At 35.5% G+C, this 72089-nt stretch overlaps 2 protein-coding genes across 2 annotated transcripts; both read left to right on the plus strand.

Annotated features, from left to right (window-relative positions):
• Positions 1–18742: 18742 nt before the first annotated feature.
• LOC149806147 (acidic mammalian chitinase-like) lies at positions 18743–25237 on the plus strand. Its single transcript, XM_089935224.1, has 4 exons — positions 18743–18852; positions 22478–22730; positions 24403–24527; positions 25093–25237. The coding sequence occupies exons 1-4, from the start codon at positions 18743–18745 to the stop codon at positions 25235–25237; spliced, it is 633 nt and encodes a 210-aa protein (XP_089791350.1).
• A 1571-nt stretch (positions 25238–26808) lies between these two features.
• LOC149806148 (chitinase-3-like protein 1) lies at positions 26809–49901 on the plus strand. The gene is made up of 12 exons (XM_089937392.1): positions 26809–26936; positions 28340–28459; positions 28761–28944; positions 35689–35872; positions 37533–37785; positions 39957–40081; positions 40659–40782; positions 42334–42519; positions 43917–44036; positions 44293–44450; positions 46723–46808; positions 49416–49901. Exons 1-12 carry the CDS (start codon positions 26868–26870, stop codon positions 49607–49609), a joined length of 1803 nt encoding a protein of 600 aa, XP_089793518.1. The 5' UTR covers positions 26809–26867; the 3' UTR covers positions 49610–49901.
• The last annotated feature ends 22188 nt before the right edge of the window (positions 49902–72089 follow it).

The following is a 72089-nucleotide window of genomic DNA, read 5'->3' on the forward strand; positions in this document are numbered from 1 at the left end:
ACCTCGCCGAAAATAAATTACTGCGACGAAGGACATTAAAAGCATGATATGCACGGGTATTTTACCATGACTATTACTCACTCTCCAATGGATTTAAGGAAGATCAATTTCTAACTGACATACTGGTCGTTTTGGATCTCGTCAAGGAGTGTACGCTATCCATTGTTCTCCAGCCATAGGGCTGAATGTGACTATGACTATGACTAGAGCTGACTAGAGCTGTCTAGAACTGTCTGAAGCTGTCTAGAGTTGTTTAGGGCTGACTATAGCTGTTTAGGGTGGTCGAAAGCCGTTTAGAGCTGTCTGGAGTTTCCAGAGTATTTAGGGCTGCGTGCTGTCGATATGTATGTATCTATGTATTGCACGTATGTCTGTACATGTGGTGGAGCCACGAATGTAGACGTAGCTAATTCAAGGGTGCTGTATGCTGTCTGTACGTGTGTATATGTATGACTGTACATGTGGTGGATCCGTGAAGGGTGCGAGAAGCCGATAAAAGTGTGGGCCAACCCAAGGACTCGGTGAAACTGCGGTTCATCAGTTTTTGAATCGTACGACTGTACAAGGGTCAAGAAGCATATGTTTGTTCCAATTGTTGTTTCAATTTGGTACATTTTCATTTACATTAGATTATTTTGAATCTTAGTTGTATTCCAGGACATTATGTGAATCTCACTTACAGTGCATAACATTATTTGAAACACATTTGAATACCTTGAAATTATTTGAATCTTAATCGTAGTCCATACGTGAGATTATGTGAATCTCTCTTACAGTGCATACTATTATCTGAACCCTATCTGCAGTCCATAAGGTTTCTTGAATCTGTATGTGATATTGAATTCATATGTTTGGTTTATTTTCAATGTGTGAATGTTTGTATAGAGTGATTGGATCAATCGCATGTTGAGAGCATGCGAGGATCATTGTATTTATACACCACATATTTTTCTTTGTTATTTCATTTAATGAATTTCCATCTTTCAACATTGTGTTTGTATTATTCATTTAATCCAAAACCCACTCGGTTTCTATTCTGCAACACTCTCTGCTGTTAAAATATGCCATGCCTTTAAAATGGGTAAATCTAAACCTGTCAAAAAACATCCTTATATGAATGATCAGTTGAATCAAGGAAATTTATAAAAACCAATTCAATATTTGCTGGAGAATGATTTAATAACACCAAGGAAAATGTAACCTTAGAGGGCATAATTACGCTGTTTGACTCTGTAACTGATAACTTATGCCACTATGTAGGAATTCAAAAGTAGAAAACAACAGCAAGAAAAAAACATCTATGAAACTTGTAAAAATGAATTAATGTACTTTTACCTTTCATTATATGGTCGTTATGTTTTCCGTATTGTTTCGCGTGGGCGGATAAAGTTGAAGTTCGTTTTGTTTCCTCTATGCGGTTTCCTTTTCGGACGTTCAAAATCCCATGGCGTTTAACTATTCTGTCTCCTCATAATCGTCTTATTTTAACAAGGAAAAATGAACAACACTTTAATAACAGTCGATTTCTCTGAAAGAAAATTCATCTCCATCATAATTATCTTCAGTTAGCAAATTGTAGACAAAAAAAGATTTAGGAATAAATGTTCACATAGGTGATGAAAAATTTAAATCTGAAAAGGAAACACGCTTTTTCATCAAACGCTCTGGGTGTGATTGTTCCCAATTCAAGCCTTCTCGAATTAATCCAAATCTTTGTAAACGCCACATTTAGTTAGCATTCAAAGCAAAAATATCTCAAGGATATATTTTTAGTAAAGTGATTTTCATCCTCCAAATCAAAAACACAAATCACAAATCGAAATAAAATGGTAGAAATAAGTTTGCCGGCTTCGTCGATGGGTATCAGAGAGAGAGAGAGAGAGAGAGAGAGAGAGAGACGGACAGACAGACAGACAGACAGACAGAGACAGAGACAGACAGAGAGACAAACATACAAACAGACAGACAGACTTAGAAATGGAGAGAGATAGGCTGAAAAAGGAATACATGGACGCTAATCTAGTACCACGTTTGATTTGGTAGGACCGGCTAGTGAAAAGATTATGCATTCACGCTGGGAAATTTAGCAAGATCATTAACATTATTTGAAAATAAAATTTATCTGACAGGTATGAACATCATGGCTAATGGGATTTTGTTTTAATAAGTTGGTAATTGTACTTCTAATAGAGGGTGTATCATTCAAATATCATGTTCAATTTCATTTTGCTAGAATAACTGACAAAATGTTGTATCTTATATAAGGGGCCTCGTGTTGTTTTTATTATGTATCTCTTACACGATTTGTTATTCCATCCAATATTTCATATTTTATTTTATTATTTACAAAACGCGGTGAAATAAAATATTGTCGATCATCTTGTAGAGAACGAAAACCAAAATCACAATGTAAGTCATGCGGTGGAAGCAATAATTGTGTTAGTTCAAGAAAATTCCAGTCTGATCTTATTATTGAGAATAATGAATAATTCAATATCGAAAGGATATAATCTGTTTTGGGTCATTTGACAACCAAATCCCTATTACAATATTAACGGAAACGGGAGCTTCTCAGAGTCTTCAATTATCAAGTACTTTGTGTTTTTCTGAGGTACCCTTCCTCTGGAAATGTGTTCTTATTTGGGGAGTTGGATGCGACATTGGTAATGTTCCTCTCCATTGTCATAACTTGTGAACAGATTTAGTCTCAGGAGCGGCGACTTCTATGGCCATTGATAGTAGCAATTCCCTACTAGGTAAAGACCTAGCTGGAGGTAAGATTATGGCTAATCCACTTGTAACTAACAATCTTTGATTGGATAAAACAAGTTTATCATTTAAAAGAGAAATGCCTGGTATTTACCCTTCTAGTTAGTTACTAGTGATATGGGAATGTGAGATCTTGAGAATGATGTTCATCAGGATAATACTCATCTATCTGGCATATATCTTGGTCTTTTTTTTATAAGATCACTGTGGCTTCTGTTATTGGTCTATCAAATTCTATTGATCACGGTGATCATTTTATACTAATTATTCTCTTTATTCTAATCAATTGATTGAAATGAGGCTCTTTATTTGTTCATGTCTGATGTTACGGAATATATTCAATGGTATATATGCTTTAGTCCTGTTGAGGTAGATATTGTTACTACCGTCCGTGAACCATTAGAGGTATTATAAGAGAAATTTCTTTCATTCGAAGATTCAGAAATTAATAAAATCTTGATCTCGTAACTGATTTCAAATAAAAATTGTCAAATGCTTGTACAATATCAAGAACTTATCTTAGATCTCCTCAATCAAGAATGAAATTCAGATTTGACACAAATACAAAGAAAAAGACATTATAGCCTGCTGATAAAGTTCTGACTATGTTGCCCATAGCTTAAAATTCTCTCAGACTAAAAAATATACTCCTTATACAATTGAAGAAATGTAGGTGATATACATTACACCATTAACACTCCAGGGAGGTGAACAAAGAAACACTTTTGCAACATAAATATGGTAAATGAGTCTTTTGGAAGAGATAGCTCCTGTAAATCATTCAAGAAAATGAATTGTGCCTATGCCGCACAGTGGGGATTTAATGAAATCAGACTGTTGTAGCATTGGTGTCTTCGTAATTAAGACATACTAGATAATCTGGACAAGAAACATTTGCACATTCTACCCAAAGAGAGAAGTGAACTTGACAAATTATTATGTGAATAGGAGCATTTGTTTCCAAAGGTTCCAACATCAACAAATGAAATATACAATGTAGATGAAATTGTTGATTCTACACCTGTGAAAAACCATCCTTATATGAAGGATCCATTGAATCAAGAAATATTTATTTTTTTAAAAAACAATTCAATATTTGCTGGAGAATGATTTAATAACACTAAGTAAAAGTAACCAGAGAGGGCGCAATGTAATCTCTATGACTCTGCAACAGATAGTTTACGCAACTATGATTGAATTCATCAGATGAAAACAACAGCAAGAAAAAAAAAATAACTATTAAACTTGTGACCCTGAATTAATGTACTTTTACCTTTGATTCATTGGTCGTTATGTTGTTCGTGTTATATCACAGGTTAGGCTAAATTTGAAAGTCGTTTTTGTTTCATCTATGTGGGTTTCTTTTCGTACGTTCAAAATTCCATGCTGTAAAAATATTCTGTCTTCCAATTATCGTATAACTTAAGCATAGAAAGACACTTTAAAACCCGTCGATTTCTGTGAATGAAAATTCTGATCCGTATTAATTATCTTCAGTTAACAGACTGTGGGAAAAGAAAGAGTTAAGAAATAAGTGTTTACAGAGTTGAAGCAAAATGTTAATCTGAAAAGAAAACACGCTGTTCAGTAAACACTCTAGCTGTGAGTGTTCTCCTTTCAAGCCTTCTCGAAATCTTTGTAAAGGCCAAATTTACTTAACATCCAAAACTAAAATGTTTCCAGGATGTTCCTGTAGAAAAGCGATTTTAATCTACCAAATCAAAAACACAAATAACAAATCTAAATCAAACCGTAAAAGTTTGCCGGCTTGGTCGATTGCTATATGAGAGAGAGAGAGAGAGAGAGAGAGGGAGAGAGAGAGAGAGAAAGAGAGATAGGCTAGAAAAGGAATACATGGACGCTAACATAGCACCACTTTTAATTTGATAGGACCGGGTAGTAAAACATTTATGCAGGCTCGCTGAGCAAATTTATCACGATCATTAAATAACTCGATTTCAAAATGAAATTTATCTTAAAGGTATGTTGTTGTTGTTGTTGTAGGGTTTAACGCCATTTTTCAGCACACGATAGGCTATACATGGCGGCCAGTATTAATGGTGGAGGAAAAACCCGGGAAAACACCGGAAAGAACCACCGACTTACGAGAAGCTACTGGCAAGCTTTCTCACATACCCACATTAGTCGATTCCGAGACAGAGGTGATATGACAGTGATCCGTAACGGAAAGCGCTTTAGACCACTCGGCCACTCAGGGCCCCGTCTTACATGTATGAATAGCATGGCTAATTGGATTTTGTTTTAATAAGTTGGTAATTTTACTTCTAATAGAAAGTGTATAATTCAAATATGATGTTCAATGTCATTTTGCATGCATAAATGACAAATTGTTGTATCTTATATACGGGGCCTCGTGTTGTTTTTATTATATATCTCTTCCACGATTTGTTATTCCATCCAATATTTCATATTTTATTTTATTATTTACAAAACCCGGTGAAATAAAATATTGTCGAGCATCTTGTAGAGAACGAAAACCAAAATCACCATGTAAGTCATGCGGCGGAAGCAATAAATTTGGTAGTTCAAAAAAGGCCAGTCGGACCTTAACATTGAGAATAATGAATAATTCAATGTCGAAAGGATAGAATCACTTTTTGGTCATTTTGCCAACCAAATCCCTATTACAATATTAAGAGAAACGGGAGCTTCTCAGAGTTTTCAATTATCAAGTACTTTGTCTTTTCTGAGGACCTTTCCTCTGGAAATGTGTTCTTTTTCTGTGAGTTGGGTGCGACATTGTAAATGTTCCTTTCCATTGTCATAACTTGTGAACAGACTTAGTCTCAGGAGCAGCGACTTCAATGGCCATTGATAGTAGTAATTCCTTACTAGGTAAAGACCTAGCTGGAGGTAAGATTATGGCTAATCCACTTGTAACTAACAATCTTTGATTGGATAAAACAAGTTTATCATTTAAAAGAGAAATGCCTGGTGTTTACCCTTTTAGTTAGTTACTAGTGATATGGGAATGTGAGATCTTGAGAATGATGTTGATGAGAAACTTACTGATCTATCTGACACATATCTTGGTCTGTTTTTTATGAGATCACTGTGGCTGCTGTTATTGGTCTATCAAAATCAATTGATCGCGGTGATCATTTTTATACTAATTATTCTCTTTATTCTCATCAAGGTGTCAAAAAACGCTCATTGAACAGGAATCAGAAATGGATCATGTGATCTCCTGTTTGTTATTTTGCGACAGATGGGTTCCATATATGAAATTGCAGACCATCCGGGTACCCAGTGGTGATGAGCGTTCACTGATCTCTCAGGTTATTATTTCTAAGTCATATTAACAAAAACGTCTTAGTCTAGCCCATGAAACTGCTTTGACTGCTCATTTAGGAGTCAATATATTGTATCACTAGATCTCAGACCAATTTTATTGTCGGAAAATTAAAGGTGAAGTTTTCAAATTCTGTAAATCTTTTCCCATTTATCAAATGGTAGGAAAACTCAAAGGGCTTTGAAAAGATTCCATCGAACTTTGAAGGATGTGATTTGGTCGTATTACCTGGATACAGGAACATATTGGGATGAGGCTCTTTATTTGTTCTTGTCTGCTGTTACGGAATCTACTCATTGGTCTATAGGCTTTAGTCATGTTGAGGTAGATTTTGTTACTACAGTCCGTGAACCAATAAAAGTATTAAAAGAGAAACTTCTTTCAATCGAAGATTAAGATATTCATAAAATCTTGATCTTGCATGTGTTTTCAAATAAAAATTGTCAAAGGCTTGTACTGTATCAAGAACGTATCTTAAATCTCCTCAATCAAGAATGAAATTCAGATATGACATAAATACAAATGAGAGGACTTTCTGGCTTGGTGATAAAGTTCTGACTATCTTGCCCATAGCTTAAAATTCTCTCAGACTAAAAAATATATTCCTTATACAATTGAAAAGAAAGTAAGTAACTTACATTAAACAATTAACTCTCCTGGGAGGTGAAAAAAGAAACACCTTTTGGAAGATAAAAATGACTCTGTTGGTAGAGATCGCTCCTGTAAATCATTCAGTTAAATTAATTGTGCCTGTGCCGCACAGTGGGGATTAAAATGATGTCGTGAAATTAGACTGTTGTGACTTTGGTGTCTTTGTAAATAAGACATTTTGGATAATATGGACAAGAAACATTTACACATTCTACCCAAAGAGAGAAGTGAACTTAATAAATTATTATGTGAATATGAGCATTTGTTTTCAGGGGCTCCAACAAAAACAAATGAACTATACTATACAGGTGAAATTGTGATAAAACAACCGTATATTAATGATCCATTGAATCAAGAAAATTTAAACCACACCGAATTCAATATGTACTTGAGAATGACTTAATAACACCAAGTACAATTAACCAGATAGGTCGCAATGTAGGCTGTTTGACTCTGCAACTGATTGGTTATGCCACTATGAAGGAATTCAAAGGATGAAAACAATAATACACGGGTGGGGCTACATCTGAGGTTCGGTTTTCTGTTTCATTTATTGGTTTTCTTTTCGGACGTTCACAATCCCATGGATTAAGAATAATCGGTCTTCCCATTATCGGATTACTTAATCATAGAAAGAATTGCAAAACGCTTTAATACTAGAAGATTTCTCTGAATGAAAGTTCCGATAGATCTTAATTATCTTCAATTAGCAGATTGTAGAAAAAGAAATATTTAATAAGTTAGTGTTTAACATAGGTCAAGAAAAATGTAAGTCTCAAAAGGAAACACGCTGTTCAGTAAACAGTATTGCTGTGATTGTTCTCCTTTCAAGCCTTCTCGAATTAATCCAAATCTTTGTAAAGCCCAATTTAGTTAACATTCAAGGCTAAAATGTCTCCAGGATATTCCTGTACAAAAGCGATTGTAATCTTCCATATCGAGAACACAAATCAAAAATCTAAGTAAAATGGTAGAAATAAGTTTGTCGGCTTGGTCGATTGGTATCAGAGAGAGAGAGAGAGAGAGAGAGAGAGACAGAAAGGGAGAGTGATAGCCTAGAAAAGGAATACACGGACGCTACTCTAGCACCGACGTTTAATGTGGTCGGACCTGTTAGTAAACATATTATGTAGGCACGCTGGGAAATTTTCACGATCATTAACTTGATTTCAAAATGAAATTTATCTTACCGGTATAAAAATAACGGCTAATTAGATTTTGTTTTAATAAATTGGCAATTTTCCTTCTAAGAGAAAGTGTATTATTCAAACATCATGTTCAATTTCACTTTGCTAGCATAATTGACAAATTACTGTATCTTATATACGGGGCCTCGTATTGTTTTATTATATATCTCTGCCACTATATGTCATTCCATCCAATATTTCATATTTTTGTTTATTATTTACTCAACCTGGGGAAGTATGGTCGATCAGCCTATAGAGAATCAAAACTAAAATCACCATGTAAGTCATGCAGTGAAAGCAATACATTTCTTGGTTCAACCAAACGCCAGTCGGATCTTATTATTCAGAATATTATTATTCACAATGTCGAAAGGATATAATCGCTTTTTGGTCAGTTTGCCAACCCAATCCCAATTACAATATTAATGAAAACGGGAGCTTCTCAGAGTCTTCAATTATCAAGTATTTTGTCTTTTATTAAAACCCTTCCTCTGGGCAAAGTGTTCTGTTTTGGGGGGGTGGGGTAGGGTGCGGCATTGTTAATCTTCCTCTCCATTGTCATAACTTGTGAACAGATTGGGATGAAGCTTTCTTATTTGTTCTTTTCTGTTGTTATTAAACCTGTTCAGTGGTCTATAGGCTTTAGTCCTGTTGAGGTACATTTTGTTACTACAGTCCCTGAACCATTAAAGGTATTAAAAGAGAAACTTCTTTCAATCGAAGATTCAGAAATTAATAAAATCTTGATCTCTTGTCTGATTTCAAATAAAAATTGTCAATGGCTTGTAGAGTATCAAGAAATTATCTTAAATCTCCTCAATCAAGAATGAAATTCAGATATGACTTAAATACAAAGAAGAGGACTTTCTAGCCTGGTGATAAAGTTCTGACTATCTTGCCCATAGCTTAAAATTCTCTCAGACTAAATAATATACAATTGAAAAGAAAGTAAGTATCTTACATTACACCATTAACATTCCTGGGAGGTGAACAAAGAAACACCTTTTGTAAGATAAATATGGTAAAGGAGTCTGTTGGTAGAGATAGCTCCTGTAAATCATTCAATCAAATTAGATGTGCCTGTGCCGCACAGAGGAGATTTAAATGATGGCGTGAAATCAGAATTTTGTAGCATTGGTGTCTTCGTAATTTTGGATAATCTGGACAAGGAACTTGCACAAAGAGAGAGGGAACTTAACTAATTATTATGGAAATAGGAGCAGTTGCTTCCAGTGGCTCCAACATCAACAAATGAAATATACCATGAGATGGAATTGGTGATTCTACACCTGTGAAACAACATCCCTATATGAATAACCCGCTGAATCAAGAAATTTAAAAAAAAAACAATTCAGTATTTGCTGGGGAATAATTTAGTAACACCAAGTAAAAGTTAACAGAGAGGGCGCAACGTATGACGTGTGACTCTGCAACTGATAGTTATGCCACTACGATAGAATTCAAAAATAGAAAACAACAGCAAGAAATAAAAAACCTATTAAACCTGTGACCCTGAATTAATGTACTTTCACCTTTGATTCTTTGGTCGTTATATTTTTTGTTTGTTTCGCGGGTGGGGCTAAATTTGAGGTTCGCTTTTGTTTGATCTTTGTGGTTTCCTTTTCGAACTTTTAAAATCCCATGGCGTAAGATTAGTAAACAATCTAGCTGTGATTGTTCCCCTTTCAATCATTCTCGAATTAATCCTATTTTTCTGAATGAAATGTCGGTTAGATCATGATTATCTTCAATTAGCGGATCGTTGAAAAAGAAAGATATAGGAAGTAACTGTTTAATAACTGAATACATATGTCAATCTGAAAAGGAAACACGCTTTTTCTAAGCACTCCACCTGTGATTGTTTGACTTTGAAGCCTACTCGAATTAATCCTAATCTTTGAAAAGACCAAATCTGGGTAACATTCAAAGCTAAAATGTCTCCAGGATATATCTTTACAAAAGCTATATTCATCTCCAAAGCTAAAAATACAGATCATCGCTTTACTAATCATTCTCTTTATTATAATCCGCGTAACTGTGTTGCTATATTTTTGCAAATCCTGTAGCATGATTTTATTTAATTTTTACAAGTCTTATGCTGTAATGTGTACATAAGGCTTTAATTCAACCTGGCCCACGTTACTTGAGTATAGTTTTATATAGGTTTTATAAAGGGATGTTTACGCATATGTGGACAATTAGTACAAGACTTAAAATGGCGCCTATGGCGTATATTCTCAATGACTGATGAGATATCGATTCTTAGGGAAAATTTATGTGGCTTTCCATTGGTTGCGCTAGATTACGTGTATATGATGCCTAATTCGTGGCAAAAACAGTTACGTATGCTGTCACGTGAGGTCTATTGCGGAGTAAAGTGACAATATACGGTGTATATAAGGAGAACTTTCAGCAATCATATTCATTCCGATTTTTGGAGTTATTCACACTTGTTGTGATCCTAATGTAAGTTTGTAGACGTTTTTTATGTTGTACTGAGATAATTTTCAAGAAGAAAAACATTTGTTTGACCGATTCAGTGGAAAAGGTAAGTGCTCATTATTTTATTTGAACTATAATATTATAAAATTTTCGAAGATATTCTGAACAATGCCATCTTGACAACGTCACCTTTCATGGAAGACCAGTCCATTTCCGGTATTGAAATTTATAAGGACCTTTTCATTGCTTTAAGACTGTCACAGACCTTTATTGGACTTGTTTCGATTTACATTTTAATACTGTAAGTACCACTTGTATATTTTCATTTATAACTGTGATAATGAAATTATTGGTTAACTTTTATAAAACTTGTTGGTTTTGCTTTCCTTTTTATTACTTACGTTTGTGACGGTAGAGTCGTAACAGAAAATTGGGGGCTCGAATTCGGAGAGATTGAAATTGTTTTGAAATTAAAATTCGTTTGATTTGAGATTTTCTTGGTCTCTAATCTTTTTGATTTTGCATAGTCAAACCAACAAGCGTTCACAGTATCAACTAAAGTGCAGAACTTTATTTTAAATCCTATCCTGTAATGGTTAGAATCGTTGGAAAAGGACGAATTGCTCCAACTTCCCAGACAATATGATTAGTAAGTCAGACTCACATATTAAGGAACGAAATCTAAGAAAGCAGGAGCTTGAAAAACTGTGAAGAGAGAGAGAGAGAGAGAGAGAGAGAGAGATACATGCAGAAAGAAGAAAAAGAGATAAAACTGGAATTACAAATACAAATGCAGGGAAATGAAAGAAAGATGCAAATGAAAATTCAAATTTAAAACGAAGAAAGATAAAAGGAAGAGCGGGAAATGTAGATACAAAATGAAGATAAAGATATGCAAATGAAATTTCATTTACATCAATACGAAAGAAAAGGGAATTCAATCAAAATTTAAAGCAATAGAGCCAAGTGGAAAGTATTTCCACACTTTTGATGTTTTCAAAAATATCAAGATAGTTCCCCCTTTTCAGGAAAAATGAATAGATCAACACTTTTTTTTCAATATGAAAAGATAGCTACACGTCTGAAATGACCATGCGAGCACTGGACTTTGTTATTACAGAGGGTACTTTTTTGCAAATCACGCGATGCATATATTTAACTACTAGCAGAAGCAATTACTGATTATGATTTGGTCAAGGAATATATCCTAAAGTCTTATGAATTTGTACCTGAAGCATATAAACAGATGTTTTGGAATAGCGGTAAAGCTAAGGACCAAACCTATGTCGAATTTGTAAGGGTAAAAGAGCGCCAATTTTATAGGTGGTGTGCTTTTAAAAAGATTGATAAAGATAATGACAAACCTGACAACTAATATTAGTCGAAGAGTTTCAGAAATGCGTCCATAGTGACGTCAGAGTTTACCTTTATGAACATAGGATATACACTTTTGAAAACGTTGTTCGTGTAGATGACGTGTAGATGACGAGTATTCCTTGGCTCACAAACTTTCATTTGTCAATAAGTGTACCTCTCAGCAGGTGATTAGCAAGCGACCAAATCAGTTTCAAGTTAGTACTTACAAATTTCAATCTTGTACAACTAAGAATAATCCAACGTCTGATAAGACTGAATAGAAATCCGTATCTCTTCCGACGTGCACTTATTACAAGAAAATGGGACACGTTATTTCTGATTGCTTTAAGTTAACAAATATGCAACTAAGTACAGAGCAGTTCCAAATGCTCTTGTTTTTCATAGCTCAAGGTCAAGGTCACTTATTGGAAATAATACATTTGTGGGGTCAAGCTAACCCCAGCCTGGTTCTATTATGGAGAATTAAGACCTATATGTGTCGAAGGGTTCTATATCATTTATTGGTGACTCGACCATTCCTATCCCTGTTAAATTATTAAAGGACAAAGGAGCTTCTCGGAGACGTTTATTGCCAGGCACTTTGCCTTTGTTTGAGAAGTCTTCTTCTTCTGAAAGTACTTTAGTTCAGGAAGTAGACTGCGGTTTTATTCAAATTTGTCTCCATACTAATAATTTAGCATCAAACGTAGATTCAGGGTCTGTGACTGTTGGCGTTGTTATTCTTTCCCCACTGAGGGTTCTAATTTATTGCTCTCGAAAGGAAACACGCTGTTATATAAACACTCTATATGTGATTGTTCACCTTTCAAGTCTTCTAAAATTAATCTGAATCGTTTGAAAGGCCAAATTTGGTTAACATGCTAAAATATATTGAGGATATACCTTTAGAAAAGCGATGTTTACCTTCCAAATTGTAAACACCAATCTAACTAAAACGGCTGAAGTAGTTTTGCAGCTTTGTTCAACTGCTATGAGAGAGAGAGAGACAGAGAGAGACATGCAGATTTAGGGCTTTAACAATTATTCAGTGATATCGTTACGATGTCTGCAGTATGACAGTTTATAGTGACGTCTAGCACTGGGGCATCATGCCTCAGACATGTAGCATGATGTCCCACCCAGTCATATTATCCTGACACCAGGCCGACCATTCCTAACACTAACCTCTTAATGCTGAGCACCTAGCAAGGTAGCAGTTAGTACCATTTATTAAAGTCTTTCGTATGACTCGGCCGAAGGGTGGGGTGAGAGAGAGATTCTGCGACACATACTCCAATCGCTTTCACTGACTCAGCAAAGGTCACGATGCAGGTAAATCAGAGGGGTCATGAAGAATTGTTCAATATTTCCCCAGGCTGTCTTAACGATAATGTTCTGATCGTTCACTTTAAAAAGGACAAAAATTACCTGCTCATATTGCAAATTACGACATCCATTTTCCTTTTTGTTAATTTCAGTTGTTTGTAATAATTTCAACTGGTTGGTAGCGCAACTCTACTTATAAAAATAATGTAAGTCTTCGAGCAGTTTATTGAGTAACTGAGCCGATAATCGTGGTCACATGATTACAATTTGACCGATGATATTTAACAGCGAAATTTAACAAGCATATCAGTTGCAGCTATGCCAAAATACCAACAACACGAACCGAGTTGTTATCAGCTAATCTTTTATAAATATTAAACAAGATGAGGGAGGCGAGGACGCGTGTTCGAGCCACGGGCGAGTCATACCAAAGACTTAAAAAATGAAACTAGCAGTATCTGCCTCACTTGGAGCTCAGCATTAAGAGGTTAGTGTTAGGTGCGGAGTTGAAAACGCGTTTCAAAACACATCTAGATAAAAACATGTCATGGGACAAATGAATTTCTCCAAAGATACGTTTGTAACAAGGATGGATCGATACAGAGACCTAAGTTTGATGATAGGTTTACTATGAGAACTTAATTAGTACAGTGAATCATAAAGCTTAAAATCAATGCAAAGTGTGCACCCAGATGTGCACCATTAGGTACTTGCACACTCTAGATATAATGCAAAAGCCCTATTATTTTGTTTGTGTATGTATTATGTTGTTGGAGGCAGTGCTAGCTTAGCGGGTTGAGCGTCCGACTCATAAACCTAAGGCAAGTGGTTCAATACCCTTCCAGACTAGCTTGGGTCAGATGCCCCTCTGTGCCCTCAGAAAAGACACATTTATCAAATGCCATCGGTATGTTATGGTCAAGAGTGTGCTAACAGTGTTTTAATAATGTTTTATTGTTATTTTTCTTTCCTTTGTCATAAAGGCGTGAGGAAAAGGATTCATCAAAAATTCGTACGGCAGATCTTGGATGGACATAAAACTAATTTACTAATTTAAATGGCTGCTAATTGATGTCCTAATTTAATGGTCTCGCACCGTATTTTACTTTATTTTCAAAATAATTTCCTTAAAGGCAAGCACAAGCTTTACAGTGCCACACTGAAAGCGCCACTCACATAATTCACACATTAACGTGAGGATGGAAAAGAAGCAATGAGATCATTCTATCGAAGACTATGTGGAAATATGACATGAAAAATGACAATATACGCCACTGTTGCTAGATGGTTAATATTGTAGAATCAGTCAAGACAGCTGTCCAATAATCAAACGCAGTTGGATTAAAAGTGCATCTGAAACTGCTGAATTCAAAATAAAAATGTATTATTTATTTATCCGACTTTAAGATTGTTTTCTATTCAAAGAAAATTATAATTTACAATGCTTAGCAAATCTCGAGGGAAAATTAGAAAAAAATATATATTTTATGTGTCAGCTCCAAATGCATAAATGTATACAAGAATAAACAAGAGTACAACTGGTTTACAACGGTGAATAAAGCAATACAAATACAGAATGCAGGTGTTATGTGAATGTTGATATATGGATGAATGGATGGGTACATTACAACTAAACCAAAATGGAAAGCTAGCTTAATGTAACACTGGACAACAAATTTTTACAAAAGTCATGTTACTGAAATAAAATTAGTCAATTCTTATCAATTTTTATGTGCTGAACACGAATATGACAGTCAAATTGCAAAATTGGCTCTAGTTTTTTTGTAATCTGCAAGAAATTAATGTTTACATAACGAAATGCATTCCAATAGTAAAAGGTCAACTGTAATAGCCTACCTATAAAAAATCAAGTCATTGACTACATCTTAGATTTCTTCGCCTGTCTCTTGTACAGCTGTTCGGGAGCATCTCTGAGGAGTGTCCAGCAGTAGTCAGCCAGCATTGTAGTGGACCATTTTCCCTGGTATCTTTGTTCCATTGTTGCGATATCTTGATGAAAACGTTCGCCGTGTTCATCACTAACAATACCACAGTTGCTAGGAAAGAAATCCAAATGGGAATGAAGGAAGTGAATCTTTAGAGACATATTGCAGCCAAGTTTCTTATACTTCATCAACATGTCTTCTACTAGTTCCTTATAGTTTTCTGCCCTAACATTTCCGAGGAAGTTTGTAGAAACTAGGCGAAAAGCATTCCATGCTTGTTTCGCGTCACCTTCCAGCAAGTTGTTGAACCGGTCATCTTTGAAAAGCTCTCGAATCTGAGGACCCACAAAAACTCCCTCTTTAATCTTTGCTTCGCTGAGTCGAGGGAATTTTTCATGCAGGTATCGGAATGCTGGCAAAGTCCGGTCAATGGCTTTCACGAAGTTCTTCATCAAACCTAGTTTGATGTGAAGGGGTGGTAGCAAGATTTTCTGAGCCTCAACCAGAGCTGGGTGTTGGATATTCTTCTCTCCAATGGCTACATTCTGCCTGTGAGTCCATTCCTTCCTCATGTAGTGCATTTCCCTTGCTCGGCTATCCCACTCGCATAAGAAACACATGTATTTTGTATATCCTTGCTGCAGTCCCATTAAAAGGGCAACTACCTTCAAATCACCACAGAGGTGCCAGCTGTACTTGTTATACTCAATGGAATTCAGTAGCTGCCTTAAGTTATCGTATGTCTCTTTCATGTGGACAGCATACGCTACTGGAATAGATGGAAGAATGTTTCCATTGTGCAAAAGCACAGCCTTGAGACTCAGTTTCGAAGAGTCCACAAATAGTCTCCATTCTTGTGGGTCATGAGTGATTTTTAAAGCATTCATGAGGCCCTCAATATCGGAACAGAATATCAGATTACTTTCCTTTCTGAAGAAAGGCTCCAATTGCTGGTGGCGCTTTCGATATGCAGTAATTGTGACATCTTCTTCTAGAAGATTCCATTGTTGGAGTCTTGATCCTAGCAATTCTGCCTTGTTCTTTGATAAGTCCAAATCACGAATCAGGTCATTTAGTTCTTCCTGTGTTATTCTGTGTGGGGTTGATGATGCACCACAGTGAAAATCTGGATCACTGCATGCTGATGGACCAGGAGAAGAACAGGCCGACTCACCTTTGTCTTCGTCAGATGAATCAAGAGAATATTCTGCTGGAGGTTCTGGAATAGGAAGTCCCTCAGCATGTGGAACTGGTCTCAATGCAGACGGAATGTTTGGGTAGACTATTCTCGACTTCTTTCGCTTCGTTATTCCGCCGGAAAGAGGAGGAACCAAGCAGAAGTAACAGTCATTTAGGTGGTTGCTTGGCTCTCTCCACACCATTGGGACTGCAAACGGCATTGATGACCTTTTGCAATTCAACCACTGTGAAAGCTGTGTTGTACATGTAGCACAGCATATATGCGGAGCCCAAGGCTTGTCTTGGTCACCAACCTTGCATCCGAAGTAAAGATGATATGCCTTCTTCACTTGAGAATTGATACTTTTCTTCTGGTTGGCAAATGTCACTTCCCCACAAATATAGCAAAAATTGTCCGCGGTATTAACACACTTTCGAGGCATTACTGTTCTTTATTGTACGTAAATGGATAAAATAATAAGTTTTATGTAACAGTAGCTTGAACTGTCTCGCACAACGTCTAAAATATTTTAAATGCTGAACCTATCTGATTGGGCTTTATATAGTACACTGCTTACGTCAGCTTCAGCAGCCGCCTGGCATTAGTATAATAGGCCTACACATGTATAGTACACTGCTGACGTCAACTTACTTCAGCAGCCGCATGGCATTAGTATTGCATTGCATCAGAAAATGATGCAATCAACTGTGGATGATGTGAGCATGATGGTATTATGCAATGTTACATCATTATTCCGGATGTTGCTGCAGTCCTACTGGAGAAATTTACACAGTGAAACATAGAAAATGAGGTATATGAATATCTTCAAAACGAGAGCCAATACAAATTTTTCACGGTTATATTCGTGTTCGGCACACCAAAATACTACAGATTAGGGCCTTTTCAAGTCAGTAATGATTTCACTGTTGACCAGTGTAATCAAAGCACCTGTTTAATACATTTACCAAATTTCGTACTGTGAAATGTACAAGCTTTGGTCTTTGGTCTTCTTCTTCTAAATGGGTTTCATATTTTGTCCTCGCATACTCCTTCATCTTAATATTAACTACATTTCCAGTTCATCCTATGTTGCTTCATTGCACTTCATAAATAATAGAAATCAGTATTGTAACCAATAATGCACGATCAATCCCCAGTCAATACAAATGACTTAAAAATTCACCTTTTGTTAGCATATAGGTTGAAATATTTTGTGTTTGTAAAATAATGTTCAAACAAATCGCAAGATATCTCACAGAATGATGTAAGAAAAATATAACATAATGGTATGCTACCTTTCAGTGTAAATTTCTTATTCTACCTTTACCTGTTTCAGAGTTTGACCTGTTTAAAATTAATTGAGCTAGAGTATTTACATTTGTTCTTGCATTGCTCATCTATGAACGTATGATCATAACGTATCATCTTTTTCCCAGATGGAGTTATCAGCACGTGCTTTCGTATTTACTGCCCTCTGCATGATTTATCTGCTGGTCAGAGTTCATGGTAAGTAAGTTGTGATATGTGAAATTTCGAGGATTTAGAATGTAAAACTCTAACAATTTGAACTTTTATGTCACACACACACACACACACACACACACACACACACACATATATATATATATATATATATATATATATATATATATATATATATATATATATATATATATGTGTGTGTGTGTGTGTGTGTGTGTGTGTGTGTGTGTGTGTCCAACGGAATTGATGAAGAATTTAGATACTGTCATAGGTCTGTGTCATACTGTTACCAAGAAAATGACTTCGTTGTCCGATACTACTTTACAAGAAATCATACCAACAATACAAAATGACAGTATCCTATCTTTTTAAGAAAGAGAGTGGCGTTTCCTCAAAATATCGATTGTTTCATGTAGTATATCAATGGACTTGAGTTAATAAATGTGCTTAGTCTTTTCTACTTGTTTTATTTTACTCACATTCATTATGAGATCCTTTTTACTTTCTTTAACCCATTGAATATGATTGTTAATATTAAATATATTTTACATTGAAGCTGTAGTAACAGCAACATCAACATCAGCAGTAGTTTTAGTAGAACAAAGAGGACAACTGGGATTACCTTTAACAAACATTCATTTAAAATAGACAATACAATCATTCTACAAATGACTTATTTTTTAATGATTCAAATACGTCTTTTGAAGCTGTACATATTTCGACTATCACAAAAAAATGTAAAATATGTTGTTGAATATTTATAACTTATAAGACTTCAATATCAGAATACTATTTTTTTAAAGTTCCTGGTCACATTCGAATATTTCTTTATCTTCAGTCTTATTTCTTTTCTATGCGACGTAGCCTCATTACCTTACAAAATTAGACTACTTTCAGTTTCCAACGACATAATAACGTATTTGTCTTCGGTTTTCTATATCTCTACCATTTCCATGTCAAAAGATGTATTATTATTGATTTTATTATTATTATTATTATTATTATTATTATTACAGCATACAACAGAGTATGCTACTACACGAACTGGGCCCAGTATCGCCCGTGGCTAGGGAAATTCCTCCCAGAAGACATGGACCCCAATCTTTGTTCTCATATTATTTACGCTTTCGCCAAGTTGAAAGGCAATCAGCTGGAGGCCTTTGAGTCGAAGGATGAAACAACTAGCCGGGTGGAGAGCATGTAAGTAATTGTTTTATACTACGAAAGGATGGAGGTGTGTGGGTGTGAATTGGATATTTAACGTAGCTTTAGGGTGCAAGGGTTTGTGCACAAATGTAATGCCGCATTCACCGACCTAGTATAATAAGTAATACAAACTTTAAATACACAAGTGAGGTTAGAAAGTCCATATCTTTTAGAGCTATATTAAAACAAAGCATAAGAATATTATTTACTTGACCAGAGAAGTCAATGGCAGTTCATAGCAAAATAAGTCTATGCACCCCCAACCCCAAATTTATACTTGCAGTTTTTACATCCGAAGGTCGCGTTGACACGATGTAAACACAAGCCCCTGCTCTAGGTGATAATTCTGCAAAAACATTCTGTACTAAAACGGCTAATCCAATTGAATATAGATGTCATCCAAACCGTTTTTGAGAGAATCTACTTCCCCTGAACCCACCTGCTTACTGATGTTGGAGGCAAACTTTATTTCCATGTCGACTATTGATATTTCACTATTTACATGCTGCAGAGTATCTATATAAGATGTACATGCCTCAAGAACAAAACAAGCCCGAAACATCTAATTTACAAATATATCCATATATTTAATTAGTAAACAATAATAGATGAACAAGTCACACTATGGTCTTAAGTTAAGAAATTTGACAGGGCCAATCTACGAAACTATTCCCTACCACCTTAAAAATTTTCCAGCAATATCGCTACGATGTCTGCGGTGTGGCAGATTATAGTAATGTCTAACACTGGGGTATCAGGCCGCAGACATATAGCATCATGTCCCACCCACTAAAATTATCATGACACTAGGCCGACCAACCTTACACTAACCTAACCTCTTAATGCTGAACCCTAGCGAGGCAGCTGCTGGTAACATATTTTAATACGTATTTGGTATGACTCGGCCGGGTTTCAAACCTGCGACTTTACGCATCCGAGGCGGACGCTCTAACCACTTACGCCACTGGAACTGCTTGATGGTGATGTTGTAAATCATATGGGAAAAGTAGGTATATTACGAAACGAATTTGATATTAAAGAATATATGGAAAAGTACAGTATTTACGTCTAGAGGTTGTCTTCAAACAAACATCTGTGGTCTGTAACCGAACGAACAGAACTCTTAACAGAATATCCTTTGTGTGTACAGTTGTACTCGATTCACTTACCAAAAGCAGGGCCATACTTAGATTTAAAGATGGACGTTGTCTAGTCAGCCCGAGACTACTACGTTTAACAGCTCATCAACATGAGTTACTTACAAATGTCATCTATGGGTTAAGATGCGCCAGTATGGACGTCATTTACGCCCTGACGTGCAATATTTCCTGTATAAACGTCATTTATATTCTGACGTGAGGTATTTAGACGTTGACTACTAAACAGCTGGCTTTAGGAAAAGAATAACCAATAACAAAAACCATGTCAGAAACAAGGTCAACACAAAACACGCCTGCCAGTTTTACTCAGTTGAACACTTTGTCTAGTCCCAAGAAATGCTGTCCATCCAGTCAAATCGTATATGGATTGAGAATGATTGTGGACATAGAGACAAATATTGGATAAAGTCAATGGATACATATGGCGAATCTGATTTGAACGAAAAACTTAAATCTAAATGTGCTCTGTTTAATAGATCAGGCGTCAGTTTCTTTTCTATCAGTATAATCAGCCTCGCTGGTCTCAAATGATACCAATGTATTATTATTATTATTATTATTATTGTTGCATGTTTCAAATACCTTCCCTTGTAATGTAAATACAATAATATCCTTGTTTCAAAGATATACAATATTTAGCGACGAGGCATCATATATGATTTCTAGGTCATAACAAACAACACAGAAATATCAGATCAGAAATTGTTCTCTCAGTCTGACATTGTGTATAGTTCTATTGTACTGACAACTTGCAATCAGATTCAGCTGTCCTTTTCATCTGTAATAGATCACAGTCTTAGGTTTGTAATTATTCATGTTAGTTTGTTCTATTTCTTTAATTAGGACTTCTTCATTATGGTTGGATAATTAGTCCTCTCCATAACAAAATGGAACAATTTATTGTTCCATGCGTATCAGTTGTGCGCGCTGTTGTCTGTGTGTGTAGACTGTGGGTTCCAGGTTGGGATTTGTGCTCAAGGAGTTTCTTAAAAATGGAGCCTGATTATATTCCAGTTTTCAGTGTCTTTCCAAAGCTTTTCCGATTGATTGGAAAATATGTTACTCTATTCGCAAGGTACACGATCTTTAAAGAGAGGGTTCATTTTTAAACACTCATAATATTCATCTATAGGGTGTTATGGCATTTATGCCTGAAATTATAGCAACTGCAAATGCATCACCGCAGCACATTCCCCATCCTTACCTACAAACATTGAGTCAGGGGCCAATGCAAACACCGTCACGTACACGAAACATCATTATCTAAAGTTTGTTAAGAAATTAGATTTGTTTCTTATGTAATATTTGAACACTGACAGCCGACACCTTGAACGGAACAAATGATGGCGTCCATCTCGTAGATGGTTACCCAGGGAGTAAAAAAAAACCCAAAAATTTCACGAATTTCCACCGTGCGGTCAATGAGAAGTCGCGACTAACATACGAACTGATAGACGAACGAAGTACGGATAGACAGACGGACGGAAACACAGAGTTTCACTGTATCCCTGACACGTAAAAATACGTGGGAATAGTAACATATTCTCTTTCCCGAAGTTTACGGGTTGATTGATTTTTCATACAATTTCTAAGTAATATAGCCTGAAAACACAGAACTTCAAGCTTTACTTTATTTGCTCACATCTCAAATGTGTTCATACTACTTAGTCTTCCAGATTTTTTTCTTGACGTTTATTAGTACAGTCTCAAACCGCAGATACAATCGTGCTTGTTTAGTTGTTCGGCAGGATGATTTGGTTTGGAACATTACAAGCTCACCCTTATAATTAAATTGATTCTGTTAAAATGTTGCTAAACAACATCTGATTGATAATGGTCATCGCGGAGTATTTTCCCTAATATCTTTGGAAGACCTTTGGCTACTTTCGGTCAACGTTCTAACAACTATTGAAAAGAATTTTGGTGTCCCATTTCTCTTCTATTTGTGTTTGGTAAACCAAAATACGTAGGAAAATGAATGTAAAGAGAAATTAGCTTTCCAAATTAACTTAAGCCTTTTGTGGCCAATACCGTAAGCTTGCAATAAAAACTAGTTGAATAATGAAGTTAGGATTAAATGTGATTTACATTACATATATCGAAAATGCTTCCTCATTCTCTGTTGCTGATGCCAATTAAATATCAAAGCAATTTTGCTTCCTTATGACATACCACGTGTCTTTATGCATGACATACCACGTGTCTTTATGCATGACATACCACGTATCTTTATGTATGACATACCATGTGAGATTTGCAAGCAATTGCCTTAAGGTACTGTATTAATGTTTCCTTTTATGAAGAAGAAATTTTTACAGTAGACATAAATCACAGGATTTTCAGCCATATTGCATATTTATTTATTTTTACCTTTCGATGACTATTATTAAACATGTATTCATGCATTATTTGAAAGTCACATGAATAAAAACTAAAAATCTTCTACACTATTTCTTCAGGTTTGAAAGATTCAATGACATTAAGTCCAAAAATCCCTCCATCAGAACTTTGTTGGCTGTTGGTGGCGGGAACATGGGATCCGGACAGTTTAGCAGTATGGTGTCCACGAATGCTTCGCGTCATGAATTTGCTATTTCCTCAGTAAAGTTTCTCAGGGACAGGAATTTCGATGGTCTTGACCTTCACTTGGCGTATCCGGCAAATAGAGGAAGTCCACCAGAGGATAAGCAGCGTTTTACGGAACTTGTTAAGGTCATCTATGATAAATGCACATCTAGGAAAATAAAGTAGACGAGAAATTCTTACAATGTTTCTGCTCTTACAGCATTATCATTGGTGTCCAAAAATGTGTCTAAGAAAGGGAATTCATATAATTTACTTCCGTTATCACATTTCCAATCCCTTCAAACATTTTAGAAGTCCTTTGGCCGCTATATTTGGTAAAGTCATATGCAAAGGGTCAGCCATAACGTTTTCTGTACAATAAAATGATATGATAGCTTCAGAACAACAAATTTTAATATTTTTTATTATTCATATGAAGATCTATTCATATCAGATTTAATGCGGTGTTTGTATTTGCCAAGCCAAAGCAAAGCACTGCATTCCAATAACAACAACATAGCTTTCAAAACGCAAACTTATGTTTCCGATAAAAGCAAAAATTAAAGAAATTCTTTATTAAAACAGGATCATATTGCACGGACTGCCTGTTTACTGTTTCTATTGCAGTGACTGATGGTGTACTATTTATATTGCAGGGACTACCTGTGTAGTGTTTCTTCTCATTTCACTCATCTCGTTAAAATAAACCGACAAATCAGTTATTTATTCAACTTAGGCATGTGCTAATTAATGTAATCAGTCTAGGGCTTTGAGCAATTTGCTTCTCTGAAATGTTATATATACAGCAGGTAAGTGCTACTTTCAAGATAAAATTGTAATAATAGTTTTTTTTAGTTATTTACCTTTAGTGCTATCATAAATTATGATCACATGTTGTTTAATCATGCAAACCAGTGTCATAGATTCTAAGTATACAAAGACTCACGTTTGGCTCAGTTTAATGTCAACTGGCAAAAAAATATTTGTGCAATTCGTCGGAAACAATGAAGTTATTTTCAGAGGGAGTCATCTTTGAAGTTTACGATGAAATACGTTAAGCCATGTTGATGACTTTGTTGCGAAATTAGATACACTGTGATCTAGCTATAGCTTCTAGACAAATCGGGAGATTTTGACTTGGAAACAAGACGCGGACATTATTCTTTGCCTTTGAATCAGCTCTGATGTTTTGCTCTACCGCTATAAGAATGCAGATAAAGTTACAAAACGCATGTCTCTCACCTACATGGATTGACATTTAATTTTTATCGTCTGCGATGTCTGCAGCAGATGTACACAGGAAATGAACTTGAAATAGCACAGATTATACTAATTGAACCTTTTCATGAAATTCACAAACGAATTTTCACTGTTTAGACATGGCTCTTCTTGAATCCCAAAACACTATATAAGAAATATCGGCTGGTGTACTTCATAATTTACCTCTTAAGTTCGCTGAGTAAAAAATATTAGTGCAGAACAAACAATCATCTGAGAGCTGCACGTTAGACGTCAGTTCCTGTTAAATACTCTCCAACCAAACACAACCCCTATCTAACAGGATTAAAAATAAGGACAAAGTTAGTTATTTTTTTTTTGTTATAATTTACCTTAATATATTCAGAATTATTTACTTCATAATATGGAGTACCAAGAAAAACCTTTTCTTTAAATTTAAAGCCTTGTGGAAAGGCAACAAAATCTACAAAGGATCTTTGATAAGGTACGTAACCTTGATTACATCCGTTGCCCCATTTCCAGAAAGGTAAAATCAGTCAATTTCCGTTTCCACTGTCTAATGATTTAATATTTTTTATAGGAATTGAAAAGAGTGTTTGACGAAGATGCCCGCCAGACCGGCAAACCGCCTCTTCTTCTGACAGCAGCTGTTGATGCTAGGAAATCCACAATAGATACAGCATACGACGTGCCTGATATCTGTAGGTGTGTAATGACCGACCAACGACAATGCCTTTCTAACACACCTGCACTAAGTATATAGCGTAGACATACAAATGCAATCCAACACACACACACACACACACACACACACACACACACACACTACACTTCCAATCGGGGCAACCAATGGGGCTGCTGAAAATTGTCTTTTTTCAGGGATGGACTAATTTCACGTTTGATTTAGTATATAGAAAACTGTTTTTAACAAAGATGGTTTCTGTTAGGAAGTGGTCCTAAGTATGTATACATACGTAGAGGATGTAGAATGAAAGTGTTATTATATATAATATTGGTTAGTAGAAATTAATAATATTAACAGACATTTGTTATGCATTATAGGCGAGAAACGTTATTTCATGGTCTTCTATAAGACGTATATATACTGGACTTGACATTTTGAAAGCAGTACTAGGACGTTACAATTTGAAATAATTTCAGTTCTTCAAGGCATTCATTCAAACTATCTCTCTCTGCCCCCCCCCCCCGCACACACACACACACACACACACACACACACACAATGTGTATCATAATCTTTTCATTTCAGATATCTAGATTTTTTAAGTATAAAGACCTATGACCTACATGGAACCTGGGAGGATCGCACCGGACATGATAGCCCACTGTTTCCTCATGCCGGGGAAACCGGTCATGGGCGCTACCTTAACCTTGTGAGTCATGATTATATCTAACAACAATCATTGAAAGTTTTAAGAGAGACAATTGTTTAACAGTAATAGCTTTGTAAACAGTTTAAAGGCTCCCATATATTCAATTCTTTGTTGGGTTTACAAAGAAGGAAATTGTAAACAAATAGTGCCTGAGCTGGGTGAGGGAGGCAAAGAAGAAGTAGTTCGGGTAATCTCTTTGAAGCAGGAACATTGATTATATGATGAGCAAATGTGAGATGAATTTAAGTTGGGATATTTGTTTTGTTATCATCGTTGAGCGGAACAGATTTTTAATTTCTAAGCAAATTCGTATGTCGATAAACATTAGTGAACAGATCGGATTACCTTTCAAAGAGAAATTGTAAACGAAGCCTAACTTTAGTCATATACAAGCCTACTTGGTAAGTATGATGTAAATAACTCAACGAGGTTTTACCGTCGCCACCACAACGCGTGTACAAATAAATGGTGCTTGTTTATCCTTACTTTTTAGCATGCTCCAAGCTCGGATTGATACTAAATACTTTCAAACTTGGTCAAACATTGGAAGCTGTTTATAGTTCTTCATTGTAGTACCCTAGTACAATGCTTGTGTAAAGTGTGACCGAACATTTGGACGAGGAAGAACATTATGTTCTCTTTACCATTGTATGTGCCAGGAAATGATCTACATATTAAGGAAGAGAACGAATTAGTAGAGTTTTTTATTTTTATTATTTTAAAGTAACTTGTATGATATCATAGAACGAATTAAAATAGTTGCATGATACTTGTAATGGAACGGGTTAGTGTTGCATGATTTATACGTGTATTAAACGTTACATGCCTAATGACACGTGATAGTATTGCACAAATTCCACAATGCAAATCCTAACCATTTAAATGCTATAATAATGAGTCAATGCACATGGAACCTCATGAAAAATTCCGAATCTAATGTAGATTGACATCACATGACCTCGTAGACATGCAAGCGTGTCAGCACATAATCCTTGGTATAAATACTCATGAAACACTTGTATTATGTACCAGTCTGCAATTACCGCCTTTATAGGCAACTGAAATGTCATTTGGATGACCACCTATACCTGCAGGCTCCAATAGGAGACAATAATTAAGTTCTGCTCCAAATGTTAGCGTGTCACTCAATCCAATTAGGCGTATTTTTTTTTCATTGATTTTTGGAATAATGTCATTGAAATGACCGAAATGCCTTCTGAAATTAGTATACTCCGCACATTGATGCAGATCATTCAGCTTCTTAGCTAATTTTGCTGCTGATTTCTTTTTGAGGATAAGAAAATGAAATTGCTTTAATTTAAAAAGAATGCTTTTATTTTTAATAAAGTTGCTTTTAGTAAATTTTAGTTTTATCGAATTCTCAATCAAGAAAAGCTAGTCATTGTGTATCAAATTTGCTCAATACAGGACATATACTTTTCTAACTTACCTTCTCTTTCAAAAGAATAAATGATTTGACCTCAGATCCCTCCTCTTCCATTTTACCAGATATCTAATTGATTTGTTTACGTTTCAGACTTGGGTATCAAATTATTGGCACCAGACCGGTTGCCCAAAGAACAAGTTGAATATCGGACTGGGCTTGTATGGCCAATCTTTTACACTGTCTAATCCTTCTAATAATGACATAATGGCCTCCGCTAGGATGGGAGAAGCGGGACACTTCACCAGGAAAGGTGGATTCCTGTCATACTATGAGGTTAGATTTGGTGTAGCTTTCGAATAAATGTGTCACTATTCTTCAGCCATATTCCTTCAAAAAGGTGTCAATCATCCTTTGGGTCAGATGACTTTAGTGTCCGTTATTCTATTAGATATGTTTAAACATGTCAGTCATTTTTATAAATATGTTTAAACACGTTATTAGTCTGTTGCATAGGAATATAATAATCCTGGTATATACTTTGAAACATGTATGCGTAAAATACATTATGTCTTTTGTCAATTGTTCAAAATTGAATGAAATCAGTTTTGACTGTTTAAATAATCATTTAAGAAGATGATATAAGGAAGGGTGACAGATGTCAAGTAAGGAAAATGTGAAGGCATAAAACGTCATCTGGAAAATATCTTTCTGTGTCATACATTTTGAACAATGTTGACGATCCTTAATGAAAACATTAAATGTCTGTCTGTCTGTCCGTTTGAAGATTAATTTGTTCCGGATTCTGCTAATCATTGTTGCTTTTAATGCAGATCAAATTACTTAAAACTGTATGTTAACAGTTTCAAACAACTGAAATCAAAATTTCGCTTTTCATCAGTTGCTGGCAAGGGAATCCTTGTTGGATTTAGTTAAAGACAAAACTATATTACTGGACAATATATCCTTATATTGAAAGATTTACTAGTAAAGCAAAGTAGATAGTCAACGATTCATCAACAATAGGCATAATATTGTTCATATTCATTATCGTCATTAACCCTAGCATAATCGATCGAAGAGTAGTGAAATTACTTCATAATGCTTGCTGTACTTATATGATGTTTTGACTTTTTCTTCTTTTCTTCTTTTTCTCCTTCACTCATCATATTCCTTCCTATTTTTGGTAACCATTTTTTATTGGCGATCTATTTTTGTGCATCTTTTCCTCTTTTGCTAATTCGCCATCATTCATTATCAACTTTACAAGTTCCACCTACCTCCTTCTTTCTCTATAAACTTTTCTTTCACATTTTCGCATCTCTTAATTTGCATTTCTTCCTTTATATCCAGTGTCTTTCTCATTGTAACTTTTATTGCACCTCTCTTCCTTTTAATTTTTTGTTCTAAACTTTTGGTTTATATCCATTCACCTCGCAGATATCCAGTATTTTCTTGACTGCCTCATTCCTTCATAACCAGACTTCTCTTCACGTTCTACTTAGTTCTTGACTAACCGTCTTCCTTGCTTTAATTTCATCCTTCTTTGAGCGAAAAATATAATTTATTAGTTCGAAAGAGAGAGAGAAGCAAGTCCCAAAACTCCCTGCATTAAAACAAAAACAATTGTACTTATGTTAAAACTTTGGATTTTAATGGTTTAACATTTTTTCCAGTCATTTCAATACGACCTCTCTCTCTCTCTCTCTCTGAGCTACTTGTTTAATTTTCCGTTTCAGATTTGCCAGATGAAAGTATCTGTGGGCCAAACACGCTACATCAATGATCAGCAAGTGCCTTATATGGTAAAAGGCGATCAGTTGATCGTGTATGACAACCCTGACAGTTTACAAATCAAGGTTTGATATGTCAAGATCTTATTTTAAATTATTGCCCTTCAATATATATGTCAATCAGATGCTGTTAATCACTGAAAACAATGCGAAATTGAATAATTTCTGAATCATTACATCATCATTTCCGTTTCTGTTTATCCAAGCCCTGGAAAAGATGAATTAAGAGACCTAAATTGTAGGCAATTTTCACCACATAAGAAGCATTAATTTATTTTTGTTTTGTTAGCAGGACGAACACATCAGCATACAAATGTTATGGTTGATTGTGGCAGATATTTTCTTTCATATACATATCAATTTTTAGGTTGAGTGGATCAAGCAAAATGACTTTGGTGGAATTATGGTCTGGGCACTTAATTTGGATGATTTTGCCAACGTATGCGGTCAGGGCAAATACCCTCTATTGACTGCTATTAACAACGCTCTTGGCCACTCGACAAGACACATAGTTACACAGCACCGACTGCGCACATCGTCACAAGACCACCGTAAGTGTTTGTTTTGTTTTTGATATTTATTTTTTTTTGTTTTATACAGCTATCCAAACTTTAGCTCCAGTTGGTGTTTTTGCAATAGTTGCAAAGTTCGTATGAATCAGGGCCAGTGTTGTTTATAGTTGCTATCAGTGTATATATGTCGTCTTTTTTCATAAAAAGAAAAACGTAGGCAACTTGATCATGGCAGGCTAACAAAACATCGCTAAATATTAACTAAAGAACTTTAAATTTTCTTTCATATCATGTTCAAGCAAAATCTCCTTTCATTGTTTAATATCAATGTCCGTGCAACAGTATTTTTCTTTATACGTCCATTGGATAATTGTTTCAAGTCTTTTGGATTATGTTTTAGGTTAATATCTTCTCGTTCTACTTTATATGATGTAATAATATAAATATTTTAGGTATCTAATTTTGCCTTTCCTATTATTGGTCTTACAATTTGTTCTGGTACAGCACCAATTATTATTCCACGCATTTGTAAATTTCCTATCTTAGAATTTTCAATTCCTCCACATACATACATACATACATACATACATACATACATGCATGCATACATTATTTTAATAAAAGAATGTAGATAAATAGTTACTTATTATAAAGAATTTATTAAAATATATTTCTGTGCTATTTCCAAATATAGCTACAAAATTGTGCCGTGCTTTGAAACTTTAAAGAATAGTAAATTACAAACACTAATAAGTCCCCGTGCATGATATTGCACGTCCTTATCTTGCCATAAATAATGCTTAGTATCATCGAATATGACATAATCATGATATTGCACGTCCTGATCTTGCCATCCATAATGCTTAGCTTAATTGAATATGACATAAACATGATATTGCACCTTCTGATCTTGCCACCCATAATGCTTAGTATAATGGAATATGACATAATCATGATATTGCACATTCTGATCTTGCGACCCATAGTGCTTAGTATAATGGAATATGAGATAATCATGATATTGCACGTCCTGATCTTGCCATCCATGATGCTTAGTATAATCGAATATGACATAATCATGATATTGCACCTTCTGATCTTGCCACCCATAAGGCTTAGTATAATGGAATATGACATAATCATGATATTGCACATTCTGATCTTGCGACCCATAATACGTAGTATAATGGAATATGACATAATCATGATATTGCACATTCTGATCTTGCCACCCATAAGGTTTAGTATTATCGAATATGACATAATCATGATATTGCACATCCTGATCTTGCCATCCATAATGCTTAGTATAATGGAATATGACATAATCATGATATTGCACGTTCTGTTCTTGCCATCCATAATACTTAGCATAATCGATTATGATATAATCAAGCAGACTTTACAGAAATTAAAGAATATTTTATGAAATGTGTGTAACGAATCGAGGCATGCTTTAATGCTAACGAAGAAACCTAAGCAAAGAAATAAATGAGTTCAAATGTTTTATAGCATTACAAAATACACTTTGGTATACAAGATGAACTTAGCTGTTGTGTGATGTGCCACAGGTTCAAACGTTTTTCCCTTGAAGTTACATTCCTTGACCATATTATAATTAGTACATTGTTGCACCGACAGTGAAGTGTAGACTTAACGAGCTTTGTCAATATGTACACTTTGTAATAATAAAGTTTAATGATCTTGGCCATTGCAAATTTTCAGTAATTTTCTGAAAATGAAGAAAATATTGATCCAACTTCCCTTTCTTAATTAGTAGGTACTAGCCAAATAGTTATTGTAACGTCAAAACAGGAACTTGTGGGTAAGTGGATATGCATTCCGCTTGCCATTTATAATTATTTTAATCTAAATTGCATTTATTCTTGTTTCATTTGCATTTATCTTTCATCTTTCTTTCTTTGCATATACTTTTGCCTCTCTTCCCTGTTTATCTTTACCCCCCCCCCCGGCCTTGTCCTTTTACTATTTCTGCTTACGGATTTGTATTTGCGTCTCCTCTGAAGATGAAGGTGTCTTAAATCTAATTCCATCTGGTTTTTAACTGCAATTCTTTTAGTTTCCCTTTTCAATCAGATACAGAGTTACTAAACAAACTCAAAGCACTATTAAGAAGTAAAACAATTCTCCGCTAAAGAAATAACCAAACTATACTTTATGTTTTACTTCGTTAAAGAAGCGTTGCGTCAGAAAGATAATATTGCCTGAAATCTCAGGCAACTCGTCCTTTTCAGGGACTCTATCCTTCCTGGGCAGGATTTAAAATAACGTTCTCCACGTTAAATGACATTTTGAAAGCTTATTGGTTTCACTAAAGATTTTTTACAAAAATATGTGGAACTAAAAAATCTGGGAAGAAGAAAAAGTGAATTTAAATTTCTCTGATATATTAGAAATTCCTATCCTGGACGAGTGAAACCAATTTTTTTTTCTTCTTCAGACTCTATGATCTTAAATTGAGAGAGAGAGAGAGAGAGAGAGAGAGAGAGAGAGAGAGAGAGAGAGAGAGAGAGAGAGAGAGGCAAATATGCCGGGTAGATATATGCCACGAAATGGATAAAGAATTTAGATACTCTGTCATAGGTCGATGTAAAACTGTTATTAAATAATGGCTTAGGAAAGACAATGACATTTCCTCAAAATATCAATTGTTTGATGCATTCTGAGATCCTGTTAAACTTTCGTTAACCCTTTAAATAGAATTGTTAATATCGAATACATTTTACATTGAAGCGTTAGTAGCAGCAGCATCAATAGCAGTCATGACATTTATTGGGTCGAAACATGTGAAGAAGTGTTAAATGCAGGATAAATATTCTCGGATTTATTGATCATATCTATGGAAATATTGTCTAAAACTTCCTGAATGAAATTTATAGAATGAATTTGAATCATTTATTAAAGGTCAGAGTCATATTGAAAATCACCATAATCATGTTACTGTCTTTGCCAACCATCGTGGTGGCGTTTTGACATCATTTGTTTATGATGCCTGTGTCACGTGTAATTGATTGCATAAGTTTAAGTATCTTGTATAAACAGACATCGGTATTGTGGCATATCGTGAATTTTAAACATCGATCAGTCTAATTGAAATCAGAAATACATGGTCATCATACTACACACCTGTAAAATAACTTGAACAAAATATAAATAAACTGCTGATATTTAATATGAAAATTACTGTAATGAATTTTGATGCATTAAATAAAGTTGTTAATCTCGTCAAACCAATCCTGCCGAACCCATATGTACTTGTAAATTTGGGAAATAAAAGCTCTTTTTACATGTAGGCGAGAAGATTTCTGGAACACACACATTGCGTCAGCATTTAATTACAAAATGTCTGTGTAATTTGCCTGATTTCGGGGTTAGCAACTTCGCATAATGTTTAATACGTTATACAACAACAAAAGTTTGAATTACTGTTACGATGTCAAATCTGTTTTATGTTACATTTCTAGAGCATGTGCCTACTGTCATTATCTGAATCCTTATGAACGTTTCGCTTTCTTTATCTCGAATTTACAATTTTGATTTCACGTGAACGTATGTCTATAGGTGAAAGAGGAGAGACAGCCACACGTATGTGTTTGTTTGGGGGTGAGGGTGGCATACCGCACACCCGCTTATAACGCGCACACAACTAAGAACATCTCAACCTAAATCGTCCTGTGCATAATATGCAGGTAGATCAATGCGTACGATGTTAGCCTTTGGACGGACATTATACAGGCGATATGACAAAGTGATAACTTCAGAAGTATACATGTATTGCAGCAGTACAATGAGGATACAAAACAAACAGCAGATAAGTTGAACAGAGCACTTGCTGAAAGGTCCCTTTTTGGAAAATAATGTTTTCTACGAAAAATGAAAACGAAGCCTCTAACTAAAACCGAAAGTTTCTCTAATTGGTACACTTTATTTTGCTACTTTATCGCAGTCGTCTGTGTTTTTTTCTCTTCAAAATTTGTATAATGTTTTCGTTTACCCACCGTGACACTTATTCGTGGTCGCACCCTCTCTGTTGCTATAAATGTGTGAGTAATTAAATCATTATTATATCAGTCTCTCAATCAGATATTTTATCAAGACCTATACGATATCGCGATCGAGGATCATGTAAATTTATTGTTATAAATCCGTGTGGAGTAGATTGTGCTTTTGAAAAAAAAGTTTCTAAATTTAATTATGTTCATATATCCTGAACACCAGGTCTGATGAATATTTTGCAGAATATGTGTATCGACTCCGTTATACACAACTAAAAGATTGGAGTTATCTCTCGTCACTTTTGGTATTTGTGTATATCGCTAAGTAACGTATATATCATCGGTGATTTCATGCCTGACTCGAGAAAATATTCTAGCTGGATTTGATTGTTTGTCCATCATTACATCATCGTAATCTACAAGAGTAATTAATAAATCCATCAAGGTCATCTACAGACGGGGCTTCATCGATATCGGTGATAAAATCAGTAATAATAATATTGTGTGAAATGTACAAATAAATATAAATTTATTTCATCTCGTATGAAAACAGGTGGTTATTAGGAAAATTACCAGAAACTCCAACGGGCTAAATATCCAGGACAAAATCATCTTCCAGGATATAATGATTGTGGTCCTGGAACTCGACTTGGTATCCGACTTGACGAGCGAGACCTGGAGAATATCCAATAAATGCAATTGACCAAGCATGCCACGTTCATGATGTAGCTTATAAAAATATAGATTTATAACAACGACATATTGCAGATGTCAAGTTGATTCGTAAGTTAAATTTCATAAAAAGATAAATCTTTCAGAGAATCATTATCTAAATGGTTGGTAAGATCTGCGATGAAAGGTAAACAACGAATTATTATAAAATAATGGAATCGATTAATTATACCCCAGTATTGGACGGGTAGAGCAGCGATTAGTAAACTCGCTGATGCAGCAAATGTTACACGTTATGTTGCTGTAAATTGGTTAGCACGACAGGCAATATAGCCCCAGTATCTACCACCACCTAAAATTTTTAGCATGCACATTGTGATGTCAGCACTCCTAATTAAATTCATCAAGCAGATATTTTATTTTTACTACATGATACTATCAAAATTGATAGATGTCAATCACGTACATACAAATACGTGTTAACTGTTGTTGACGTTGCAAGAAATATGTATAAGGAAGTAGAAACACCTTCAACTAAAACAGCAGCTGAAGTTGTATCTGATTTTGAACGAATTTATCAACGAGGACCCTGGTGATGGCCAGAGTTACTTCCGGTTGATCCTGGCAAGGAATTACTTGGTGCACTATCATTTCTGATGCAAAACATAATGTCCAAATCAGACGATACAATTAATCGTGATCAGGCAATTGTTGAACGATATAATCGAACACTTGCTGAGCGGTTATTTGTATATCAATATGCAAAGGACATAGTTCGGAAAGATATGAGATCTCGCGAATGGGGTGAAAGATTACCAAGTGTGATAGATGCATTAAGTAATGAAATTACTAGTGTAATTTCTATGAAACCCGTTAATCCGATTACAAAGAAACATATACCAATACAACGACATAACTTTTCAAAACAACCAGTATTGGGTAATGTTACTGGAAGATATTGACATGAGCCCGGTGAACTTGAAGATGGTAAAATAAGAGCGCCTGATGCTATTTGGAGTGTGATGACACATACAAGTTCTAGCGTGATAAGATCTACTGGTAGACCTGCAATCTACAGGCTAGATTCAACAGCTCCTCAGCGTAGATTTGTACGTGGACAATTACAAGTAATTTCTGAAGACACACAATTACCACGGCATTAACCTTTGTAAACTAGCACCTCGACGTCGGTTACATTCAGGAGAGGTCAGCATCACATTTTCGCGTGTGTGACCAAGACTGCTATTAATTCTATGGTAAATTGCATTGGATTATTATTTGAATACTGCCACAACATTACTGTGTTACAGCTTGCACAATGATTATTTTGATGTTGTTTCAGCGTCATGATAAATTCAACATTGAGATTATAGTCGCGCTGATTTTATTTTGTCAACTGTTTATAACTAATATTTGTTCTTACTATATCATCATTATTTTCCTGAATTTGATTATTAGTTTTTGTGAAGGCTATGATTACTCTCCGCAAATGAGATATTCTCCTGACTCGAGATACTGCGAGATAAACTAATTTTGACCATTCGATACGACCATCGACGATCCACACATTTGTATCAGAGATGGTTAATCCTTGCGATGAATGAATTGTCATTGCGTATCCTACCATCCATGAAGTTTTGTCCATAGTTAACGCGCTCTCAACAACGCTGACGGGAACTCAAATAATATCATTTAACACAAGATTTTGTTTCTCTGACAATCCTGCTATATCAGCTTAAATATTTTGTCGTCGCGTGTCTGCTGATCGATAACACAATGGTACGGGTAGATTTTAAAATGTTTCTTTATGTAAAATAAATAATTGTTGTTGAAGTGTATCACAATCATCTTTCTAATTGCCACTATCAACTCATTTGGTCTCCATAAATTCCTTAGCTTTCAAAGAGAAAGTAACGCGATTGTCTTCGGTTTTCAATAGCTATGCCAGTATACTCCGTGTTAGATACCTAATGTGGTCATAAATCATTTCCACTTTAAAAGATGGATTATTTATTTATTTATTTATTTATTTATTTATTTATTATTATTATTATTATTATTATTATTATTATTATTATTATTATTATTATTACAGCATACAACAGAGTATGTTACTACTCGAACTGGGCCCAGTATCGCCCAGGGCAAGGAAAATTCATGCCAGAGGACGTAGACCCCAGTCTTTGTTCTCACATTATTTACGCTTTCGCCAAGCTGAATAGCAATCAGTTGCAGGCTTTTGAATGGAACGACGAAACGACTAGCTGGATGAAGGGCATGTAAGTAATTCTTTTATGCTACGAAACAATGGTGGTACTATAGATCACAAAGGAAAAGTCAATATACAACGTAACGAAGGTGATCTTATTAAATATATGGGGATGTCCACTCTGTATGTCTAAACGAGGTATTGAAACAACCACCCATGGTCTGTAACTGAACAGACAGAACTCATACAGAATATCCATTGCGTGTCCAGTTGTACTCGAATCACCGACCGCAAACAGGGCCGTAATTAGTTTTAAAGATGAACGTTGTCTAGTCAGCATGCATTTGCCCGAGACTACTACGTTTAACAGCTCATCAACATGAGTCATTTACAACTATCACCTATGGTTTAATATGCGTCAGCAGGCACGTGATTTGCGTCCTTACAGGCAATATTGCCTGTATAAACGTCATTTACGTACTAACGCACATTATTTAAGCCAGCCAACATGTTGATAAACCGTTGACTTTAGGAATAGAATGAACAATCACAAAAATCATGTCAGAAACAAGGTCAACACAAAACTCGCCAGCCATTTTAACTCACTGAGAAACTTTACTGTGCTTTCAGTCAAATCATTGATGGACTGACAGCAAATGTGATCATAAGGACAAATGTGGCTACTACCGATGGGAAAATGTGGCGACTTTGACTGAAAGAGAAGAAAGAAAAGAAAAAAACAACACCTCAAATCCAAAACTGCTCTGTTTAACTGATCGTGCATCAATTTCTTTCATATCAGTTTCTTGTTTGTCCTCTAGAGATACTAATTTGTTATTATTATTATTATTATTATTATTATGATTATGATTATTATTATTATTATAAGTAGTAGCAAGTAGTGGCAGTAGGTGTTTCCACCACCGTTTCTGGCAATGTAAATTCATTAATATCCTTCCTTCTCGGATGTAAAGCATGATACGACGAAGCTCTATATGGTGCCATAAGATACAATATAATTAACTAGGTCATAGCAAATAGTACAGCAATGTCAGCTCCTAATTGTTTTCTCAGTCTGGCATTCAGTATGGCGCTAATGTTCTGATACCTGCATCCGAATTCATTCGTCTTTTTCATCTGTATCAGATCCCCGTCATAGGTATTGTAATTAAATGCTGTTATTTTGTTCTTTGTCTTTAATGTGGAATTCGTCATTACGGATAATAGTATTGACTATTACAAAATGCTAACATTTATTGTTCCAAACGTGTAAACTGTTGTGTTCACTTGTGTGTCTGTGTGATAAATAACGCAACGTGGTTTTACCGTCGCCCTCACATCACGAGTAAAAATAAATGGTGCCTTAAAATGTGACTTTCCATACCTGTAATGATAAGGCTTCCTTATTCTCTGTCGGTGATGCCCATTAAATATCAAAGCGATTTTGTTTCCCAATGACATACCACATGAGATTAACAAGCGATTGCCTTAAGCCATTGTCTAATATCTCCGTTAACGAAGAAGTAATTTATGCAGTGCACATATATCTCAAGCCATTCAGCGTTTTTGCATATTCTTTTAATTAAATGACTAATATTGAATATGTGGCAATATGTATGTGTGTGTGTGTGTGTGTGTGTGTGTGTGTGTGTGTGTGTGTGCATGTATGCATGTATGTATGTATGTATGTATGCATAAAATCCAATACATATTCTATACTACTTCTTCAGGTTTGATAGATTCAATGCCGTTAAGTCCAAAAATCCCTCCATCAAAACTTTGCTGGCTGTTGGTGGCTGGAACATGGGTTCCGAACCGTTTACAAGTATGGTGTCCACGGCCGATTCACGTCGAGAATTTGCAGTAACTTCGGCGAAATTTCTCAGGGACCGGAATTTCGATGGTCTTGACCTTGACTGGGAGTATCCGGCAAACAGAGGAAGTCCACCGGTGGATAAGCAACGTTTCACGGAACTTGTTAAGGTTATCTATGAAATATGCACATCTGGGGAAATTTCAAAGTGGGGAAGAAATTCTTGGATTCATTCTGCTCTTGTGTCGTATTTGAAAATTAATACATATAATTTAAATCCTTGATTTTACTAACAATACCAACAAAGATTTCTTTTTAAAATCCATTTTGCCCGCATATTTGGCAAACTTATATGCAAAGGGTCAGCCATAACGTTGTCTGTACAATACAATGATATGATGGCTTCAGAACAAATTTTAATAATCTTTATTATTGAGATGAATATCTATTTATACAGGATTTAATATGGTGTTTGTATTTGCCAACCAAAGCAAAGCATTACCTTCCTATAAAACAGCAACATTGCTCTCAGACTCAAAGGTCTGTGCCCAAAAAAGCATATTGCAGGGACTGCCTGTGTACAATTTCTATTGCAGGGACTCCCTGTGTACAGTTTCTATTGCAGGGACTCCCTGTGTACTGTTTCTGCTCATTGCCGTCAACTTACACGATAAAGTACACAATAGATCACGTATTCATCAGTTATTTTTATTCAGCTTAGGCACTTGAAAATTAATGTAATTAGTCGAGGTCTCTGAGCCATTTGTTTCTCTAGAAAGCTATATTCTGAACAGGTACTCGGCCAGGATCGCCTAGAGTTGGGAATGTCTGTAGTAGCCGCAGTTCTCTCAAGCTAAATTTGTAATAATATTATTTTTAGGCTAATACTTTCCAGATGTAGTCCCAAAAGTAAAATTACAATTGATTGTCATCCTGCTGGTCCAGTTATTATAACTTTAGTGTTATCATAAATTATAATATCATGTTGTCCAAACATGCAAACTAGTCACTGAGTACACAACGACTTATAATGGCTCAGTTTACTGTAAATAAGCAACCACACACACACACACACACATATATATATATATAATCGGAAAAAATGAGGTTATTTTCAGACTGATTGATCTTTAAAAATACAGTAAGATGTATAAAACATGTTGTTGCATTTCTTGATATAATGATAGGTGCTAGACTAAATATTGTACGAGTCTGACTTGGAATCCCGTCTCGAACAGTATGCATTGCCTTTGAATCGGTTCTGAGGTTTACTGGTACCGATGAAAGAAGTGAATGTAGATATCTCAGTTATCTGCTTTACAGCTATATGAATGTAAATAAAGTTTACATACACATATATAATTTCCATCTACCTGGACTGACATTTATTTTGCATCATCTACAATGTCTAATGTAGATGAGCTCCGCAAATGAACTTGAAATAGCACATAGTACACCTATTGTACCGGTTTATATAATGAACCACCCGGTGTTCACAGTGTAGACACTGCTATTTTCTGAAAAGTAGAAGTATCCCTCCCTAAAAAAATCTATTTTAAGAAAAATCGGTTTGCTGATTTCATAATTTACCTCTCAAGTTCATTGCGTGAAAAGAGTCATGCAGAGCAAACAATCTTCTGAAAGATGCTCATTACATGGTAATGTGAAATACCCTTCAACCAAAATCACCCCCTATCATTAAGGTACCAAAATAAGGACAAGGGATGCTAGTTCTGTTTTCTTTTATTTTACCTTAATATATTCACGTTTATTTTGTTCATGCAATGAAGTACCAGATAATACGTTTTCTTTAATTTGTATGCCTTGCGAAAAAGGGGACAAATTCTGGAATGAATCTTTGATAAGGTACTTAACCTTGATTGAATCAGTTGCCCCATCTCTAAAAAGGTAACATCATTTTTTGGGTGATCAAGTAATTACGTGACATAAATATGGTACAGATCGATATGGGATATACAATGATTGGTTTAGATACAAAAATGTAAAACATTACCATATGGAATTATTGTCATTAGCGTTTTGTGGTCAATATTGTCAAGAAACTCGAGCTATACATATATATTGCCACGTGCAGTAGACTTCCGTCTTGTCTAAAGAATAAAAGGACACTCTGTGTTGGGAATTTGGATATGTTCAGGTCTTGAACGGCTTCGGTTCGGGGTTGATGAATATTTCTGATTCTCTATGGGTAAGCGTTTTTTTTTTTTCTGATTCTGTGTGTGTAACAATTCTTCTATCTGCCAAAACTTTGGCAATATAAACAATTCTGTAACGACAATTTCCGTTTCCGTTTCCTAATAATGAAATATTTTTTTTATAGGAATTGAAAAGAGTATTTGATGAAGATGCCCGTCAGACTGGAAAACAGCCTCTTCTTCTGACAGCAGCTGTTGCTGCAGGGAAAGCTGTAATAGATACAGCATACGACGTGCCTGCTATATGTGGGTGAGTAATGACAGACCTACGGCTCCGCCTTGGTGTAACACCTGCACTTGGCATATAGTGTAGACATACAAATAAAATCAACATACATACATACATACATACATACATACATACATACATACATACATACATACATACATACATACGTACGTACATACATATAATTCAGGGATGGACTAATTTCACGTTTGATTTAGTACATAGAAGATTGAGTTTAACAAAGATGGTTTCTGTTAGGAAGAGGTTTTTAGTCAGACTTGGTCCTAATTATGTATACATACGTAGAAGATGTAGAACGAAAGTGTTATTATATATGATATCGGTGAATAGAAATTGATAATATTTACAGACATTTTGTATGGATTATAGATAAGAAACGTTATTTCATGGTCTGTTATAAGACGTATATAATATATTTGACTCGACAAGTATTAGGCGTCACACGTTTTGAAATAACGAGACATGATTAAAATTTCACCACTTCAAGGCATTAATTCTCTCTCTCTCTCTCTCTCTCTCTCTCTCTCTCTCGCAAACAGACACAAACAAAATATGTATTGTAGTCTTTTCGTTTCAGATATTTAGACTTTATAAGTGTCATGACCTATGACCTACACGGAAGCTGGGAGGATCGTACAGGACATAATAGCCCGCTGTTTGCTCATGCCGGGGAAACCGGGGATAGGCTCTACCTTAACCTTGTGAGTCAGGATTCTATCTATCAAGCATGAAAAGTTTTAAGGCAGACAGTCGGGTAACAGTAATAGCTTTTTAAACAGTTTAAAGGCTTCCATATATTCAATTGTCTGTTGGGTTTATAAAGAAAGAAATTTTAAACAAACAGCTCCGGAGAGCGAGGCAGAGAAGAAGTTATTTGTTAATCTGTTTAAAGCAGGAATATTGATTTTATGTTCAACAAATGTGGGATAACATTAAGTTGGGATATTTGTTTTGTTGTCAGTTTTGTCCCGATCGGATTTCAAATGTATAAGAAAATTCGTATATCGATAAACAACAGTGTACAGATCAGATTACCTTTCAAACAGAAATTGTAAATGAAACCTAACTTTAGTCACATGCATGCGTCCTTGGTAAATATGATAAATAACGCAACGTGGTTTTGCCGTCGCTCCCACATCGCGAGTAAAAATAAATGGTGTATATTTGTCCTTAATTTTTTAGCGTGCTACAAGCTCGGATTGATGGCTAAATACTTTCGTACTGGGTCAAACATTGGCAGATGTTTATATCTCTATTATAATACCCTAGTACAATGCTTGTATAAATTTTGACCGAATATTTTGAAGAGGCCAAAAGCTTATTAATTAATGTTCTGCTGAACAATATGTTTTCTTTACAATTGTAAGTGTCGGGAAATGTTTTGCATATTAAGGGACAGAACGGATTAGTCAAGAATTTTTTACCTTTGAAATTAACTTGTATGATAGCATAGATTCAATTAAAATAGTTGCATGATACCTGTAATTGAACGGGTTAGTGCTGTATCCTTTATAAGTGTATTAAACATTACATTCCTAGTGACTCGTGATAGCAGTGCGCAGTTCCCCAGTGCAAATCCTATACATTCAATTGCCATAATAATGAATCAATGCACATGGAACCTCATAAAAAATTCCGAATGCAATGTAGACTGAAATCACATGACCTCGTAATAATGCCAGCATGTCAGTACATAATCCTTGGTATAAATAATCATGAAACACTTGTATTATGTACCAGTCTGCGATTACCGCCTTCTTAGGCTAATGTGTAATTTTTTAATATTGATTTTAGAAACAATTTCGCCGAAATGACCGACATGCCTTCTGAAATTAGTATAATCTGCACTTTGATGCACACCATATTGCATCTTATCTGATTTGCTGCTGATTTCTGCGAAAACGATAGTATCAAATTTATCAACTGTTTTGGACCGTTTCGAACAACAAACTTATTATTAACTTTTCCACTATAATTACTTTTAGACGGTATGCAACCATTTGGAGTATAAGAAAATGAAAATGATCTTAGTTAAAAAGAAAGCTTTCATTTTAAATAAATTTGCTTTGTGGTAAATTTTAACTTTGTCGAATTCTCAATCAAGAAAAGCTAGTCATTTTATAGTCAAATTTGCTCAATACAGGAAACATACTTCACTGACTATAATCTTCTCTTTCAAAAGACAATAATTTAACCCCAAGCCCCTCCTCTTACATTTAACACGATATATAATTGCTTTGTTTGCGTTTCAGGCTTGGGCATCAAATTATTGGCACCAGACCGGTTGCCCAAAGCACAAGTTGAATATCGGACTGGGCCTGTATGGCCGATCTTTTACACTATCGATCCCTTCTGAAAGTGACGTAATGGCCTCTGCTAGAGGGGCGGGAGTAGCGGGACAGTTCACCAGGGAAGTTGGATTCCTGTCATACTATGAGGTTGGATTTGGTATAGCTTTCCCATAAATTTGTGTCACTATTCTTCAGACATATTCCTTCAAAAATGTGTCAATCATCTTTTCGGTCAGATGACTATATTGTCAGTCTTTCTAATAGATATGTTTTAACATGTCAGTCATTTCGATAGATATGTTGAAACACGTTATTAGTCTGTTGCATATAAATATTGTATTCCTGGTATACACTTTGAGACATGTATGTATAAAATGCATCATGTCTTTTGTAAATTGGTCAAAATTGAATGAAATCAGTTTTTATTGTTTAAACAATCATGTAAAAGGATAATCCAAGGAAGGGTGACACATGTCAAGTAAGATAAATATATCAGAATTAAGCGTCATCTGGAAAATATCTTTTTGTCTCATACATTTTGAAAAATGTTGACTATCCTTAATGAAAACTTTAAATGTCTGTCTGTCCGTTTGTAAATTAATTTGTTCATGATTCTTCTAATTATTGTTGATTTTAATGCTGATCAAATTATTTAAAACAAAAAACTGAAATCAAAATTTTGTTTTCAATCATTTGCTGGCCATGGAATCCGTTCTGTATTTAGTTCAATACAAAACTATATTACTAGACAATATACGTTTATATTGAAAGTTTTACTACTAAAGCAAAGTAGATATTCAACTCTACTTCAGCAATATGCTTAATATTGTTCACTTTCATTATCGCCATTAACACTTATATCACCATCTGATGCGTAGTGAAATTGCTTCATAATGCTTGCTTTGCTTATATGATGCTTTGATTTCTTCTTCTGGTCGTCTGTTTCTGCTTCAGTCATCCTTTTACTTCCTATTTTTGTTAATCATTTTTCATTTTCTATCATTTTCTTTTCTTTCTTCTCCTCGTTTGCTCCTTCACCATCATTCATTATCTTCTTTACAAGCTCCACATTCCTCCTTTTTCTTCCTCTTCAATTTTTTCGTTCACATTTTCGCATCTCCTAATTTGAATTTCTTCCTTCGCATCCAGTGTCTTTCTCATTGTAATTTTCATTGCATCTCTCTTCCTTTTAATATATTGTTCTAGACTCTCTCTTTATATTCATTCACTCCCAGCTATCCAGTACAGTCCTTCATAGCCAGACTTCTTTTCACGTCGTCATGCTAGTTCCTGTCTAAATCTCTTCTTTGCTTTAATCGTATCCACGTTTGAGATACAAATATAATTTATTAGTTTTAAAGAGAGAGAGAGAGAGAGAGAGAGAAAGTCCAAACACTTCATGAATTAAAACAAAAACAATTGTGTTTAAGTTAAATTTTGGATCTAAAGGGTTATACATTTTTCCAGTCAAATCATTGTGACATACTCTCTCTCTCTCTCTCTCACTCTCTCTCTCCAGCTGCACGTGTTTCTCTCCGTTTCAGATTTGCCAGATGATAGCATCTGGGGGCCAAACACGCTACATAAATGATCAGCAAGTGCCATATATGGTAAAAGGCGATCAGTGGATCGGGTATGACAACCCTGCTAGTCTAAAAATCAAGGTTAGATGTTTCTCGATTTGTTTTTATATTGTAGCCTTCAAATATTTGTCAATCAAACGCTGCTAAGGACTGAAAACAACAAAAAGGAATTATGACACTTGCATTTTATGCAATTTTCACCACATAAGAAGCATTAATGTATTTTTGTAAGCAGGATAAATACAGCAATAATTAAAGGATTTTATACAAGAATATGTTTCAAACATTATGGTTGATTGTAGCAGATGTTTGATTCCATATACATATACATTTTTAGGTTGATTGGATCAAGCAAAATGGTTTTGGCGGAATTATGGTTTGGGCACTTGATTTGGATGATTTCACCAACGTATGCGGTCAGGGCAAGTACCCTCTATTGACTGCCATTAACAACGCTCTTGGCCAGTCGACTATACACATAGTTACACCGCCACCGTAAGTGTTTGTTGTATTTGGGTTTTTATGTTGTTGTTTTTTTTAATTGTCCAAATTTAGCTCTAGATGGAGATTTTCAATAGTTGCAAAGGTTGCTAGAAGCAGGACCAGTGTCGTTTAGAGTTGCTGTCAGTGTTATCTCTCGTCTTTTTTCATAAAAAGAAAAACGCAGAAAACTTGACCATGACAAACTAACATCTGCTAAGTATTAGCTAAATAACTTTAAATTTCTTTCATATCATGTTTAAGCAAAATCTTGTTTTATATCAAAGTCTGTGTAATAGTATTTTTCTTACGCATGCATTGATTACTTGTGGATAGTCTTTTGTTATTATATCTTAGCTGAACGTCTTTTCCTTCTACTTTATATGGTGCAATACTAAAACTATTTGCTGTATCTAAATTTGGCTTTCCTATTATTGGTCTTTTTCTGGTACAGCACCAACTATTATTCCACGCATTTGTAAATTAATCTCGTGGAACATCATCTCATTATGGAATTGTTTCCACCAGAATGATTAACCATTAGCATTATCTATTATCCATCGATACGAATCTTAAATAACATTATATTGTCACAAAACCCTTTAGTAATTGGTATTGGTACATATTTGTGGATACCATTTGTGAGTTGTAAATTAGCAATGTCTGTAATTAATTAAATTATTATTCACTAACTTTTCTCACATTAAGAATATGCTTTTAAATTTTCTATCTTAGAATTATGAATTCCTCCACATACATACATACATCCATACATACATACATACATACATTTTAATAAAAAGAATGTGGATAAATAGTTACTTATTATAAATAATTTTTTAAAATATATTTCTGTGTTATTTCCAAATATAGCTATAACATTGTGTCGTATTTTGAAATTTTAAAGAATAGTAAATTACAACCATGAATAAATCTCCGTGCATGATATTGCACGTTCTGATCTAGACACCCATAATGCTTAGTATAATCGAATATGACTTAATCATGATATTGCACGTCCTGATGTTGCCATCCGTAATGCTTAGTATAATGGAATATGACATAATCATGATATTGCACGTCCTGATCTAGCCACCCATAATGCTTAGTATAATGGAATATGACATAATCATGATATTGCACGTCCTGATCTTGCCATCCATAATGCTTAGTATAATGGAATATGACATAATCATGATATTGCACGTCCTGATCTTGCCATCCATTATGCTTAGCATAATCGAATATGACATAATCATGATATAGTATGTCCTGATCTTGTCATCCATAATGCTTAGTATAATCGAATATGACATAATCATGATATAGTACGTCCTGATCTTGCCACCCATAATGCTTAGTATAATGGAATATTACATAATCATGATATAGTATGTCCTGATCTTGCCACCCATAATGCTTAGCATAATGGAATATGACATAATCATGATATTGCACGTCCTGATCTTGCCACCCATAATGCTTAGAATAATGGAATATGACATAATCATGATATTGCACGTCCTGATCTTGCCATCCATAATGCTTCGCATAATCGAATATGCCAAAATCATGCAGACTTTTCAGAAATTAAAGAATACTTTATGAAATGTGTGTAACGAATCCAGGCCGTGGAGGTGGGGGTGGCACGCTTCAATGCATACGTAGAAACCGAAGCAAACAAATAAAGAAGTTCAAATGTTTTGGTATTCCTATAGTATTACAAAATACAAAATGAACAAAACTGTTGTGTGATGAGGCGAGAATTACATCCACGAACAGCGAATGTTATTTGTATGTCAAGCGTGAAGCCATAACATGGTTACGAACATGTGAAATATTAAAATTATGAAATGGTACTGAAGATCTCATCAAAGATGTCATTTTATAAAATTGTATTTTCTTGAGTATGGTATCTACACCTCTCACGAATCGGTGGTATTTGCTGGTTTTTCTTGCAACATCTTGTCCAATCAAGGCAAATGTCAAGATCATGTATAAATGGAAAACGTATAAGCCAGTTTTCAGATAGCATTTTGAATACCCTTAAACTCTTGGTATAACTTGCATATTGAGTCTATATATAGATTCACTTTCCTGTAAACTATGTGGTAAGATTCTTTACATATCCCAGCGAGAAATACACCGGAAACATGACCTGGACTTTGCATGGATCTCCCAAAGATGTTTGGGTTACAATCGGGACAACTGTGTTGGAATTAGTTGAGACTTATGTGAACTTGACATAAAAGTAATAATACCTTCTTATTGTTCATTGTATTCTCAGAACTTGGACTCGACCAAATCAAACTCAGGGCCAATCTACAAAAAGACCCACTGTACAAGATGTTAAATCAACGCAAGCACCAGGTAGTAAGTAGTTCAAAATTTCCTACAAATTTTAGAATTGGAACTATTTTGATACAAAAACTGTATACATATGTCTTTTTGCTCCATCAATTCAATAATTGATTATATTGTTCTATACGGTTGTTTCATTTTTGTAAATTCCGTACTTGTTTTAGCCAGCCCTTCACTCGGTCCATTTTTAAATCAGTCAGTTAAACTTTGTCCCAATATGTTTTCCAAAACTTTTTCGCCGTCATCTTTTCATATTTAATCTGATACAAACCTCCCAGAGAGCAAATTTGTTCAGGACGACTAATGCAAATTTCTCAAATTGTCCGTCTTGATAGACTGCATATATACGCTATTCATTTAGAGAACATGTTGTTCATTTTTCCCATTTCTGAAGAAAAACTCTCTAATAACTCCCAAAACCAACACGGTTTTCAATAAATTGATACCAATCATCAATAGTCTGCCTTCACACATCACATGATTATATTTAATTATAAGAATATATTAACCTCGTAAATGTTTGACTTTTCTTAGCATTGTTAGTATGGTGACTCGTAAAGACATTATTTATAAACTGCATGCATTGCCTATAAGAAAAGTTGTTTGTGCTTTGTAATTTTTCTACAAGATCTGCCTTCTTTCAATAACAACCACCCACCATTAGTAACTTCTTCAGCAGCAAATGCCCCATTTATCTCATTAGCTCGCCACTACAAAGTAGAGGGGAGCTATTGGTGTGCCCCACACACTCCCACACACCACCCCGCACTAGTCTTTTACGTTTTACTGGCTTTGGTTTATCTAGCATTTAGCTCATGAATATAAAGTCTTTTCAAACTGAGTATACATAATGTAATACGTTAAATCACGCAACTTGACTAAGATCTGCGTTCTGATAAGGTCTAAACCATCATCACCAAACAGGTCACGGTGACCTCTAATTTGAATCTTATCTGACTACAGTTAAATCGTGTGTTTTCAGTTTTTTCTCTCTTATGATTTTGCTAGAATCATCAGCTCTATAGTAGTATGCATCTTAGTTTGTAACACAGACGTACAGCAGAAGAGGGTCACTGTGACTTAAATTTTACCGTTTACGGACTGAAGTTAACGTTTGCTGTTAGTTCATGACCACATACACTTTGTGCATCCTGTACAAATATTGTTAAATTTGGAGTCATTAAACTTCACGGGTGGATGCATTTTGAAGTGTGCAACAATTACATAACGAACGTAGGTCACCATATTTCATGTTCTTTGACCCAGATTTAATTTTGTGTTTATACTGTTGATGCTAAAATAATTAAACTGGATGATTGTATACTTATAAAAGACGGTGAATGTAATCTTCATTTTACTGGCTTAGGTAAAGTTTGTATGTCTAACTCATAACCACACAGTCGTCTTGCACACTTGCACATACTGTTAACCTGCAGTCAATAAGTTTAGTGAGAGGTCTCATCGTTTGGAGTACTACACTGTCATCACAACTGTAAGTCACCGAGTCCCATACTTTTTACGTCTCTGACTTGGATCGTGTTTTGTGTTATAAATCTGATGTTAGAATCATTATACTAAATGACTGTATGCATCTCGATTAGTATCACACCTTACAAAATAGGCCACTGTGACTTTCATCTCACATTCTACAAGTTATCATTTAGTGTTTAGCTCATGGTTACATGTTTTATGGTCTGTATGAAGAATCATAACAGTTTGTAAGGGAATGCATCTATATGGGCACTGCGTCCTTATTGTAAATGTAGGTAATTATTGCTCGTATTGAACGCTTTAATCATTTAGGTAAATTGTACATTTCATGTACATTATTTTAGGCAATTTATTTCATCTTTTATTGGTTTTGTTAAAGTTTTAACTTTAAACTGTGGGATCCTTGCGTTTGTGGTAGGCCATATGTACACATTGTGGTCTTAAACCATGAAATTAGGTGAGGGGGATACATCCTGAAAATTTACTCAACCCATGTTGCACAGCACGTTCTCTGTCACCTGAAGTTCATGCTACAGTGTTTATGTTGACATCTTTTAGTTAAGCTTCATTTCTTGGGTCTATAAAGCTTCAGTAGATGCATCCATATTAGTAATACACTCTAACAAGCAAAACGATAACCTTGACCTATATTTTTTAACATTTTACTAATATCGGTTAATTATTACTGTTACGGTTATGACAATATAGTACCGTTCCATCTTTATAATTGCATCCTACATAGGATGACCTTTGCCACAGGGCAGTTTGACGTTACATTAACTACATTTATTCACTGTCTTTATTCATAACTGTACATTGTGTATCGTGATAGGTTACTCTCAACATGATAGCTGTCTATTGCATACTAGTAGTAAGGGAAGTCATATAATTCACTGCATGCTTTATGCCACTGATGTTGAGACTATTCAAGATATTTTCTGATGAATGAACTATGCTTCATAATTCGGTCGTTACATGGTTATTGAAAGCCTGCGGTTTTCACCCAGTAAACTATGACTTCTGTGATAAGACAAAGTAAGGGGAATATTTTCATGTAATTTAAAGAAAAATTCATTTTAATTTATTAAGTTTGAACATGTAGATGATAACATTCATTTTTCATTACAGGGCCATCGGCGGGAGGCCTCAACTTCTGCACCGATAAATCTGACGGCATACATGCACATCCAACGAGTTGCCAAAATTACTATTATTGTTCCAACGGCTACGTGTACGAGTACACATGCCCTGCCGGAACGGGCTTCAGTACCATATCCAAAACCTGTGATCACATTTACAACATACCTGGATGTCGACCGTAAACCCTTTTCTCGACCAATCAAGAGCAATCTATAACGTTTCGTGACTAGTTGTTCTTTCATAATAAGTAAAAAGTCTCTCGACGAAATAGACTGTATTGGTCTGTTACCAAGGCTTTCAAGTCTAGTTCAGATCCATGGAATATGTGCCTTAATATTTTTTATTTTAAATCAAACTTAATAATTTAGCTCATCCAGTAATTTCTAACAGATCTTAAAAGGAACTGTACATATAAAATGTAGATACAAAGTATCTAATGCAGTTAATACAATTCTGTAGTGAATGTTGTGGATTCGAATTGTACACTTGTATTCTATGAGAATTAAAACGGTGAATAACATTGATATGTTTCTTACTTTTCTTTTCTTTCCATGTTGTTGACATTGCATCTAAAGAATACAGTATATGTTTGTTTACCACCTGACATTATTTATTTCAAAATAACAAATATTACACTATCATGATCAGAATTGTCATGTATTAAGAATATGTCAACTTTTCAGATGATTCATAAAAATGAACGACAACAATGTCAGCTAAAACAGAACTATGAAACTGTGTATGATTAAGAATAATTGTGTACTTGACAGAAATAGTCCTGTTTCCGACTGTTGGAAACATCTTCAGGTGAGATTCATACATTAATCATAATCTGAACATCGCTGAATGTTTTGGTAAATTGACCGAAAGAACCGGGGGTGTTCCTATTGTGCTTTCTCAAAACTTATATCACAAAATATTCTAATTACATCTACCCTAAGAGTCTAATAGGAATCATCACAACACAGACAATTATTTATTACAGAGGAAATGATGACAGAAGGCATGAAGAGAACACGCCATGGCAGCAGATAAATTATTTTTTGACTTTTTGATATAATAATACTTTAGAAGGTATATTATTTTATACACTAAGTGACAAAAACAATGGTAATGTGTTTTCTTGGCATTGCTGCAAGAACTTAGTTGTTACTCATTGAAAATATTTACATTTTCCGACCAACGCATGGATAAGAATATGATAAATTGAAGAAAAAAGATAGGGTACAAATTTTAAAATTCGTCCTTGATAAAAGCAGATAATTGGACATTTGTATGATAATAAAGCAAAATGTTGTAGTACTTTAGGGAACCTGGATGTAGGTGAAACTTCTACCAGCATATATTCTGAACTTCTCCATGCATGCTAATTGCTTTATATTGATACTCTAATGAAACTTCCAGATTTTTTTTGTTTTATGATAAAATCAGAACTTACCGACAAGAATTGATATATTTAAACATCAGTACATATTGATATGCTAAGAATTAGCAAGATAATTCAATGCTAAATAATAATAATTTCTAAATCTATTATAAAATTATATTAACTTCGTGGCAAAATATTGTAATAACGAAGTATTTAGGAAGAGAGGACCACTACAGTATTCTCTCTTATGACTTTGCATAAAATCAGTCAGGATATCCATTTCTATTTTATACGTCAAGATATCAAACTGACATACAAATATACCCATCCCTTCAAATTAAACACAAAACGTTGTTTGAACACCACGAAATTTCTTGTTTTTTTTATCCAGTCCTTCTTCTAAGTGAAAAAAGTAAATCATATGCTTTCTGTGTTTGGTAATGCTTCCTAATTGCCAAGTTATCAGGTGAAACATTTCCGTCTTGATTGAGAACGAAGCTAAATATTTTGTTAGTAGAGAACTGTTCGGTGACTAAATATATAGCCTGGCTTATTAATGGTGCCTTGTATGCTACACCGAATTCAAAATAATAATAATAATAATAATAATAATAATAATGAGGACTTTGTATAGCGCCTAATTTTTAGAAGCTCTAAGCGCTTTACAACGTTAGATAACACCTATAAGATAAAAAAACATATAATAATATTATTACAAAAACAAACACCATGAAATTATAAAAACACTGAAAAATAAAAAACATGCTGAGAATATTTCAGGTAGGAAACATTATTAGGTCTTTAAGTTTGTTCTTGCAGTCGAAATAAGTGAGTTTTGAGAGCTCTCTTGAATGTGATCACTGTGTCTTTGTGTCTAAGTTCAGTTGGCAATTCATTCCACGTTGCTGGGCCCTGGTATGCAAAAGAACACTGTCCATATGACTTTGTTTTCATAGTTGGAATAATGAGTAGACGATTGTCAGAAGAGGAGCGTAAGTATCTTGCTGGTGTGTACACATGGGTAAGGTGGGATAGGTATGTTTAACTAGAGTCCGTCAGTGAAACGTAGCACAGAGAACGCATTTTGTGTTTGATTCTGGATCGAATGGATAGCCAGTGTACTTTCAAGACTGGACTATTGTAACATGGGTGAGATCGGATAGGTATGTTGGACTAGAGTCCGACAGTGAAACGTAGCACAGAGAACAAATTTTGTGTTTGATTCTGGATCGAATGGATAGCCAGTGTGGGGTACAGAGCAGCGGGGAGGTGTGCTCTGATCGTGGTACTCTAAGTATGATCCGAGCAGCTGTGTTTTCAACTTTTTGAAGTTTCTGGAGTAGATATTGAGATGAACCAGACATAACTGAGTTACAATAGTCCAGTCTTGAAAGTACTAATGAACACACAAGTGTTTTAGTGGCATCAACTGAAAGATATTTGCGAATTGAGCTGATGCGTCTCAGCTCAAGATGTAGTAGCCTTGCATATGTTCATGACATGCTGGTGCAATGTGAGAGTACTGTCCAGTGTAACACCTAGGTTTCGTACTGATCGTGTGAATTTAATGTTGGTGTTGCTGATATTTATTGTTTGAGGTAAAGGATGTGAATGAGAAAGTCTTTGTGTTGTGATCAGAATGGCATCAGTTTTATCATCATTCATCTGCAGCTTGTTACATGTCATCCATGATTTCACATCAGTAATGCTCCTCTCTACACCTTGGATGGTAGCATCAACTTCAGTTGGGTGGCTAGATTTGTATATTTGGGTGTCATCAGCGTACAATTGTTGAGACACTGGATGATGATCTATCACACTTGAGGGCGACTGAGTGTACAGAATGAAGAGAACAGGTACAAGAACAGACCCCTATGGAATACCACAACATAGATCAACTGGGCTGGAGTGTATTCCATTTGCAGATAGAATTTGTGTCCTGTTGATCAAGTAGGACTTGAACCACAGTAAGGCTGTATCATGAATGCTAAATACATACTGGAGAGGGTGAAGTAATATATCATGGTCTATTGTGTCAAATGCTGCAGACAAATCAAGGAGGTTGAGGACTGTAATCTTTCCGCTATCCAACGAAGAGAGAATGTCATTAACTACTTTTAGAAGAGTAGTTTCAGTACTGTGGCAAGGGCGATATGCAGATTGTACATTGCAAATGTTCTTATCGGAAAAGGCTTGGAGACGGACTGATACCGACGACGAAAGAACTAGCTGGAGATACGATTGTGTAATCCACTTGTAACTGACAAGGTTTGTTTGGATAAAACATGTTTATCCTGTTCCAGTTGAAATCCCTGGACTTTATCCTGCAAGATCAGTTACTAAGGATATAGGAAAGAGAATTCCTGAGAAAAATGTTGATCAGAAAATTAATTCTTTTCCTGACATATGTATTGTTTTTTGTGATGAAGTCAAATTGGCTCCTGTTATTGATCAATCACTGTGATGATCGTTTTACTAATCATTCTCTTTATTCTAATCAGGGTGACAATAAACGCTCATTGAACACGAACAGGAAATGGATCTAGAGATAGCATGTGTGTGTCAGAGGGCAATTACCAAACATCAGTCCACACAAATACCAGCTTGTAATTTTGTGAAAGATGGGCTCCTTATAAGACATTGGAGACCACCCGGAGTACCCGCTGATGAAGGGTGGGCACTGATATATCATGTTGTCAATCATTCAATCAACTTAGTTGTGCCTGGCCCTCACAGCGGGGATTAAAAGGATGGCGTGAACTTAGACTGTTGTTGCTTTGGTTGTACCAGTCCTCGTAATTATAAGATTGTTATGTATATTTCATTGGCTTTTTTTTTGTTAGTTTTATTTTAATATTTGTTACTTTCACTATATGCTGTAATGTAACATTGTATGTTGGACTTGACTTCATGTCTGCTTGACCTGAATTGACTTTTTAAGAACGTTTTTTCTGCGTAACAAATACATAGCTAAATTATTCTCTATTTGTAGGGGACTAAAATTAGTATTGTTATTAATATAAGTAAATCTATTTATTTGGGTCTAGGTCTAGGTTTTATAATTTCCGTATGGTATTTAATATGATCCAGCTCCTTGTTTGTGTTTTGTAAACATTAGGATCATCGTAGAAGGTTATTTTCCATTAGATAATAGTTTTAGCAAATGTTAATTGTGACATGAGGTGAAGGAGAAAACCATATAATCTTGTAGCTCAGTCAAACATTAAGTTCTATCACTTTTACATTTTATTATATTTTGTGTCCAGTTCTCTTTATTCTAATCAAGGTGACTACAGATGCTCACCGAACATGAACAGGAAATTGATCCTGAGATCGCCTATATGTGTCAGATGGTTATTAGCGAAACTCAGTCCACACAAAAATATAAACTTGTTATTTTGTGGAAGATGGGGTCTTTATGAGAATCTGGCGACTACCCGCTGGTGATGAGTAGCCACTGAGGTATCAGGTGTTTTGTTCATAAGTAATATCAACGCATAATTCTTAATCTAACCCATGAAACTGCTTTGCTTGGTTAATTTCGAGTCAGTATATTTTATCACACGATTTTAAACCATATTTAGTGGCCACAAAGTAAACGTGATGTTTCCAAATATTGCAGATCTTGTAACACTTATCAAATGGGAGGAAAACCCAATCAGAATTTATCTGAAGCTCATCTGTAACCTATTGCTGCATGTGAGGAATCTTTTAGTAAGATAATGCTAAATCTCTTATATCTATAATGAAATTAAGGTATGACAGAAATACAAAGAAGAGGACTTTCAAGTCTGGTGATAAACTTCTGTCTCTCCTGTCCATAACTTAAAATCATCTCAGGCTAAATATTGTGGTCCTTATACAATTAAAAGGAAAGCAAGCGACTTACATTACAGAATGAATACTCATGGTCGGTTAAAACTGAAACAACTTTGACACATAAATATGTTACAGGAGTCGGTGGATAGAGATAGCTTCTGAAAATCATTCAATCAACTTAGTTGTGCCTGTCCCACACAGTGGGGATTCAGTGAAATCCGAATGCTGTAACTTTAGTGTTACCAATCTTCGTCATTAGGACATACTGACTAATTGGGAGAAGAAACTCTCACATATTGAATTAACCCAAATGCTTTGTGCATATGGGCAATTGTTTACAGAGGCTCCAACATCAACAAATACAATCAACCATGGCCCTGAAATTGTAGATTCTACATCTGTGAAACAACATCCTTATATGCATGATCAGCTCAATCAGGAAAGTTTATAAAAAAAACATATTCAATATTTGTTAGAGAATGATTTAATAGAACCAAATAAAATAAACCAGAGTGCGCGTAACACTGCAACTGATTGCTTATGCCACTATGATGGAAGACAACAGAAGAAACAAACAGCAAGACAACACACAAAAGCGATTAAAATTGTGACCCTAAACTAATTTCCTTTTTCTTTTGATTCTTTTGTCGTTATTCTGTAAATGCTGAGCCATGTTGATTATCTTCAGTTAGCAGTTTGTGGAGAAAGAACGATGCATGAAGTAAGTGTTTACACAGCTGAAAAAAAATATGTAAATCTGAAAAGGAAACACGCTGTTACGCAAGCATTCTACGTGTGACTGTTCCTCTTGTAAGCTTTCTCCAACGTTGAATTTGGAAGGACCGGTAAATAACGATATTATGCAGGCACGCTGGGCAATTGAGCTCAATCATTAACTACATTTAATGATCAAATGTTACATACTGCCCCGTGTTGTTTTAGTACATATCTCTGCTAAGATCTTTCATTCCATCCAATAATTTTAATTTTTATGTTATAATTTTCTCGACCCGGGCAAAAATACCGTGATCGCTTATTCTATTAATAAATAAAACCATCACCATCACGTAACAGCCATGAAATTAAAAGCAATACATTTGTTGGGTCATACAAACGCAATCAGATGTTAATATCGAGAATTATTAACCATTCAATGTCAAAGGGAAATTATCAGGTTTTAGTTATTAGCCAATAGAATCACTTTTACAATGATAAGAGACACGGGAGCATCTCAGAGTCTTCAATTATGAAGTAATTTGTCCTTTTCTGAGTTCCCTTTTTCTACTGAAAGTGTTCTTATTGAGGGTATAGGGTGCGGATTTGTTAATGGTATTAACCTTTGTGTTCATTTGTGAACAGACTTAGTCTTAGGAACGGTGGCTTCTGTGTCCATTGATAGCAGTTATTTATTACTATTTAAAGACATATCTGATGGTAAGACTGTGGTTAATCCACTTGTACCTGACAAGTTTTGTTTGGATAAAACAAGTTTATCCTGTTGAAATTGAAATCCCTGTTGGTTTTTTTTACCCTGCTAGTTATGTTATTAGTGATATTGGAAAGAGAGCTCTTGAGAAAGATGTTGAGCAGGAAATTACTCCCTTAGCTGACACATGTATTGGTCAATTGTTTTTAATGAGGCCAATATGTATAGTGGCTGCTGTTATCGATCAATCAAGAGCTGTTGACACGGTGCTCATTATTTGTAAAACCTGCTATATGACTTAATTTAATTTTTATAATTCTTATTCATGGCTGTAATGTGTACAGAATATGTTAAGTTTAGGCTGGCGTACGTTATTTGATTATAGTATTACACAGGATTTATGAAACGATCGTTCCGTATGCGTTGACAATTAGTAATAATAATCGTAATAACAGGACTTATTATTGAGTCGATGGCGTAGTTGCTCAGTGACTAAGGGGATAGTGATGTTTGGATAATAATTATGTCGCTTCCCATTCGTTGTGCTAGGTTTTATGAATATACGTAATTCTTTGTTAAACAATTGTGTATGCTGTCACATGGGATCTATTGCGAAGTAAAGTCGCAATATACGGTCTATATATATAATAGGACAATTAAGGAATCAGACTCATTCCGATTTTGGAGTCATTCAAACTTATTGTGTTTCAGATGTGTGTCTGCAGACGTGTTTTATGTTGTACTTAGATATTTATCGAGATGAAAAATAGTTGTGTGGACTTTTAAGTCGAAATAGAAAATGCACTTTTTATGGACCTTAATATTAGTCTGGAACTGTTATAAACTATTCGAAGGAATTCTGTACAACACCATCTTGACAAAAACATTTCCGGTATTGAATTTTTTTAAATAACTTTTCATTCGTTTCTGACTTTCAAGGACCTTAATAGAGACTAGATTTACTTCCTAATACTGTAAGTTCCTCTCACATTCTTGATTGATAAGATTGTAAAATAGATTGTTTCTGAACCTTTATAATATCGTTGGTTTTGCTTCTTTTCTGTTAGTTAACTGTGTGACTATAGAGTTCTAAAAGGATACCAGTTTCAAAGAAATTGAAATTATTTTGAAATTTTAATTAATTTTTGGGGAATTTTTTTAGTCCCCTAATCTTTGTGATTTTACAGAGTGAAACCAGGTGGCATTTACAATGTCAACTAAAACGGAGAACTTTAATTGAAATCGTAGCCAGCTTAGTCGACTGCTATGAGAGAGAGAGAGATTCTGTGACACATACCCCGATTGGTTTCACTAACTCAGCAAATGTCACGACGTATGACTCAGAGGGGACAAATTCAGTATTTCCTCAGGCGGACTTGGAGGTAATGTTCTTGTCATTACCTTAAAAATGGACGAACATATTTTTGAAAATGTGTTGTTTGTTTTCTTCAGCAGCCACCACTAATCGTATTCAGGACATTTGGTACACTTGAGGTAAAACATTAACCTTACCACCATTGTATCATGATACATTAGACATTGATGTTAATATCGATCAATACAAAGGACCGACTATAAACAATGAATGGTTTGATCTTCCCGGTGACGGTCTGTTTCTGTCTTTAACGCATCACGAAAATCGTCAATAAAAACTAAGGTCTCACTGAATACTTTCCTATTTTGACACCTCCCTAAATGTTAAGGTAGAAGGCATGAACCTAATTATCATAAGCCTAGCATTTATAAATTCACACGAAAGCTAAATCTGTAATGTGCTTTAGATTTACTTTGAGTTAGGCTTGAAAATGGGTTGGTTTGTTTGGTGACTGCCTGCCACAGTTAGACTAGCACTGGAGATCAAATGCGTAACTTGGGCTGCAAATGAACAGCTAACTTGGCTCACGTTTTACGTGTGTCTGCTACAGAGGTAAATATATCAACATCGAGATGGTTGAGGGGTGATGACAAGTATGTTAATTTGTTATAGTACTAGTGAACTTTATTCATGCATAAGGCACATACTGATTCTTTCAGCTCCGTTCTCACAAGAAAATATTCAAAATAGTTCTTTGCTGTCAAACATGAATGTAAAATTGAGGGGCTGGTGGCAGTGTTAGTTCAGTATAAAAGACACCAGTTGTATCAGGAATTAACCGGATTGCCTCAGTCAAAATCGTGCATGCATGCTTTCTACGAAAATCATTAGTTTGTTTTCTATTTGTATCTTCAGTGTAAAATTATTCTCATTTTTCTGTAATAGGTCATAGTCGGATGAAAATTCACCAGATACACTGTCCAGTGAGACCATAATACACGGAAATAGAGTAGCTTTTTGTCAACTTTAACTACTCATCAGAAAACACTTGTCTTCTTTTCTTTTGGAAGCTGAACAACTTTAAGTTCAAACGATTTCTCTCTCCCTCCTTCCCGTTCGTTCTATCTCTGTCACAAGACGCACACATATATACGCACACAATCAAACATAAACACAGCATACAGAAGGTCTGCAAAGAATTATCTCTTTGTAGACGTGGTAATTTTGAAAGACTTCAGAGAGTGCACTGATTCTAATTGTCTTCTTGATGTCGATATTCAAATCTGATACAAGTACAATATATTCTATCCATCTAACTCATTGCAATGTTGACATAAGGTTTTGACTAAATGAGACCACAACGACTTAGATTTTCATTTTATTGTTGTATTTTCAGAATTCTACACTACGTGCTCATATCCCAAATTACAAATACCGGCATTTATTTTGTGGTAATTGCAGTTGGTTGTGATAATTTCAGTTGGTTGGTAGCGCAACTCTACTTGTGGAACGAATGTAGATTTTTGAGCAGTTTATTGAGTAACGTAGCGCTGATAGTTGTCACATGATCACATTTGTACCAATGATGTTACCAACTAAATTTAATAAGCATATCAGTTGCATCTATATATAAATGCCTAAAAAAGGGAACCAATTGTTACCCACTGTTTTGTTATACATTGTAAACAAGATTTATCTGAGGCGGCTCAGGTGGCCTGAGTGGTTAGATTGTCCGCCTTGGAAACTAGAGGCCGCGGGTTCGAACCCCGTTGAGTCATACCAAAGACTTATAAGAATGACACTAGCAGCTTTCTCGCTTGGCGATCATGGTATGGTATGACAGGTCGACCTGTTGTCAGGATAATGTAACTGGTATGGGACATGATGCCATATGTCGGCGACAAAAGGCTCAGTGATAGGCATCACTATTAACTGTAATACAACAAAAATTAGCAATATTACTAAAACTGTTAAAACTACGCTAAAAATACAAGTCTTTCACACACACACATATACACACACACACACGCAATGAAAGCACCATCAAACCAATATTTGCTAGTACTTTCAAGGATAACCAAAGCTTATTGGAGTTGTTTTGCCAACAATATCCTGAAATATATTTTTTTAAAAACAGTATCTGATCAACTACGTTTACAAAACGATAAACATTCAAAATTAATTTCGATAGGAGCTGTATAATGAAATTTGTGGAAGTTATTTTTCTTCACTTAAGATACATTCACCGAGATTTGCCTGCCTTTTATGCGGAATTGTGGACTGTAGAAGTATCTTGTCTCCACAAAAGTCGTGCATTTCGTGTGCTTTTCACATTTTATCTCCGTCTTTTGCTGCCACGTGGATCAGTCTCTGGAGTATGAACTTTGTACTTCTAGCAATTAGTACACGAAGTTTCCTTATGGTGCATACTGGATTTCCTCTTCCAGCTATCTTCGTGCTGACCGTTTTCTCGAAATTAGAAGATTAGAAGAACTTGCATTGCAAGGGATTATGGGTGAATGGGTTTACTGGGACTATTTTTAAAGAATTTGGCTTTGATTGATACAGGCACATTGGCACAGTTCAACGTCTTGATATATACTTTGGTTGGAATGAAAGTTCGTTTCACCAAGACTTTTAAGCATCTCAGCTCAGCCAGGTATATCTCAGCCACGTCACGTATATCTCAGCCGCGTATATCTTAGTTCATACTACACCTCTACTTGAGATCGGAAATTTGTGTGAACAAAGCAGATTATCAGAATGAGTTTTGCTATTTCACTCGACAAGTGATTAGCCTAAATGATTTTTTTTTCTTCAAAACTCTTTTAACTGTCAAGCCACATCTTGTAGAGCTTTCTCAATCACAAATACCGAGAGGTTCATCAGCCTTTGATTTTTTTCAGCAGACTCGAGAAGGAGAAATATTGGCCACATTCCTTAACTCATCTTTATCGAGTCGCTGGATTATTTATCATCTGTTTTTTTTACCACATCTCTTCCTATTAGCCGATGTTTTCTTTGTTTCTCATATTGAGAAGATCAACGAGGGGACTGTTTACTACTGTCAGGAATAGATTGGTTGAAATTATGGAGTTACGAAGTCATTTTACTTGATTTGCCCTTGCCACAACCATCAACGGATATGTTCTCCATACTGTTTTAATATAAATTGGTTTATGTTTCTTTAATCGTTATGACATCCATTAAATGTCGGGAAATATATCCAAGCTGACTTTGTAATTTACTTAGCACGTGAAGCTTGGAGTAATTAACCGCTGTATCAAGTCGGGTCCTGCTGACTGCTCGTCTAGCTGAAGTTCAGGCCGACGTGGTGTGGCATTGGGGTAGGGACAACCCGACCTTCCCTCTCTTCAATTATTATGATCCTCTCCTCTACCAACACGGCGCACAACCAACATCAATGAGGTTGCCTCCTTTATTCTCTTCTTAATATATGCAGTAGAGTTCATTATACAGCCATCTCAGTGACTGACGTTTGGGAACAGCTTCAAAACAAATCCAGATAATAGAAAAGGCATGGGACAAATGGCTTTCTACAACAAATTTTGTACCAAGGATGTAGAATCAATCAAGACAGCTTGTCCAATGACAAAATGCAATTTTATTAAAAAATACGTCTGAAAAGGCTGAATTAAAAATATTGTATTCTCTGTGTTCAGACTTAAGGTTTGTTTTCTATTCAGTGAAAATTATAATCTACATCGGTTTGCAAATATTCAGGAAAAATCAAAAACAATAATACTTATATGTCGGCTCGAAATACATAGATGCATACAAGAATAAGCAAGAGTACAACCTGTTTACAACCTTGAAAAAGTAATAAAACTATAGTATACATGTGTGTGTTGTGAATGTTGATGTTTGGAAGAATGGATAGGTACATCAATGTTAAACCAAAATGGAAAATAAGTTTAATGTAATGAAAGCACCTGTTTCATTCATTTACCTAATTTCTTACTGTCAAATTTACATGTTTTGGCCGCCGGTCTTCTTTTTTAAATGGGTTTCACATTTTTGTCCTAGAATAATTCCTTCCTTATAAGGTCAGATACTTTGCCAGTTCATCCTATATTGCTGCATTGCACATCTTCTATACTACCAATCAATATTGTAAACAATAGTGCACGTTCATTCTCGATTTAATACAGGTAACTATCGTATTCACCTTTAGTCAACATTCAGTTTTAAATATTTTACATTTGTAAATTTACTGTCATAATGTGAGCACTTTTGTGTGAAGAAAGGACAGAATTGTTCATCTTTAGAGAACAAAATAATTTTCGAAAAAATTACAAGATATCTTACAGAATGAAGTAAAAAAAATCTGACATATTCTTATGCTGTCTTTGAGCGTACATTTCTTATACTACGTTTTCCTGTTTAAGAGTTTGAAAAGGTTATTTACATTTGTTCTTGCATTGCTCATATATGAACGTCTTGCCATAACATATGTTTCTTTTGCCAGATGGAGATATCAGCACGTGCTTTCGTACTGTCTGCCCTCTGTGTGCTTTATCTGCCGGTCAGAGTTCATGGTAAGTACGCTATGTTCCATGATCATATGACCTTCTGAGGATTCAGAATGGAAAACTATCGTACTTGAAATTCTGTATCAAGACGTTCAAAATCTGCACACTGAAAAAGTCATATGGGAGATTCGTCTACTATTTGATTGCCATTTCAACACTTTATGGTCGTAACCAAAGTAAAACAAAAGTGAAAACCATCAGGTTTTGCGAAATAAAAAAAATGTATTTCGTTATCATATAAAGTGAAGCTTTGAAAGAACGAACGGTATTGTGAATAAAATCCCAAAGACTCCTTAAAGGTATATCACGAGTCAAAGTATCGAGCGATGAAGAATAAAGTTCAGTGCTGTTCCAAATGAATTTAAATCTTGAATGTGCTGATGCACCAGTAGCCTCGAATGTGATAATGTGTCAATAGTATTGATGTATTACAATTATATAACCCATAATGTCTTTAAGCGAATTCACAATACTCGCAGAATAGTGACTTTGTGGTAATGTCTTTTCGCACTTTGTAATTTCGATGAATAATTGAAATAAATAAATCTTCTCAAATAATAATTGAACACAATTGAAAGACTTATTCCACTACATATGCAAGATTTATACCACAAAGCTTTTTTTTTACATGTTAGTCAAATATACGTATAATTAAAACTAAATAGGGATATATCTTATAAATGATACTACATATACAGGTGAACGTGCATCTACAATCAGATTATATTTCCTCTTGATGTGCCTGGTGTCACTGGTCTATTCCTGCAATACGGTTTTCGTTTTTCATTTATCTAATGAACGTAAATGAGCTTGTGATCACTGAACACAACAAAACGGAGATGGAGCTGAAAAACTTGTCCTAAGAAAGCTTAATGTTGATAAAGTGTCCACCAGAAGTTATGAATGAATTTTCCGTTGTTCTTTCCGTTAGTGGAATTAGCCAGAATACTTTCAAAAGGTCAAACTTGGTGACATATGTTGAATCTCCAATTTCGCCAATGTAGTCATCGATTCTTGGCATTGGAGTTAGATCTCTTTTGGTAACACGGTTTAGGTTCTTACAAAACGCAGCAAGGAAAGAGTAAAGACAACAAGATTTGTAAAATGTAGCAAATATTTCCCTAGAAAAACAAGGTAAATATTAAAAAAAGAACTTACTATTTTACGAATAAAATCCAAAAATAATCCAAGAATAATCCAAGATTTTAAAATAGAAGTCCTAATAAAAAAATATCCTACAGAAACTGAGTTTGAATCCCGATGTAATCCAAAATGGAAGGCAATGACGTATGATGTGGTCAGCGTCGTCATCATGTGTCAACAGTTCTTTGTTGAATCACAGAAAATAATATTCCAGTGTCTGAATTCTGTAAATTTCGATATCTGTCATTATTCAAGAATTAATTTAGAGTACAAGTATTTCTAGGTAAAAATGATCTCTTAGAATCCAAATAATTTGAAGAAACAAATTAAAATTCAGCTCAAACTGGTCACAACATGAAACACTCTGACTTCTCAAGTGTTAGTGCAAGAATGTTTTTTCTTTCTCAAAGCTTCAATATTAAATCTGGCTATGGCGCAAAACAGATGCCCGGATGCGGGTCAATCTTCCGGAAATATCTAGTTGATCCATGTTATTTGTCACATACTCAAAGTATGGCATCGATTAAAACCAATGATTTTTACTCTGGGAAGGAATAATAAAAATAAAAATGTTGTATACTTCTACTCTTACAGATTCTAGATCAAGGTCAGGATCTAGGTCAGCATTAGATACAAAGTTTACGAAAAACTAAACTGAATTTCTGGAAAATGATTTTCTGGGAAATGTCAAATCCAATAAATAAAATTGCATTATAATTGCATGTAATGGAATAAAACTAATTTAAAACTAACAAACAAACAATTAAATTAAATCAAATATGAATTAAACAAAATATACATAACACCTGAAAGTATACCAGATTGAAATTTGTAAGTGCTCGTATGAGACTGAGATGAATTTAGAAGCAACACAGAACTGCTGAGATTATAACCTTTTGATAAATGAAACTTTGTAAGTCAAGAAATAGTCATCAGCTATACCGGCAGCATTTTCTAAAGTTTCTACCTGGTGTTCATCAATTTAAGACTCGGCGTCACTGTGGACGCTATTCTTAAACTCTCCAATTAATTCGAATTATCTTAGATTATCATCGGCTATATCAACCTTCTTCTTTGAGCATCATCTACCAACGAGTTGGTCATTTTCCCATGAGTATTCGACATGGGTGTATCCACAATACCTATACCTATATCGATATGCCGCTGGTTCCAACTCATTACACTTGAAGATACTTTCCTTGACCACATTATAATTAGCTCTTTGTTGCACCGATAGTGAAGTGTAGACTTAACGAGTTTTGTCAATATGTACACTTTGTAATATTAACATCCAATGATCTTGGCCATTGCAAATTTTCAAACATTTTCTGAAAATGAGGAAAATATTAATCTTCTTCTTTTTCTAAATATTGAGGTACTAGCCAAATATTTCCTGGAACATCGAAACAGGAACTGGTGGGTAAGGGGAAATGCATTTGTATTGTTTCATTTGCATTCATCTTTCTTCTTTCTTTCTTTGCATATGATTTTGCCTCTCTTATCTTTCTGTCACTCCCCTTTCTTTTCCTATTTCTGCAAAAGGATTTCTATTTGCTTCTCCTCTTTTTCTCTTCTTCTAACTCTTTCCTCATTTGTATGTTGCTATCTCTTTCCTCTTACTGGTTTCTGACGTCTCTGTTTTCTCTGCATTTGTATTGTTTCTTCTGAAGATGAAGTTCTCTTAACTCTAATTCCGGATGGTATTTTAACTGTACTTCATTAGTTTTCCGTTTGAACCAGATACATAGTTACTAATCAAACCCAAAGCACTTTTAGCAAGAACATTTTTCTCCACCAAGGAATTAACCAAAATATACTGTATGTTTTATTTCGTTAAAGAAGCCTTCGCTTCAGAAAGATCATATTGCCTGAAACCACACACAACTAGTCCTTTTTCAGGGACACTGTCTCTTTCTGTGTAGGATTTAAAATAATGTTCTCCACTTTAGATGAAGTTTTGAAAGCTTATTGGTTTCACTAAAGATTTCAAAAATATGGAGAATTAAAATACTGTGGACGAAGACAAAGTGAATTTAAATTTCAAAGGCGACTGTAATTTCTCTGATTGATTAGAATTTCGTATTCTGGATGAGTGTAACCAATTTTCTTTATAGACTCTGTTGTCTTAAACTATGTTACAAAAGAAGCGAAAGTCAACACGTTTTGTAAAATTCAACAGATAATAATTTTCCTTATAATACAAAATGAAAAGCTTAAAAGAGCTTATAGCATTGTGAATTAAATCTCAGAAAGTTCAAAATGTTGTATCACAAGTCCGAAAATATAGAGTGTTCGGAAAGAATTCCGGTGTTCCGAATAAATGCAAATGTTGAATGCATTAATGTGCCAATAGCTGCGAATGTGACAGTGTACCAACAATATTGATGTTTCACGATGAAATAATCCAAAATGTCTTTAACATAATTCACAAAAATCCCAAGTAGTGAGTTTGTCGTCAAATCAATGAGCACTTTGTAATTCCATTGAATAATTGAAATAAGTAAATCATCTGAAATAACAATTGAACACAACTAAAACAGACTCCACTACAGGTGTTAAGATAGGAATAAATAATTATGTTTATCACCACCTTTATACAGTACACCAAGACACAATAAAAGAACCAGGATGATGAAGTTTTCCATCAACCTTGTTAACAAGGTCATTTAAGAAACTTCGAAGGTCAAAATGCTACGTAAACATGTTTACTTAAATTATCATAAAGTGCAACCAACAATCATGGAACTTTATAATGGTGTTTACAAAATGATCCTTGAAATCTATAATCATGTAGAATAAATAAACACACAAAACAGATATGGATAACAATGCATTATCTTACTTTCTGTAAGCGAAATATCACGTCACAGTATCAATTATATAAATATATCGAAATAATAAAGTTTTTCAGGAGTTTGAGCTCATCCAACGTTTTACTCAATTATAACAAATCAACAGATAAAGAAAAGCTCTCAGGTGGAATACACATTGAAAACGTCAATAAAAATGAGTAATTAGGCAGTGGTAAAATTAAACATCGGCCTTAAAGACATTTACATTTCTTGATTTTGATTGTCCAACAGTCGAAAATCAATCGGATACTCAAGCACAAACCAGAACGCATAAAAGGCCACTCTGCTTAAAAAAGACACCTTAGCATTATGTACTCTCGATCGATCGAAATATTTTGAGGAAACGAATTTTTTTTGTCGGTATGATTGCTTGTGAAGTAATGTGGGGATCAATTATGTAAAAATATTGAGACATGCATGAAAAAGAAAGCATCATTTATTGATCTTAATGCTGGCATTTTTTTTAAAAGCTTCCTCAATGATAATCGTAGAATGAGAGAGAGAGACAGAGAGAGAGATGCAAATATACCTGGTACATATATGCCACGGAATTAATGAAGACTTTATATATTCTGTCATAGGACCATGTAATACTGTAGTCAAATAATGACTTTGTTTCCGATATTATTTACTAGCAATCATACCAACAGTAAAAAGGACAGCATTGTATTTTCTAAGGAAAGCAACTGACGTTTCCTCAAACTATCAATTGTTTCATGTATTTTAATGGAATCGGTCAATGAATGTGAGTAGTGAAGCACACGGAGTACTATCACTCTGTACACCTTTAACTTTGAAAACTAATGTCTTTTTCTTCCTCACATTGGCGTGTTGTCTGCCGAAGGCTGTGCTGTCTTTTACAATCCTGGCATTTACTCTGTCATCGATGACGAGGTTCTGGGACACACTGCTGCTAAGATAAGTGAACATGGTCACTGCTCTCAGATTCTAGCCGTTGACTTTGATGTTTGGCTCAGCATGTGGTTTTCCTATGGCTGGCTGATACATCATTTCAGTCTTCGTTGTGTTGTTCGTAAGGCCGAAATTTGTGCAATCATCAGAGAACTTATCGATGCTGCGTTGTATGTCAGATTCAGGGTCAATTTTGAGTTTGCATTCATCAGCAAATATAAAGTCTCTGATGATGTCTGTTGTGACCTTAGCTTGTGATTGGAGCCTTCCGCGGCTGAGCGATTTGTCATCAATTCGGGAGCTGATGCTGATTCACGCGTCACCATCTCTGAAGGCATCAGTAAGCATCGCTGAGAACATGAGACTGAAACGTGTGAGACAGAAAAGGAATATGATGTCTCAGCATTGTTCCGGACTATAGCTTCCATAAAGTCGTGGAATTCCTGCACCATGGTGATAAATTTCCTTGAGCATCCGTACTTGGCCATTATCTTCCACAGGTCCTCTCTGCTAACAGTGTCGAAGGACTTGGTCAGGTCGAAATAGGTAGAAAAAAGGTCAGCACTCTGCAATCGGCTTTTTACTTGCAACTGCCTAGCAGCGAACACCATGTCGATGTTTCCACGCTCCTATCGGAATCCACACTGGCTTTCTGGTAGGAGTCCATGGTCACGCTGTGATGTGAGACGGTTGAGGAGAATCCTGGCGATTACCTCGCCTGTGATGGGATTCCTCGGTAGTTGTCACAAGCCTGAAGGTTTCCTATGCGCTGATACAGGTGTATAATAGTAGCGTACTTGAATTCCTGTGGAATGGTCTCTTGTTGCCACACGAGCTGTACCGCCTTACTTGTATGTCTGTGCTGTTATTGAGTCTGGGTTAGGAGCCTGCAACTAGAGACCAGACGTATTGCTTTCTGGGTCTTTAACATGGTTGGTGGGTCATCCAGTGATTCACTGATTGACACTTGGAGCAAACAATTCATCAAACCAGTCCCTGTGCTTTCTGGGGGAAGACACTAAGATCTCTGTGGGGGTGTTGTAGGCCAGCTCAATAGGGTTCTCCCAGGCTGCCTTCACATTCTGGGTGTCCAGAGGTGTGAATTAAAGACGGTTTTCAAGAGTACTGAGAAAGGCCGTTTTGGAGTTCTTCTTCAGCTGGGCGATGTTCAGCCTTTTAGGAATATTTTTGCTTGAGGCATCTTTTAAGCTGGTTACGGATGTTTAGCTTGAAGACTACAAGGCCGTAGTATGTCCAACACTCTGGACCACACATGGATTTGGTCACCAGTACATCATGCCTGTACCACTTCCTGAATATCACGTAGTCAGTGATATGCCAGTGCTTAGATCGGAGATGCATCCATGTCGTCCTGTTGCTAGTAGGGAAGCAGAGGCAGTGTTGTTGATGAGCAGCAGTTCATTCTCTGCGCATGTCTGAAGCAATAGAAGACCATTGCTGTTTCAGCGGCCGACACCACATTTTCCAATGACACATTCCCAGGCGATATTTTCCAATCCGAATCTTGCAAAGATTTCACCAAGGATGATGAGCTTGTCAGATTTGGGAACAGAGGTTACGGTAGAATGACGTTATTCGTAACATTTGTCCTTTGTTTCATCTGGATTGGCAATGTGTTGGAGCGTAGGCACTGACGATCGTGACGTGCTTTCTTCCACTCGACAGAGGGAATTTTATGGTCATAAGCCTGTCATTTATGCCCTTTGGAAATCTAGCTAGCTTGTTAACAAAATCTGTCTTCACTGCAAAGCCTACTCCAGCCTCACATCGCTCCTCACTTCCTCTTTCTCTCCAAAAAGGTGTAGCCAAACTTTCACAAAGTTCGCCCTCTCCTGCAAGGTGGGTCTCATTTAAGGCTGCAATATCGATGTTATATCTGGCTAGCTCCCTGCCAATCAGGGCAGTTCTCTTCTGAGGTCTGTCAGCATCACTTCTGTCCAAAGTGTACGCATGGTCCATACGCCGAGGGTGAGAGGAACAATTTGCATCTTTTTCTTTGTAGTGTTTCCATCGTTGATATAGGGTCCCCTCCAGCCGACGTTAGCTGGCTAGAGAAGGATGGAGCAAACATTTTTAAGGCACCTATTCTAGCCCCTTCCTCATGCCATGGAGATGAGCAGTGCGAATCCTAGAAAGGGCTGCTCATTCGCTCAGGGGGCTGCCGTATTCCACTGATGCTCCGTGTCAGTGAAGAACGACCACATGACCTGAGCCGCCTTTTTTCATATACAGATTTGCGACTACGGATGCCAGTGTAGCCACACCTGCCGTTTCGGAACTCGTCCGTCGCCACAGGACTTTAGGGAGAAGGATGACCAAGTTACTTGCACGTTGACTTGGATTAAAGTGAGGTAGAGTTGTGCGTCGTCGACCTCACTCTCTCGTCCAATATCATCTGGATCCAGAGGCAAGACGAGGTCAAGACGGTTGGAGATGAAATCGGATTCAGTGGATGACCAGGACTTACCTATATACCTCGTTCTGCTCTTTGCGCTCCACAGCGCGTTGCTTGTAATTTCCTTTCAGCCCGATGTACTAACTATCAGCTATTTTCTGCGCAGTCGGCCGAATCCAGTCTTCACATGTTTGGGTAGGCAAGCCCTGACTTCCGAGGGTTTCAGACTCTTTGTCTTCCCTCACGAAATGTTGCAACAGGTGAGAGCTGGGTGCATGTGGGAACCATAGGTGGGCGAGCTATCCCAAAGGAAGAACGGCTGTTCCCCCGCATACATACATACATACATACACATGTCAAGTCATATATATATATATATATATATATATATATATATATATATATATATATATATATATATATATATATATATATATATATGTGTGTGTGTGTGTGTGTGTGTGTGTGTGTAAGACTTGCCATTTTGAAAGCAGTACTTGGACGTTACACTTTGTAAATAACGATACGCGATGAAAATTTCAGTTCTTCATGGCATTAATTGAAACTCACTGACCCATTCTCTCTCTATCTCCATCTTTCTTTCTCTCACACACACACACACACTCACACTCACACTCTACCACACACACACACACACACACACACACACACACAAAGGCAATGTTTGTATTGTAGACTTTTCATTTCGGATATATAGACTTTATAAGTAGCATGACCTTTGACCTACATGGAAGCTGGGAGGATCGCACCAGACACAGTAACCCCTTATTTGTTCATGCCGGGGAAACCGGGTAGGAGTGCTACCTTAACCTTGTGAGGCATAATTCTATCTATCAAGAGTTCAAGACATTAACGAAGTTGTACCTAAGAATGTACTAGCTCCGTAAACCAATTCAAAGCTGATATATATTGAATTCTTTCTTTCTTTGGTTTAGAGATAACGTTTGAACAAACAGCGCCGGGCTGGGGGGGGGGGGGTCGGGGGTGGATGGAGTCGAAGACGTAGTCCGGATAATCTATTTCAAGCAGGTATTCATGATTTCATGTTGTTTAATTGTTGGATATTTGTTTTGTTGTCATAGTACGGATTCCTAATGGCTAAGGAAACTCGTATATCACAAAATACCAGTGTACAGATTTGGTTCCGTTTGAAAGAGCAGTTCTGCAACGTACACGAAGCCTAACTTTAGACATGCGTCTTTTCTATATATGATGCAAATAACTCAAAGAGGTTTTACCGTTGCCCTCAAACTACGGCTGAAACAAAATGGTGCTTGTTTACCCTCACATGTTTGGGTGTTACATGCTCGGATTGGTACTACATACTTTCAATCTGTCATACGTCGGCAGGTTTTTATAGTTCTTCATTGTGGTACCATCACCTGACAGGATATTAAAATAGTGGATGTGTTTTTTTCTCGGAGTGATGTTTAAGATTCGTCTGGTACCATGTATAAAATCTGACAGGAACATTTTGAAGTTCATTAATGTTCTGCAGAACATTCTGTTGTCTTTGCCATTTAAAGTTTCAGGAAATGATCTGCAAATTGAGGGACAGAAATAATTTCTTAAGATTGTTTTGTTTGATTTTTAAAAAACTATTTTTAAAAACTTGTATGATAGCATAGATTCAATTGAAATAATTGATTGATACCTGTAATTGAACGGGTTAATATTACATCCTTTATACGTGTATTAAAAGTTACATACCTAATGACTCGTGATAGCAGTGCACAAATTCCCCAATGCAAATCATATGCATTTAATTGCCATAATAATGAATTGATTGATGCCAGTAATTGAACGGGTTAGTGCTGCATCCTTTATACGTGTATTAAATGTTACATGCCTGATGACACGTGATAGTATTGCACAAATTCCCCAATGCAAATAGCACATAATCCTTGGTACAAACACTCATGAAACACGTGTATTACGTACCAGTCTACGATTACCGCCTTCTTTGGCAACTGGAATGCCATTTGGATGACCTCCCCATGCACGTCAAGCTCCAACAGGAGACAATATATTTGTTCTGCTCCGAATGTTAGCGTGACAGTCAATCCAATCCGGTGTAATTTTTAAATATCGATTTGGGGAACAATTTCGTTAAAATGGCCGAAATGCCTTCTGAAATTAATATACTCCGCACACTGATGCAGATCAATTAGCTTCTTAGTTGAATTTACTGCGGATTTCTGAGAAAACGAGAATATCCATATCTATCAATTATTACAGACCCTTTCGAACAACAAACTTAAATTATTAACATTGCTATTAGAATTATTTTTAGACGATATGCAACCATTTGGAGTTCAAGAAATATGAAATTGTTATATTTAACAAAAAGCTTTTATTTTCAATAATGTTTCTTTGCTAGTCAATTTTATTTTTGTCGAATTCCCAATGAAGAAAAGCTAGTATTTTTGTGCGCTAATATGATTTGTTCAGGAAACAATTTTTCTGGCTAATACTTTCTCTTTCGAAAAGACAATGAGTTAACCCCAGCTCCTCTTCTACTGCTTAACCTGATATCTAATTGCATTGTTTGCGTCTCAGGCATGGGCATCAAATTATTATAACCAGATCCGTTACCCAAAGCACAAGTTGAATGCTGGACTGGGCATGTATGGCCGATCCTTTACACTGTCGCATCTTTCTGATAATTGTCAACTATCTTTAATGGATCACTGACGTATGTGTCAGTCGTTCTAATAGATAAGTTTATATGTGTCAATCGTTCTAATAGATATGTTGAAACATGTCAGTCATTTTAATAGATACGTTTAAACACGTTATTAGTCTGTTGCACAGGAGTATAATATCCCTAGTATAT

The sequence above is a fragment of the Sinohyriopsis cumingii genome, chromosome 2 (assembly GCF_028554795.1).
Source record: "Sinohyriopsis cumingii isolate HCF-2022 chromosome 2, ASM2855479v2, whole genome shotgun sequence".
NCBI lineage: Eukaryota > Metazoa > Mollusca > Bivalvia > Unionida > Unionidae > Sinohyriopsis > Sinohyriopsis cumingii.

Bases quoted from the DNA above. Each gene is read 5' to 3' on its own strand.
- LOC149806147 (XM_089935224.1), top strand. From the start codon at position 18,743: ATGGACCCCAATCTTTGTTCTCATATTATTTACGCTTTCGCCAAGTTG. The intron at 18,853-22,477 runs GTAAGTAATTGT...CTATTTCTTCAG, and splicing joins ACTAGCCGGGTGGAGAGCAT to GTTTGAAAGATTCAATGACA. The intron at 22,731-24,402 runs GTCATCTATGAT...TATTTTTTATAG, and splicing joins GTTTTACGGAACTTGTTAAG to GAATTGAAAAGAGTGTTTGA.
- LOC149806148 (XM_089937392.1), top strand. From the start codon at position 26,868: ATGGCCTCCGCTAGGATGGGAGAAGCGGGACACTTCACCAGGAAAGGT. The intron at 26,937-28,339 runs GTTAGATTTGGT...TTTCCGTTTCAG, and splicing joins GATTCCTGTCATACTATGAG to ATTTGCCAGATGAAAGTATC. The intron at 44,037-44,292 runs GTTAGATGTTTC...ATACATTTTTAG, and splicing joins CTGCTAGTCTAAAAATCAAG to GTTGATTGGATCAAGCAAAA.